The sequence below is a fragment of the Ixodes scapularis genome, unplaced genomic scaffold (assembly GCF_016920785.2).
Source record: "Ixodes scapularis isolate PalLabHiFi unplaced genomic scaffold, ASM1692078v2 PGA_scaffold5__190_contigs__length_132052651, whole genome shotgun sequence".
Lineage (NCBI taxonomy): Eukaryota > Metazoa > Arthropoda > Arachnida > Ixodida > Ixodidae > Ixodes > Ixodes scapularis.
Window position 1 is genome coordinate 97,307,665 of NW_024609880.1, and position 72,089 is coordinate 97,379,753.

Sequence of the window (72,089 nt, forward strand, 5' to 3'; positions counted from 1 at the left end):
GCATAACGGTTGCGACAGCTAGTAAGCAACTTAAAACAACCAAACGAGCAAAGACAGGACATATTTAAACGTCCTGGTGGTAGGTGGTGCAACCTTTGTTTTGATATATTTGAAGATCGACCAGTGCACGCTCGGCACGTTTGGACATCAACGTCCATAATGTTTACACTCTAGGGGTATCATACAAGTATCATACAGCGTAAACCAACCTGGAAGAAGTTCTCGACAGGTTTAGCTACGGTGACAACTTGGCTGCAAATCCCGCAGTTGGAATGGCGAAGACCCCTTTTGTAGGCGGCTGAACTCCAGGACAGCGGATGACGTCAGAACCAGCTGGTTGGAGCAGATTTCTTGTCGATAGTGTAGAAGCAGTTCGTGTACACACGTGGTGGACTGAAGCTGCACTGCCAGCGTTGATGGTGGGCGAAGCGGATGCACTTGCGAATCCCGGCAGCAACAAAACGGCCACGAGGTCGGCCAAAAATCCTGCAAGAAGTTCACGACAGGTTTAGCTACGGTGACAACTCGGCTGCAAAAAAGAAGAAAAGTTTAATAGACCAGGCGGAATGCTCAGAACATAATAATTAAAAATTAACCTCGTTAAAGTGTCCTAAAAATATTTTTCTTTTATGAATAATATGCTTACAATGCTAAATTATATATGTAATTTAAGTATTATCTTTTTTGTTGTTTATCGTGTTCCTGAGAGTCTTGCTGGCCGGTTTGCGTGAACTAATATACGAAAAACACAAGTGAGAAGTCAATTCGTTAAAGGTGGTAACGAATATAATATACGGAAATTTATTTGTTCATTTTGTTACGGTTAGCGTAAGACAACTCAACGGAGACGTACACCATGTGGTTATCAATGTTATATTTGTCTCATTACCTAGAACAAAGATTTATTTACTGGTTTAGTGTTGATTTTAAAGGTACATTCCTTACCGAAATGATTTTTATTGAAATATTAATGTAATAAACATGCTAAACATTTTTTTTTAAGCTGTTAAGTTTTTGTGCCTCGCCATTTTAAGGGTCACTGCAAACGCGAAGCTTTGTCAAGAAGAAATTACGTTGAAAGACCAAAAACATGCTTTCCAAATAATCCTATGTAAAGCGAGATTTCTATAACATGGAGCCCTGTACACATATTAAATAATTTACCTTGACGGCTGTGTTTTTTTTTCCTTGTCAAATTCATGATATAATCTCCCACACGCGCTATAAGAGACACTCGGCATATTCAAAGGCAAGCTCTTCAGGAATAGGATAGAAGAAAACTAAGATTAACCAAAAATGTTCAGTAACAACACCTTCACGTTTATATTTTTTTAAATAAAAAAGGGAACCTTTAACATAATTATATCCGGCATACCCGGTCTTTTGATGACGTAACCTTCGTTTTTGAGCTCGTCGGGTGCAAGCCACGTGCGCCTATTATATATACGCTAGGCCGTCCAGAGATTACGGTCTCTAGAGCCGCTCTTCCAGAGATGTCAATGTACCTCTGAAATGTTATTTTTTCTTTGTTTCTTGACTCTATAATTAATTATTCCCCCCAGAAGTGTAACGCGAAAAACGCAAAACATTGTTCTGTAGAGGGCATTACAAAACACGTTGCGGGTAACCTTAAACAATCTATACAAAAGATAATCTTCAATTTCCTGCCAAAGCAAAAAAGAAAAAAGACCTCATAAGCACTTAGGGGGAACATCATGTTGGGATCGAATCCCCCCCCCCACCAAAAAAAAAAGAAGAAAAACACCACACACACACACACACACACACAAACACAGACACATACAAACAGACACACACACACACACGCCAAAGAGATGGTTTTGTTAGCAAACTTCATCTATGCCCGAGGTACAACGACTTCTGTTTCCCCTTTTTAGAATACCGTGTATTCTTTTCGGGAATCCCATACTGCACCCTTTGTTTTGCCATATTCATAAAGCGGGAATGGGAGCTTTAAATCTACTTTCGGCCTAGGATATTTTATTGTTTCTTTACAACGCTATTTGTATATCGAGCAGGCTTTCATCGTCGTCGTTTTTTTTCTTTCTTTCTATTTCTTTGTTTTTCTTTATTTGCCTTTACGTAATCTCGTTTTTGCGACCATAAAATCATATCATAGTTCGTTTTTTGGTGTTTTTTTGTAGTCTCAGATATATTATTTTGCGATTACGCAGTTTAAATGGTTGTTACCGTGATGGCACTCAGCGGCGGCGTTATTTTGTAGTCCCCATTCGCGAATTAAAAATTCGTTGTCCCTTTCTTAAGTGTTCTTAAAAGAAAGAAGGAAAAGGAAAACTTAAAGCAAAACGTTTACAACATGTTATCCGCGAAGACGTGTACCAGCGTCAACTTTTATTCTCGATAAAAGTTCGTTTAAATATATCTTTCGTGTTCTTTGATTATTGGTTCTTTGAAAATAAATGTTGGGAAAAGGAAATGCCAATACTTCCTTCGCACACCGTCACAAAAATGCCATAGGGCGTGACAGCCCCATCGCGATATTACTGTTATATTACGGGTAGAAAAGTGATGAAACATATCGATGTATGTGTTTTCTAAACATGTGATATTTAGAAAACACAGACATGTTTTAGTGAGTGCTTAACAAGATAAAAGAAAAATCTTAATTTGCGAATACTAATCGACGCAACTTCATCTTGTGAGTGGTCATGAAAGTGAAAAGATTTCCCCGGGACCTAGCTTTCTCACTTTGACTCCTCGCCCCACATTTGACCTCATAATTATTTCTGTAATTCAATCTTTATCAGCACGTGCCGTGATCGTCTTGCAGTGTCATGCGTTTGCATGCCCCTGGATGTTATACTGGTGAGTTATGAAGACGTGTCAAATCCCCGCTATTCTTCATTATAATTCCATCTGAGCAATGTACTTAACAAGATTTCCGTGGAAACTACCATTCAAGTGTATGCATCTGAGGAAGGTTAACCTTCGTGTTGCGCATAAGGTGTGGTCGAGAGGTCTGCTGTCCTAAAAATGCCTCCACAAGTTCTTTTTTTTTTTTTTTTTTGCTGTCTCACAGACAAGCCGTCGGTTTTCCTTTTCTGTTAAAAGAGGGGGAGGGGTGCGCCTTTATATGAACGTTTGTGATTTTTTTCGGCCGCTTGCTGCTTTTTAATTTCTATTATCTTCTTGAGGGGCCCCAGGAGGTCGTGTTAAAGGGAAGCTACGGAGCTTCTTGGAAAAATTGAGTTAGAAGTGAATTCTAGTGTATTTTTACCCCGTGAACCCGAATACCCACACCATTTGCTGCGTAAGTATTGTTAAACGCGAGAAAAACGCGAAAGACAGTCGCTGTCCATGACGTCATCGACGGCTCTTTTGGCTGCCCAAGGCTAGGGGGGCGGGGCTTCAGCCCTATTTTGAAATTGCTCTTGTGGCTCTCCGGCGCGTCGCATTGAAATATAATTTTGATATCTATTATTCTAAAGGCCAAATGAACGCAATTCAAGCGTTTTTTCTCAAATGTAGAAGTGCCCCATCTTCCCTTTAATCACCTGATGTGTATTGCTACAGAATGTTTGATATAGTTGTTTGACATTTGTTTGAGGATGTGATTTTAGTCTTTCAGTCGTGTTGAATGAGAAATGCACTTTGTACCACAGTTGTTTCTCGAGATACTGTAGTTTACTGTATTTTATACTACTTGTGTTCATAGAGAATGTTTTCTTGTATTTAAATTACATCGATTAACTTTTTTTATTATTACTTTAAAACCCACCCTCTGCAATAATGCCAAAATTCGAAGTAGATTTTTTTTTTTCATAAATAAATAAATATAAGGAAACCTAATTGTAGACATGGCTGCCCGCGATACCCACAAACCCTAATCATTTACACTAAGTCATATACTACAAAAAAAAAGAAGCCGGTACGCCAAGTTGTAAGTAACATCTCGTACATTGTAATGGCCCAGTCCCGACTATCGTTACAGGCGCCTACAGTTTCTCACTCCCCTCCCCCCTTCTCTCCTGATTTCTCATTTCAAAGTTTCTTGGAGATTTCTACACAAAGGAGAGCATTTGAGTCACCAAAGACTTCTCAGCGTTACTCTCACGAGCATCTACCGAATCCCGTTGTGCCAACACTGTCCGTTCCTCAAAACCCTTAAGCATATCCTGTGCCACAGCGGAGATTTTACATCTCTAGGAACATCTTCGCGAGCATCCTTAGTCACTCTAGCTGCGACTAAAGAAGTAACTACGGCGAGCTTACAACGCATGGGGCAATCGTCGCCCGATTGACTGAATCCTCCGCTTTTATTTAATAGGAACGAGTGATCTGATTAAGCCGCTTCAGACGATTTAGAACTTCCTCTTTACATTCAGATAAAAAAATATTAATTGACACCCTAAACACGTTACGACACAAGCATATACCTCTCAACTTTGCTGTACCTTGTTTTGCGGGTTTATTTTTTCTTTGACCAGATACCAACGCAGTCATCAATTAATTTCGTTTTTCTATACTTTCTGTCTATGTCTTTCTTACCATCCTCTGTTTTATTTATTTCGAAGCGTAGAACTCTAGCTATATAAGAAAAACTAACTTGTTCACTTTATTTATATTTTTTGATGTGAAAAAGAAATTGAACTGCCAGGCGTACCCAGACACATGAACAAGTAAAACAACAGCAACAACAACAACCACAATAAATATACACAAATCACCCTGTTGACAAAACGCCTTCCTCAAAAGCAACAGTCTGGTGCATTTTTACGAAAACCTATCTGCTTCAAGTGTCCGAGAACGCCCCCTGATACAAGTCGACATAAACTGCGCCACCCCCTCCCCGACTCCCTCTCCCACACGCAACGGGTTCATCCCAGCGGACGCCGCATCCCCACGTAGCCCACTCATCCCCAGTGTTGTACGGAACGGCGTTCCAAGGAACGGCATTCCAGTAACGCGTTTCTTTTAGGAGGAAAGAAGGAACGCTGCCCTTCCATTTTGCGTCGGAGGAATTACCCAATGGGGTAATTTTTATCTTATTTCTAAGAGGGAAATTCTAAAAAGTTTAAAAACAATATCTGTACGAAGAGCACGATCGCGTCAACTTTCTTGTTACTTTTGGTGACAGTCGAGTGCAGGACAGCTAATGGACATTGATTCTTCTTCCAGTGCCCGAAACTGGGGTACAAAAAGCAAACATTTTAGTCGAAGCAAAAGACATAAAAAGGGACGTCTCAACCTCAGCTACTTTCCTTGCTTCCACGAATCCTCATACACCCCTAAATCTAAGGCCGACTACAGCCATCACTGCAGTTCCACACGAAAAACCTACAGTTACAAGGAAAAAAGAAAAAAAAAGACAGGTTTGCAGACATGGAATGCACCCTTATATTCCGAACATTAGTCCCTAAGAAGAAAAAAAATAACCAGTCTTCCCCCTCCTCTCTCCCCCACATTCAAACTGAACAACGAAACCGACCTTCACGAAGAAGGATAGGTTTCAAGACTGACTTTCCAAAAGCCCTACCCCCTTCTTCACTTGCTCGTCTTGCGTACAGCAACATCGAGAAGCAACTGTTGTTAAGTTCGAACAATGGACTTTGTTACATGGAAACGTGTGAGGTTGTTGTAAAACGGTTGTGCAATGTGGGGTAAAACAGTAACTCTGACTAGTCTGAATCGCCCACCACAAACATGAGTAAGGTTAAACGCTGAGATTTTTAAAGATGAAAATGTCAACAATAAGCCTTGCTTCCGCTTGTTTTGTTCTCTTGGTGTCCTTATGTCCTTCCATCGCGGCATCCAAACTTGTACGTTGCCATTTGATAAAATAAATAAATAAAAAAAACTTTGATCGAACTAAATATGGGAATTAGCTAAATACAAAAGTAGCGTATGTGTAACGACACGTTCCATTGTTAAAACTGCAACGGGAATGAGGTCCTTTCTCTCAGATGGAACTCGGAACGAGAATGCGCTCCAAAATCCAGAAGGAACGAGGAACGATCTTTCGTTCCTCTTTTGAGGAACGCGTACAACACTGCTCATCCCTAAGCGAAAAGCGGACAATAAAACCTTTTGTGCAACGACCACAAGCCCTCAGCCACACAGCCTCGCAAAACGTCGTGGCTGCGCTGCTCTGCGCGGGAAACTCCGAGCGCAGAACGGTCTCACGTGTTGCCAGGCTGGGACTCAATTGGGTCAGCCTTGACGCTGCGTTCACTTTACCGTCTGCTTGGGGACATGACGGGAGACGCTCCGAGGAGAGGACGTCCTGCCACGGGGCTCTCCTTTGAGCGAACGCAGCAACGTTCGTCGAGGGACTCGTCTTCGCATTGTCCGCCCGGCTCCTGTCCCCATTTCCCTTTATGAGAGACCGGGACGCCGGAATGACGGCAACGTGATCGGCCGCGTCCTCCGTGGATAGAGAGCCTGGATTTCGAAGAGGGAGAAACTCTTACCACGCGGAGCGTTTGCAATTTAACGGCGCACTCCTCCCCGCGCAAATTGGTAGCTTGTACCATAGCCTCCCTTATACTCACAAAGCGTGGCAGTTCGACGACGGAGCCATAGAGTACCCGGTCGCAGATTTGGAGCGCGAGGATCTGGTAGCAGAGAGAATTTCTTGGGGAGTCTGGTATTCAGCGCACAGCTTTTGCAGCGGCGAGGACCCGAAACATGCTTTTCAAACCCGACTATAGAAAAGGCTAGCGCGAGGAACGCGAGGAGCACGAGCGGACATTCTATCGCTCGGGAGAATTGTGTTTCGGCATCTCGCCGCAGCGGGGCGCCCGTTACATGACTCTCCTCTCATCCGTTGTCCCTCGCTCTACCTTTTCACTTTCGGCGGCCGCGTCTCGTGGCGATCTGCTAGGCTTTGTCAGTATAGAGGAGGCTATGCTCGTGCGCGTTATGGAGCGTGATCGAAGGTTTTCCTCCGCGCAGCTAGTATTGCAAGCGCGGCCCAGGAATCGCGTGACCCCGATTAAGCTGTTGGAAACCCTCTCAAATCTAGGCGCACCACCCCGGTGGAGTTTGAGGTGGACGCCGCGCGTGATCGGTAACGCAAGGCACGGCTCTTTTGGAGACCGGGTCTCCCATCTCGCTCTTCCGTTCATCGTCCTCTCGGCTGCGCCAAGGGGCGCTGCTTTCCCCTTCGGAGGCGTAACGCGAAAGCAGACGACGACGACGACGAGCAACAGACCCCATTCGCCGAGGCGTCTTTTCTCGCTTTCTGAGCACCGTTTGAACACGAAAGCGTCTGTTTTGTTGTTGTAAGCGTTAAATTCACTTGAAGTCGGACTTGTTCGGGAATGCGAGTTACTTAAGCAGTATGACGCAGTATGACGAAATTCTCAAACAGATGCGTCAACATGACACCGAGATAAAGGACCTAAAGAAAAGAATGACGAATATGGAAAACCGAGAGAAAGAAGTAAATGTGCAACAAATGACGCAGGACATAAACGCACTCGAGTGGCAAACCAGGAAGATGAATCTTGAATTCCACGGAATTCCGGTCTCTGAGCGCGAAAACCTTAACAACAAAATCAACCGGGTGGCCGAAAAGCTGGGTGTGCCCGTGCTCACTGATAGCGATATTGTTGCGATGCACAGGCTTCCAGCTCGGACAGATAAAATTCCCGGCATCATTGTGAACTTTGCAAAACAGTCAACCCGGGATCAATGGCTCAAAAAAAGAAAAAATTTGGACCGAACGGGGAAGAATGGCTACATCCTTGAAAATCTAATGGTCTGTTCACACGATGCATCTTTTAGGCGCGCAACAGTTTCGCGACACTCAAGTTTCGCGAAATGTGCTCGTTCACACGTACCGCTTCACGTGCAACAACGATGACGTTTAGACTCGCGAAAATAGTTTGGGTGTTGGCCATAAAGTGGCGCTTCAGTTGAAAGCCAACATCATCATCGTCACCATTAGCCATTCAGCGTCGTGTTCTCCATCTCCCGCCACATTCTAAGAGTCAAAATGCAGGCGAGCTGGTGAACAATCATAATTAAGAAATAAAACCTTAAGACAAGGAAACAAAAAGGGACATATACACCACCGTCTTAAAACCAGCACAGCATACAGCTGTCATTTATTTCCATTTCCTTAATTTACTCTTAAATTGTCATTTAATAGTTGTTGAATTGTCATTTACTGCTATTTACTTTGTTTACTATTGAATATGTATAATTTGGATGGAGGATGACAAAGAAGAAGACTGTTGTGAAAGTAAATGAGAGCTGTACGCTGTGCTGGTTTTGAGACGGTACTGTGTACGTCCCTTTTTGTTTCCTTGTCTCAAGATTTTATTTCTTAATTATGACTAAAAATAGACGCGAATTATCATCATCACCAATTACGTCTTCGTCCATCGCTGGATTTGTTTCCGATAGGCTACTCATTTTTCCTTCAGTGGTGCTTGACGTGCTTGCGGAAGCGCCGGCAGTATCCATCGTTCGTGGTTTCGGTTTTTTGGATTTGGCTCGGCTACAACACCGGCAGTGAAGTGGTCTTCTCAAACAGCTCGCTCCCCCCTCAAAGGCCACGTGAGAGCGTTTCTGAGCGGCCATTGACAGCGCCCTCAGAGTGATTGACAGGATTCGGCAAAGTTTCAGCAAAAGCTCGCTCCAGAAGCGAGGTGTGCGCGCAACGTTTTTTAGATGCGCGCGTCCTTTTCGGACTCGTTCCGACGGCGCAACCATTTCGCGAAACTACGTTTCGCGACACTAGATGCTCTAGAAAGATGCATCGTGTGAACGGGCCTTAACAAGGCCAAACCGCGCCCTGCTCTGGACAGCTAAGGAATGGGCAAAGCAACATGACTACCGCTACTCGTGGCACAGGAATGGGAAAATCTTCTTGAGGCGGAAGGAAGGTGACGCAGCGATCCTTATCAAATGTGAGATGGACTTGGAACGATTGACGTGAGGGAATTTAGGTTTTGTTTTCTGCGTGTGTCTTCTTTTTTTTTTTATGGCAGAACAAAACTACTTTGTTCCGTCAGAATTAAAGTCTTACCTAGGAAATGAGTATTTCAATTCTTTTAAATGTATTCATTTAAATACTCGGTCCGCTAGAAAGAAAACTGTGGAGCTTGGTTTGTTTTTTTGATGAGTTTTGTTCTTCGTTTGATGTTATTATGTTATCAGATACGTGGTATGCTGATGAAAGCGATGTTTTTGAATTGCCAATGTATAAGAGCTATTTTTTGAACAGGTCAACTGGTCGTGGAGGTGGTGTGTCACTTATGGTTCGGAATAATACTTGCTGCGAAATGGTAGAAGAATTCACATGCGTTAATCAAGATTTTGAAGTGCTATCATTGCTTGTAAATCGCAGCATAATATCGGTATTGTACAGACCGCCGGGTGGATGTCTAACGTCGTTCTTTTCTTTTCTAGACACCTATTTCAGTTACGCTAATGAGAACAGATATAACATTATCCTGGGGGGAGATTTGAACATAAACATGCTTGTGGACACCCCGGCAAAACGACAGATGGATCTGCTGATTAATATAGCTGGCTGCAATAGTGTGATAACGTCCCCCACGAGAATCACGTCTGATTCTTCAACATTGCTCGATCTGCTCATCACACATTATGACCTACCGTGTATAAAATCGGGGATAATGACCACTGACATCAGTAACCATTTAGGTGTCTTTATGTGTATAAAAAAACAGATCATTAAAGCTAAAAGTCCAAAGCTACATGCATCCTTTCAAAATATTACAACTAACAGCCTTTCTGTATTTAGGCAGAGACTTTCAAACTTGGAATGGGGTGAGGTATATGAAGAAGAGGACGCGAATGAAGCATACAACTTGTTTTTACACACATTCGTGCAGATATATAGAGAATGTTTTCCATATAAATCAGTAAAGATATCGAAAAATATCCGTAAGCCATGGATTACCCCAGAGTTACTAGTCAAGATAAACAGAAAAAATATATTGTACAAATCATTTGTAAGAACGAGAGAGCCTGAAGATCTTAAAACATTTAAAGTATACCGCAACAGACTTACTAAAGAACTCAAAAGCGCTAGAGATAAATACTTCAACAACTTATTTTCATTGTCAGCTAAGCGGACGGACATCACCTGGAAAAATATTAATAATGTTCTTAATCGTTCATCTGAAATAAAACGAATTGATAAAATCTGCATAGATAATGCAGAACTAAAAGAGCAAGACTTAGCAAACGCCTTTAATAATCATTTCGTGAACTTGCCGAGAGACAGTCCTAATGAAAATGTTTGCTCATATATTGAAAACAAGAATGATCAGTCGATATTTCTTGAGCCAGTTGTAGATACGGAGGTGACGCTGACGTTTTTATCACTAAAGAACAGTGCAAGTTGTGACGCTGACGACATGCAAATAAGGCCTATAAAACATGTTATAGATTTAACATCTCCCTGTTTAACGAGCATCTTTAACTTGTGTTTGCAGTGCGGGGTTTTCCCTGAAAAAATGCAGATCGCCAGGGTAACTGTTTTGTATAAAAAGGGTGATAAGAATGACATGGGGAATTATAGACCTATTTCAATCATATCAGTATTTTCTAAGGGCTTCGAAAAAATCTTGCTTTCGAGACTGATGAAGTTTTCGGATAAATACAGTATAATCACTCCGTCACAGTTTGGGTTTCGTAAGGGTCGATCTACGGAACTCGCTCTCCTAGAGAAAAAAGAATATATTTTGCAAAGTTTTGAGGAGAAAAAAATGACCCTTGGGATTTTTATTGATTTCACCAAAGCATTTGATTATTTAAATCATAGACTGCTCATACAAAAACTAGAAAAGTACGGGTTCCGTGGACCCTCGTCAGCTCTCATTTCGTCATACCTCGCTCATCGTAAACAGTACGTTCATATTAACGGTTATTCTTCTGACATTAAACCAATCGTATCCGGTATCCCACAAGGCAGCATTCTGGGCCCTTTTTTGTTTAATTTATATATTAATGACATTGTCAATGTAAATAAAAGTACAAAATTTGTGATTTACGCTGACGATACAAGTCTATTTCTTAAAGGAGACTGCTGTCTTGAGCTAGCAAATAGAGCTAATCAAACTCTACATAAGCTGGGTAGCTGGAGTAACTCTAACGCGCTAAAAATAAACGTGAACAAAACCAAGGCTGTTTTGTTTCAACCAAAAAATAAAAATGCCTCTATCCCAACAGATATCGTGTTGGATACGACCAACATTGAGGTTTTGACTCGCTTCAAAACGCTTGGTATTATATTCACAGAACTAATGACGTGGGATGACCATGTAAATCACATTTTGATAAAGTTGTCACGGGTCGTTGGCATATTATGCCGTCATCGCTCCATTCTACCAGCAAGTGTTAAATTAATCATCTACAACTCTTTATTTCTCTCGCGTGTGCACTACTGTCATCTTGTCTGGGGAAATACTACCAATGTAAATTTAAACAAGATACTTGCGCTCCAGAAAAAAATAGCACGGATTATAAGTAATGTTTCATATGATCACCCTAGCAGATCTCTTTTCGAAAGTTTGAATATATTGAATGTGTATAGTTTATATAATTACCGTTTATGCCTAAGGTACAAGTCCGAAGTCATGAACAATATATGTCATCTTGTCAACCTAGCGTCTATTACGAGGAGATACCCAATATATTCAACTCGCAACACAGACAACTGGAAAGTGCCAAACTGTAGAACTACTTACGGTGAGCAGATGTTATCGAATATATTACCCAACCTACTTAATTATATGAATACTCAAAATATGGAACCCCTAACATCAACACCGAAAAAAATCCAATCCTTTTTTAAGCGTGTAATTTGATGACTTCGATCGAGCAATGTTCTAGTGCCCTGACGTGTGTATAGTTATTATGTCTCTTCGCCATAAGCTCATAATTTATCATAACTTATATAACAGTGCTTAATCATGCTCTCGATATCTCTGAATATGTGTGTTTTTGATGCGATAATCATGACTTTTTATTGAACTGTTAAAGTTAAACTTGCTAGATTCTGCATGTCATTGAGATGATTCGGTAAACTGAACTTGTATTTTTTTTTTTTTTTTTTTTTTTACTTTTTGTTTTTTGTGAGCTGCCGCTGCTGCTGATTGTAGGGAGGGGGCCGAGGACTCGTCAAGCTGCATTTGCGCAGCTTTTTTCCTCTGTCTCCTTCCATCATGAATGTGATGGAGAAATAAACATTTATTTATTTATTTATTTATTTAATGTCGTTGCTGTTAGCTCAATAAAAAAAAAAGAAGAAAAAAAACGGCCCTAAAAAGAAGAAAAAGCAAGTCGCAGGCAGCGACGAAGACACCATGCACTTGTCGACTCAGACATCGTGCAAGAGACGCGGAGTTTCTCTGCAGACATTATCTGCGGGCACGCCTCAAGCAGGGTCGAAGTATAGTTTGCTTTATACATATATGTGTCCTTCGAACGTGTCTGCAGGCAGTTTATGTGATCAATGTGACCGTCATACAAGGAATGCCTCAGACAGTCTCTGCAGGCGGTCTTTTTTATGCGCTATTAGCGCTGTACGACCGCGGTTCAGGGCTGTCGAACCTGCTACAGTTGGAGGATCCTTCAATCTACCGGGACAAGCCCGTCTCACAAAGCTCTCTGCTCGCCATAATTGGTTGTTTCCCCCTCTCCATTCGCCTCCTCTCACGTCAGCGTTTGCTACGCTAAAGCGCGAAACACATGTACGACGAAACCGTCCGATCCGACGTCCGACCGCGCAATACGACGGTCGGAGGCGGGGGTTTTCCACGCTCTCCGATGCTACGAAAACCCTCTCCCCTCAAGGTCATTCCGGCAGTCCGCACGTCGGATCGGACGGTTTCGTCGTACATGTGTTTCGCGCTTAAAGTGGAGAAAGTCGACGGCTTTTGGGGAGGAGCTTGCCTCACTATATTTAACCTGCATCGGACTATGTAATTATCTGACTCGCAGATTGGTGCAGCGGTATACGGGACGGCGAGTATCACCGAAGTCATATTTATTGTTGTTTGTTCCCGAGAGTCTACGAGCGCGTCGGTGTGTACGTTACAATTTGAAGGACAAAAACACGGAAGGCGACGTGGGGGCGTCGGGTTCCATGTCTCTCGAATTGTGATGTTCCTGCCAGTCTGCTTGCACGGCGAAATATGTCGCGACACGTGCCGACGTAAAACTCTCAAAGAACGGCACACTGCGGTAAAACCGAGAAAATAACCTGAGAGCCACGCACTAAGATCTGCAAATAGGCACAGCTCACGCTGTGTCCAGACCACACGGTAAAAAATACATAAGTATTGGTGGATTTTTAGCTAATGCGTTAGCATGACCCTTGGGAAACGCCACACCCGTCCTCCTTCGGGAAACGCTAGCGCTGATCCCTTCACTTTTTTGTTCTGGCTTTCTCTTTTGCTTCGTCTATTTTTTACTGCTCTTTTTGGTTTCGTTGCTGGGTCAGTGTTTTTCCCAAAGAGCGACGTGTGTGGCGTTTCCCAAGTGTCATGTTAATGCATTTCCTAAGGATCCACGAATGGATCTTCCTTTTATTTTTTTCGGCCTTAGCGGTTCTCGTTCGCCCGCCTTGCACGCTTAGCAGTGGCATCCGCTGCCTGACGCTGCTTTCGCTGTTCACTGGTTTCGGCCTTTAGTTCGGCAGCCCGTCTCCTTCGTTAACAATCCGTCTTCTTTTGCCGCCTACATCGACCAGCGCTAGTACTTGGTTCACACTCCATTTTGTAGCGCGAACCAAGGGCTACGCGCTCCCGCACGCCTGCAAGTTCCGACTCACCCCAGCATCCGCGCGCGCATTGGCTTCCGCCTCGTGACGTCACCTCCCTCTCGCCTTTGTCCTTCGCTACTCTCCCCCTCTCTGCACGGCGCGCTACCCTTTCTGTTTTGTCCGCAGACGGACGCCGTCAACTTTTTCCTGTCATGTGGGTACTAGTACTAACGCATTAAAAATGATTTAACGTAATTAAACGCCGCATATATATTGAAACTTCGAGACATGCGTGCGTTATTGATACCCCCCCCCCCCCCCCCCCCCACACACTCCTAACCGAATAATATATTTATATATACTGAGAGCTGAAGAAATGCAGGATGTGACTAGGGGTTCAAATATCTTATTGATGCTTCGCAGCCAATAAGCATCAGCCAATTAAAAGGTGGAAGAAGGAATCGCAAAGCTCTTACAATTGAAAACGAGCGTGTTGGTTAATAGATACCAGGGATGGGCAAAATACATGCAAATATTATCGAAATACAAATACAAAATACTTCGTCAAAATTTATTTAATTACAAATCTAATTGCATTTCCAAAAAAGCATTTAACCACAAGATACTAATACAACCAAATGTATTTGGTCTCCCTCCAAATACTTTTCCAAATACATTCATCAAAATTTGCGTCAGCGACTTCAGGGCACCTGCAACGGGTTTCTGGGTATCTCATTTTAATTTTCCATCGCACACTCGGGAGTTAGTGAGCGAGGCTCTAGTAACGTAATAGAAATATAATCACAAAAAAAATATAATCAGCTTGGACATAATAGGTGAAGAAAAGTACAGAGCTTCAAGCAGTTTTCTTTTTGTCGATTACATTTTGGTATAGAATAACAAAGAACCGAAACGACCAAGACGCGCAGCACTAGCTAGAGAATTTTTTATTGTTACAACTCGCACCAGTTACGAAAATCTGGACGACCCGCGCATTTAGAATGTTCCAGGCAAAAATATGGATGTAAATCAGGCTGGAAAGCGTCACAAGTTGTCACAGGCAGATTTAGCCAGTCTCCCTGTGAACGTCGATTTCGTCACTATTCTTGCCCTGGACTAGCACCGTAATCACAAAGTCACTAAACGGTTGCGCTTGATTGAGAGACACTGCATTCGGTGCAGAACGTAGTTTTCTTCGTGCTCTAGACAGTGACAATAAATTTGAGGGATGTATTTTCCCCCACAAAATTGTATTTAATTACAATTATATTTGAAGTACCGACGTTTTAGTATTTAAATACACACGTCAAATGCATTATCTAATTTGTAATTAAATATAAATGCAATATACACAAAGTATTTGAAATACGTATTTGAAATACTTGTATTTGAAATACTGCCCATCCTTGATAGATACAAAACTTGAAAGTATAAAACAGAGAGGACGAGGACGGGAACAGGACATTTTTCATTTAGCAACAACATAGAATGGCACAACGATAAAACCGTCCCCCAAAGGTCTCAACGTTTTGAGAGGCAAAGCTGGAAGCGTGAAGAAGCCTTTCCCCGAATTTCTTGAACTATGAGGAACCAGGGCCGGCTTGTTAGAAGAAGCGTCTCAGTTGAGACTGCTCAAAGAAAGCGCTGCCAAGGCTCGGGTGCGCGAGCGTCTGAGACTCGGTTTAAGCACAAGCGCTAGCCTTGACAGCGGTTTCTTTGAGCAGTCTCAATTGAGACTCTGCTTCGAGCAAGCCGGCCCAGATGTATAACTGCTTCCACGGCCTCGCCAGGTTGTTGACAAACGTCCGACACATTCACCTTACATAATACATGAATAGAAATGAATTATTTTAGGAATGATCAATCTTACGGGTTCGCGGTTTGAGAGTACGGGAATGAAACTTGGTTCTCTCTTAGACGTTCGCTCGCGCGAGAAGGGGCATTTTTTAGGACAGTGTTGCTCGCGCTCTGTGGCTTGAGGGTGCAGTCTACTTACTCCCAAACAGCAAATTCGGCGAAAGAGGTTTTTCGAAAGTTTGGGAGCTCTTGGATAGGAGCGCACGTACTTACACACTAAAAACAGGCAGCCGAGACTACAGACGCAGGTTTTGCAGCATTGAAACTTGCTAGGTACTTTCGCAGAACGAGCACTCGCGCTAGAAAGGCACATTTCAAAACAAGCAGCGCGGCGGTCGAGCTCACCGTTTTGCCCGGTCAGCCAAAAGGTTGGTCCACACATTTGCAACGGTTGCGTCCTTCATGATTTTTTGTTTTGTTTGTTTCAATCTCTTGTTTTTTTTTATTTTGACGTATTGCTTATGTTCATATATTTCGATTGATGATTTTGATCTCAATAGTTCACAGATGTCGATGTTGATTTTAATTTTGTTGTTCCATTATTGTATGCTGTTTCTGTTGACTGCTATAGGTGGTGGCCCGGGGGGGGGGGGGGGGGGGGGGGGGCACGTCAGACACATGTATGTCTGAAATAAACTATTATTATACGACAAAAAAAGCGACCAAAACACCGGATCAACCGTGGTTCATGAATTGCTTCGCGAAGCTACCCCTTGCATCGCTCGCCGCGTTGTGTACGGCGAACACGTTGCGGTCGTTTCGTTTGCTGCGAACGCAACCGACGCAAATGCGTGCATCAGCTGTAAACGTCAACATCGTGGCATTACCAAATAAGCAATCCGCCCTTTTTAGAAAAGAAAAATCGGGCTGTGCGTATGTTTAGACAGCCTAGAACTTGGTCTGCCCCAACGGGCGACGAGTCTCCCAGCTGTAGATGAGCAATTTCACCAGTGCAGTACAATCGCTGTGACAGGTTCGGAAGGTTTTTTGTCCGAGCCGCGCGTAAACGTGGCACGAGCCATGCAGCGCGAACAGATCAGTGGTACAATCAGAACAACGGGAAGGAGTTTCAGTTGTTTTGTCTAGCCACCGGCGCGAGCTTCCTCTTGAATAACACGTGGGCGTCTCAAGACCTTCCAGCGTGCAAGAGCAGTCAAAAAAGCAGGACAAAAGGCAACGAGCGCACGCTGGAAGTCGGGCGTTCAAAAGAGACGCCCTGCTCTTCTCTCTCTTCTCAGTGACTTGAAAAGGTAGGCTACAGTCGACTTCGCGCAGTGGAAGCTCGTGCCCCCATCAATGTGGCATACGCTCCTCTACACTTACAAAGCCTGGCGGTTCAACGACGGAGCCTCGGAGTGCGCGGTCGAGGATTCGGAGCGCGAGGATCTGGTAGCACGGAGCAAATAAGAGCCATTTCTCAGGGAACCTGGATGTCAGCGCGTAGCTTTTGCAGCGGCGAGGACCCGAACACACACTTGTTCGCTCGTGAGAAGTGTGTTTCGGCGTCTCGCCGCAGCGGGGCGCCAGTCACGTGGCTCCCCTCTCATCCGCTGTGTGCCGCTCCACCTTTTTCATTTCGGCGGCCGCTTCTCGTGGCGATCTGCCAGGCTTTGTCAGCATATATAGGAGGCTATATGTTACAGCGCGCGAGGAAGAATTCGAAGGCGTACGAATGCGGACGCAGAACGCCTGACGCCGGCGCCTTCGCGTCTATCCTCTAATCATTCCAACAAGAGCTCGGCACTTTGGTCTCACCGCGTGCTCACCTCTCCTCCTCTCCCTCAGTTTATACACGCATGGTTTTTCAAACTGGCGATTCGGGAAATGGCGCATTTTGAGTGGAAAAGGGGCCAGATGTCATCAACCCACGATTGTTGCCTTTAAACCGATGCTCAGTGAACTTTCCGCCTCTAAAAAAATATTTGCTTTTCGAGCGTCGTTCGATACATTCTAAACGCCGTCGGCGTCACTAATGATACTGAGTTTAAGGCGCCACGCGTTTATTTATTTATTTTTTTTTTGTCATCTGTAGCGGAGGCGTTGTCGGATACTTCAAAACTCAGAGCGCTGTTTGATGTTCCGTACAAGACGCACCGATATATTCCACACGATTTGTACAGGATTTCAGTCGGGTAGGAACAGTCGCCTTACGCGTCGTTCCCACTTTCATCTCGCGGCTGTGGGCTTTTTTCAATGCAGCTCCATTTCTTACAAAGATTCTCGAAACTTCTGACGAGATCGCGACGGTAAAGTTTACTCACGTTCGCTCCAGTCTGCTCCCCCGTCTAAAGAGACCGGTGGTTCGAAATATTTTTCACGACTCAGTGCGAGCTTCGAAGATGAAGACGGGCCCCGTGTTGAAGTGGAGGGTGGCTTTGACATGGCACTTTCTGTGGAAGCGCCCAAGCGTGAGGAGGGATTTGCATTCGTAAAGAACGAGACGAAAGAGGAGTTTTTTTCTTTCTCATCTTTAATTTGGTGATTTTCATCGTTTACGCGGCTATAATTATTCGTGCTCGGCGCGTCGCACGCAATGCGTGGTAGGAATATAATGTTTAGCCAACATTTTTCTTTCCGCCTCGCAGAGTGGAAGTGGTGGTTGGTAAAAAAAATTAAATAATTTAACGAGAAAAAAAAAAGGAAATAGGATAATCGGACTTTGTATTTCAATTTTCTTTTAAGCATTTTATGAGTTCATGTTATTTGGTTAACGTTTTACTGGCGATAGCATCGCCGGAATAGCTGTAACGCCTACGGAGAATCTCAAAAAAAAAAAAAAAAATCTGGATTAATTACGTTTTTGATTTCTCGAAGCCCTCGAGAAAGCCAAATTATGGAATATTCGGAGAGAGGAGCCTCGTCGAACGACCAGGCGGAACCTACGTTTAGGCCTAAAGCAAACAGCCTGCGCTGCGGCACGAATCATAATGTTTCACCATGTTCGGTGCCAGGGCGCCGACTGTTTTAGATCTAAAGTTGCGTTCAGCCTCATCATTCGGTCCTTTCGAGTGCTTATTTATGGAAAGAAGGCACCCCGGGGTTCTGAGAGCCAGTGTGTGTTTGTGTGCGTGTGACTGCGTTAAAAGGGGGGGGGGGGGGGGGAGATGTAAAAAGTCTTCAACGACAGAGCATAGCTATAGTGATTTAGTGGGAACGCGCAGGGCCTGCAACACCGCTAGCACATCGCACAAAATCACTCTCTGCAGACATGGTCGAAGCCTCTCGTATGTATACGAAATCACCCTGCATCGATCATGTTTGCGGCATGTCCGCACATCATTCTGTCATCGTGTCTGCGGCAAACACCTCTGTACCATGTACGGGTGGCGTGACTGCGACTTGTGTCGACACGCGTGTGCGCCAATATTTCCCCGGTTCTCTCGAGTCGAAAGAGAGTCGTGTTGCGAGCGGACTAAAAAAAAATATAAAACAAACATTGTCGGACATCAAAGCAAACAACACCTTCCCGAACATTTTCTTTCTGCGACTCAACCTTCGCTCGCCGATTCCGTACCTTTTTTTCACGAGTCATTAAGACGTCCCCCATACTTATCTGTTTTGGCAGCTACACCTCCGTTTCATCTCACGATGGACCGCGGAAGACGCTAGGAGCGAGCGTAGCCAATCCCGTAGTCGCACGAGTGTCACGTGGTGACCTTCGGATTGGGGGGGTGAGCACCGAGCGTTGGGCGCGTTTTCACGTGATAGGTTCACGGCGCTGGACTGGCTCGTTGCGAGCGCTGCGCTCCATCGGAAAGTGACGAGGAGTATAGGGACGCGAATTCGTGCCCAACAATCAGGCATCTCACCAGGAAATCAGAAGAAAAAAGAAAGAGAGGCTCGACGTCGCTATACCGGACCCCTGCTGGAATTGATTACCCCGCGGCGATCGACCAGGAAATAAAGCACTTGCAGTCCGTGCGTCTTGCCGCTTGAACTTTGAACTGATGGCGTGTTACGCTGGCTCAGCGTGTCCCGAACGCGGCTTCACTCATTAGGTCCTGACGTCAAGTGACACAACTTCGATATATGCGAGCTTACGTTCTTGTTAGTCTTTTTTTTTTTTTTCTTTGCTCATTCACTGCACTATATATACTAGCGCGGTTCGTCCTCTTCCGAACCTCTCAGACCCAGCCCTGTAGGTATTGCACCTATTCCATATTTTAATTACAAGGTTATTATGACTCGTCTCCTTAACAGAAACCAATAATTTTTGTAAACAAAAAATATAAAAATTTTTAATTTAAAAATTGAGTGGCGAGGTGTGACTGTTTGTCATTTTTCGTTGGATCTTGCCTTTTCGAAGGTGAGCGCCGTCTACTGACAGCCACAGAAACATATAAAAATACTGATATTTTACATTTTGTTAATGTAATGCAGCCTTTATAAACCGAATTGACACGAGTGCTATACCTTCTCACAGCCAGTCGCTGATGTTTTTTTTTTTTTTTATTAAACTGGGAAACCTGGAGCAATAATTTCGACTGCAAGGTGCACAATAAAGATTCACCGTGCGAAGCGCAACCACAATAAAAACAAAACAACTTATAAAAAGCTATAGTGCATATTTTTATTTTATTGCTTCGATCATGAAGGTCGGTTGGTTCCTGAGCCTCATTTTTTCCCCCTTTTTTTAAATTTGGCAACTTACATTTTTAAAGCTGCTACGTTTCCCTACATATCCATGTTGATTTAGAACACGTAATTTATAAGGTGACAAGATGGTGACTTTTACGTTTACACCGAGGCGCGCGCACACCTGTGCTCTTCGCAACTCCAGATGAGGCGGCGCCACCTTGCGTGAAGCACGCGGCATACGTGGAACACCTGTGCGGCGGAAAATGGCGCACTCTGGCTTACAGAACGCGGCGTAAGTCCAACCACAGCAAGAGGCAAGAAGACCTACGAATAAAAACGCGCAGACTAAGAACTAAAAGTCACGATTCATTAACTGTGCTCGGCCGCTTTAATAGACCTATTGCTATATTACCCAAGCATCAAGTAGAATGCAGGGATTGGTGTTCCACGCGCCACACGCGGACGCCTTCCCGGTATAAAATATTCGAAGCAAATAATCAAAATAACGCGTTGACGAACGTGCGTGCAAGATGCAATTTGTTTTAGGCATTTGCTTTAGAAAAGTTACTACTGCTGAAGCCAGCTCGTGCGGCTTGTGGAACACCAATCCCTGCATTCTCCTTAATGCTTGGGAAATATAGCAATAGGTCTATCGCTTATAGCACACGCGCAAAAGATGGCGGAAACCGTGACGTTACACTTTCGGCGATGCTTGCTTGACCCCTTTGACCTCTTGCCAAAGTTACTGTAGATTACCTCTGTTGTGGAACTCCCGCGGAGGGGGGTATACCCCACTCACTCACTTCAGACCGCCTCCCGTCGTTTGAAGCACCGTCTAGATTTTCGTTTCATAACCGTGTGTTCTATAGAGCAGCTCTAGGGTGCGGTGGAACCCCATCTAGACGCTGTGCTTTGAAACGTACGTATCCCATAGAATACACATACACTGCAGTTATCATAGCAGCCGTCCGGCACGTCGAACGACAGGAGGCGAGTCCTGGTGCGTGAGGGGGGTACTGCTCGTGCAAGCATGCAGCATCTATATGAGAAGTTCCGTAACTGAGCTAATCTAATAACGTTGGCTCTGACTAACGTTGGCTATGACTTACGATAAAAAAAAAAAAAAAGTGGCGAACAATATTAGGGTCGGCTTGCTAGAATTATCGTCTTAGTTGAGGCTGTAAAAGAAAGCCTGCCAAGCCTGGAGCGCCGAGCCCTTGAGACTCGACTTCACGTGCAAGCCCGCTCGTGCCCTAACATTGGCGGTGCTTTCTCTCACGTCGTCTTACCTAAGACTCGGTTCATATACAACCGATAAGCTACGATGTTGGTGGGGCCACCGAAGCGACGCGAAAAGCTGAGGAGCGCCATAGCGTCCGTCATTTTTTTATTCGTATGTATATACTTTGATCGGCTAAACCAATTTATCACAAAGCATATGGCCTGATCCTGCGTTTCTTGTGTGTGCGGCTTTTTTGCATGTCTTCTATACACCGTTTCATCTTACCATGCATCGCGGGGAACTCTACGAGCCATATAAACCGATCAAACGCCGTATGAGTGGCACGTGACCTTCGGGAGGGGCACAGTAATGCGCGGGACTGCGAGTCACGTGACACGTTCCCAGCGTTGGATTGGCTAGTAGGACTCGCAACGTCCGCTGCGGTCCATCGTACCATCATGAAATAGAGTATGACCCCTGGGGGAAATGAAGCATAAGACGCTCAATATTCCCACGCTGACATGATTCGCTCTCGGTTGTTCCTTTCGTATCGGCATAAAAGGCTCTAAAAGAGGCCAACGCTCCTACCTAGTGTATCGTGAATATTCATGCCGCTGTTATTACTGGAGTATAAAGGCAGTGGCGAAGCATTCTATTGATGCTCGGAGTCGGAAATTCTGCCTTCCGACGCCCACGCACACAGACACACACACAAAAAGACAAATATAGTTTTTCGTTTGACCTGTATTGATCCGAGTACGAACTTTACGCTCGATTTCGCAAGAGCCGAGCCACGCGCAATGCCCAACGAAGCGAAAAGAGCACGCGATTTCACAACCTTGCTGTGATTCTACTTTCACCATAGTGAAGTGTTTTCAAACCTTGTTGTAAATACTACAAATCTGGCCAGATATTCCCAATAACAAAGTGTTCCTTAGTCAGTATTCATGCGTAAATTTGCTAACGAATACGACGCCACATAGAGAGCATTTATGCCAACGTTGAGTCGTGCTTTCTGGTTGAGTGCGTGCTAACATTCGACGTTCGTGAAAGGAGGATCAGAGGCCGAGTGAACTATACTCCGTTCACTCTAAGCTAAGACTGCAGCCAATGGCTCAAGCAGGAGAGCTCGAGGTCGCTGCTTTGAAGTTTTCTTCGGCAAAACGAGCGCTCGCGCTAGAAATGCATGTCTCAGAGTCAGACGCGCGGGCTAGCTCGCGCTTGTAGCTTTGGCTGCAGTCTCAACTTAAGGGTGAATGGACTATAGCGGACACTTTAGCGCGCACCAGCTCGGAGCACGTGGAGCGAAAGTTCGCGCTGCAGCCACCAGGGATCCTTGGTTCAATCTTTACACCTGCCCGTTTCGATCTAGATGAACATCGTACCGGCGTGCGGTCGTGTATCACTACTGCGTGGTGAACGTTAAAAAAGCCATACTTTTTTTTTTTTTTTACTTTTTTCTCCTCAGTTGTAATCCTTAACTCAAGAGCGAAATGATAAATCACGTGGTCGTGACGGTGTCGTCGCGTACAAGCTTCCACCTTCCCTTTTAAGCCCACCATAGAACTTGTCATTCGCAATCATAAGTTCCGTCAGGGCACTCATTGGCCACGAACGCGAATCCAAATGTCGGTCGAAGGATTGATTGTTGACGAGCATGCACATACGTCCGAGTGACGCAGTGCTCTTGTCCAATGCGTGAGCTGGGGTGGGCTGACGTGCATTTTTAGCCGCGGATGTATTACAGTGAAAAGGCGCAAAGCTTTCGGGTACGAAGCTGTGCTGCGCTATTAGCAGCGAGAGGTTTTGGTGGCGCCCTCCTATGGTTACCTCTCGTGACGTCATTACCTTGCGAACAGAAAGTTTGATAATGCTTGTAATTACCGTATTTACTCGAGTAATAGCCGTACTATTTATGAATAAGGCCCTTGCGTCTACTTTCCCGCAGAACACATATACAGCCAATCATCGTGTTTCGCATAAATAACACAGCGAATAACCAGATCGAGAACACGATTCTTCAATCAAATGAAATCTCCACAGGTAGTATCACCGCGCGAAGACGTTATCTCTTTCCTGTAAACCGCTGGAATCGTGCTGCCGATCGCGGTGATTGGCAATCCACGTGCTCCGCGGGAAAGCGAACCCTCAGGTTTTCTTCGTAAGCAGTGCGGCTATTACTCGAGTAAATACGCGGTAGCATGGTGGAAGCCTCAAATCATTGCGCTCTGAAACCAACGCTGCCAACAGCGTCAAAACCGAAGTTCTTACATTACTCTTATTTCTGTCGATGAGAAACACTTTTCTAGCGTCATTGTCAGCATTCGGCCGATCGTGGAAGGCCGACCGCAGCGACGCTTTCAATAGAGCATGTCGCCAATATTTTCAAATTTTCGAAGCGAAAACCAGGCTTTTGGCTTTCTGCTGTCTTTCTTTTGGCCCGCTAAGCGATATGCCATTAGTAAAATACCAATCTAAAATAATTTATCCCATCCCAAAATATATTTCATGGCCCGTTTAAAGACTCCACTCTAGCGGATGTACTTCACTGGCTGAATTGTTCATGTACAGCTGAGACACCAGACGACCATTTGAGGTTGACTAACTTCCACCTGTATAAACAACACACCACACAGTTAGTGGGCGTTCGTGAGATTCCTTCCGCACCCACAAAACTGGTGTTCATCGCAGACGATAAGCTGATTTACCCACGCTCGTACTAGTGACATGAGAATTCACCAATGACATCAAAATCTACCACCAGTCCTGTCATAAAGTAGTACCCAATTCACACGGCAGCGTAAAGGTACCTTTAACACAGACACCTGTTGTAAAGGGAGCTGGAGATCGTGATCAAACGGCGCGTAAAGGTCCCTTTCGCTAAGGGAGGTCCTGTGTTAAGCTTGGTTAAACGCAGCTAGCTAAGCGGCTAAGCACCTTTACAGCTACAGGGAGTAGCCTCGGACCCACGAACTCAAGATAAAAATCACAGATACATAAATATATCTTCTGTAATGCATTGTAACAAATTGAATAGATATAAGTAGCAAATTATGAAATGATTGTGAACACAAATGTGATGGAAAAATAGATTAACGAGGAACGCATACTCCAGCTAGCAGGTAGCAGCGGAGGCACGTCGAAAACAATGTCTGCTACGAACCCGAACACGGTGGACCACTTTGAGCTCTTTTTCGAGGTTGCAGACGAGCCGTCCGACTCTCCCGCCCAGGACCTTTTATCCTCGTCGTCGTCCATCCCTTTCGATGGCGGGACTGGCGTAACCGTGAGCCTTCGACGTGGTTCGTTCCTGCCGGGCACTATTTAGCTACTTCAGTGAGAACTTTGCGGAAAAATGGAACTGCTAAACAGAAAAATATCGCCCACCTCACAATGGAAACTCGTAAACGCAGATAATTTATGGCCAGTGTGGCCAGACGGGTTAGACGTTTTAAAGCAAGACTCATTAGGTGCGCCCTTAGAGAGAAAAATAAAGTGCCGCAAAAGCAAACACAAATAATATTTAGGATTTAAATGTGATATTCCACACACAATAATCAAAAACTGCGCGTCAAATCGATTTTGAGGAATAGTTGTTTATCACGCGCTCCTCTCGCGGTTTAGCAGGAATGCAATCGACATAAACTTAAAGTGCTCCCTTTATTTATCGTGTGATCAAGAACGCCGTTTACTACAGGTACCTTCAGCTAAGGGACTTAAGCTAAAGGTACCTCTACGCTGCCGTGTGAATTTGGTTTTACAGTATTCGTTCAGAAACGGTGATCAAGATAGTAAAAGTCAAAATTTTGGAACTGGAGCTCTGGTTGTTTGTCGGGAAGAGGCTTGCGCATGCGTGGCTCCTCTAGAAGTGCACTCGTGACGTCGATTCCTCGTCTCTGCGCTTGCGTCACACTGCGGGTCACCCCGGCGGCATGGACACGTGACTTGCGGAGAGATTCACAACGTAGAGATCTACGTCTCGAGCGCGAGAACCGTGAATAGAGAGAGTTTGGTCAACACCACCTAGACAGAAGACCTCCGCATGGTTTCCTCTTCTTCTATGAAACGTCATCGCAGTCGGATCGCGCTCGGTCGGCTATTGGACCCGAGCCCGACCTTCGACGCGCTGATTGGCCACGAGCCGCAGCCGAACACTGACGCAGCACTCGGGCCCAATCTCTCGCCTCGATCGATCTATGATGACGCGTGTGGAGGCCTTCTGTCTAGGTGGTGTTGGTTTGGTCAATGGGAGGAATGGGCAGAACTAGGGCGTGCACCAGACACAGATGAAGGGCTTGGCATGCTCTCTTGGCCAGCCAGTAGTCGAAAAGAATCCCCTAGCGGCGATAGTGAGAAACAATTTTAATAAAAGCATAAGGGGTAAATCTGGTAACTCTTCATGGTTGAAAATGTGATGTTTCGATTGGGATCATGCAAAAAGATGTAAAAACGAATGTGCCCTCGAACTCTGTTTTGCACGGACAGAGCGTGACCGCTCGGATGGCAGATTCCTGGCCCTCGGCGCCTGGCATACGTGTTATGCGATCCTTCCGCTAGTTGTGCTCTTCTATTTTGAATGACCGTGACTGAATCATCACGTACACACGATTCTCGACACCGAGAGTTACTCCGACGCAGCTATTAATTTCGTTTCTCCCGGCCACCGCCAGGGTATTATTTCCGGCTTCTGGTTGGCCACATTCGAAATTGTGAAGATACCCTCGAACAAGCCCACCCCGCTTTCGGCCAATAGCGCCTCCTCATTTGACTTCTTTACTTCCCAATAAATGGCCAAACTCTCTCCATACACAACTCAGACGAGCGCGATTCGCTGGATAGTTTTGGTCTTGAAGCCGCGCACAAGGATGACTTTTTTCCACCCGTAGTGCCTAAAGCCCCTTGATAAAATTCACGCTTCCCGTTTCTTCCAGGTACCGGCAACCGTTGATGTGTGAACGCGCACAACATGCACCTCGAGCGAGTACTGCGTCGCCCTTCACGTCCATAACGGCTCATTTCAGTGCATCGCCGCCATTCGTTTGTAATAGCTGCACGAGACGCGGGCGCATTTGGCGCTATATACTTGTAAGATAATCATAAGTGTACCAAGGGATTTTAGTAGGGCCCACTATACGAATTTTTCAATCACGATTTTTCGTCCGACGGCTCAGACTAATGAGGTCGAGCGTCAATTCTTCAACTCTATTACGTGTGTGTGTGTGTGTGTGAGTGTGTGTGTGTGTGTGTGTGTGTGTGTGTGTGTGTGTGTGTGTGTGTGTGTAGGCGCTGTAAATGAAGATGAGAAGGAACAAAAAGAAAAAGAGGCAACTTAATAAGTTAATAAAAACATATTGGATAGTCAGTGAGCTATTCACCAATATCGCCTTTTTTCTAGTGGCCCGCGGGGTGAGTCTTTTTTTTATTTTATAAACGTTGATCCAAAAAAAAAAAGAAGAATATAGTTGGCATAGAACCGTTTGTGAAGAAGACAAGTGGACGCTGGGGCCATCGGTGATGCTTACTTTCTTTCTAAAATACATAATTCGCTGTAAAGTTTTTTTTTTTTTTTTTGTACGTTGTTGAAAAGAAAATATATATATAACAGCGGACATTTAAGAATACAATAGTAGCTTAGATTTGAGAACGCATGGGGACCAATTTCGTTATTTGGCGGCGTCTTAGGAGGCTCGCAGAAGCGCGTCTCGTTACCGGTCGCCGCTTACGCTACTGGCCACATTCACCGGCCTGCGTGGACGTGGTGGAAAGCAGCGGACACTTACTCGGGGCAACTCCCTTCTGTTTTTCAAGGAAAGAAGCCGTCGGCAGCTCGCAGCCACTCTGGGCCTGCTGGAACGACCGAGCTCTCCGCTTCACAACCGGAAAAAAAGAAACGGCCCTTCTTCTGACCGGCTACAGAGGTGAGTCGAACGTCCACTTCGCCCCGAGCTCGCTCGCGTCGTGACGACGGCAAAGGGGCTTGCCCTCTCGGACGCCGTTCTGCGCTGGGATTAGCTCGCGTCGCTACTGGGCTGCTGCAGTAGACATGTCGTCACCCTTGAGCCGCGGTCCCTGTTACTACGTCTTACAGTCTGCAGACTTTCCGAGGCGTGTTCCTTCCATGTATGGCGGTACCTGTCGCATTGGTCATAATATATATATATATATATATATGAGGCATACATATGTGCGAAGATCTTTGAACATGCAAGAAGCGCATAGAATTCTGTCATCAAGTTGCCAGCGAACATCGTGCTTTTTGTACGATCTATGACAAGTGTAATTGCATCTTAAAGGGCCCCTGGGAAAAACATTTTTTTTTTATTAATTTGGTTCAGACACGCGTGTCGGGAAATAAACTTTACACACAAAAAATAATTTTAGAGAAATATTCACGGCGAGAGATTTATTTGAAATTCTGCGCGCAAAGTCCATGACGTCACGTAATAGTCATTCGCTCTTCCGGCCTCAACGCGATGGTCCTTGGCGCTCTCCACCTCAACGGGAAAGCGAAGTCGAAGATGCCGATTGAGAGAAAACAAGTGGAAAGGAGGTGATTACCGACTAAATGCCGTCTCGTGCCGTCCATATTGCACTAAAAATATTATTTTCTCCTACAATATTTTTTTACACGCGTGTCCCAATTATATTGTTAAAAAGAAAAAAAAAAACGTTTTCTTTTTCCTTTCGGAGGTTCTTTAAGCATGCTACTAAATAAAGGAAAAAAAAGGTAAGTATAAATACCGTTGCTCGTTTCTCGCTCAAAAAGTAACTAAGTACGTTACTCGTTGGCGAGATTCAAAAGGAACGCGTCTTACTTCAAAGTAACGAGCTACTTTCTCGTTACCTTGGATGTGTCGCTTTTTTTTTTTTTTCCGAAACAGTAATTGCTTTTAATTTCTTTTTTTGCGTTACTAATAATGCCTAGTTTCTTAACGCAGCCATGGCCATTTTATTAAAGCTTTTTGACGTGAAAGTCATTGGCGCGAGCTTCGGCGAAGACTAAATATAGTAAATTGTGTTGTAGACGTTCCTCTCCAGAAGAAACCAAATACTGTTACTCGTTATTCCATCAAAGCGTACCGAAAATACTTTACTCGTTATTTCTCTTCGAAAAGTAACCAAGTCGTTACTTCGTTACCGAACAAAGTAACGAGATAGAAGTAACGCATTACTCGTAACGCGTTCCGCACTAGTGTGGGCATAAAGCGCGAAACACATGTAGTACGACGAAACTGTCCGATCCGACGTCCGACCGCGCAATACGGCGGTCGGAGGCGAGGGTTTTCGTAGCATCGGAGAGCGTTGAAAACCCTCGCCTCCGACCGTCGTATTGCGCGGTCGGACGTCGGATCGGACGGTTTCGTCGTACATGTGTTTCGCGCTTAAGGCTTTATACTGCAACTTATACTTTAATGTAATAATGCAACGTTTAGAACGAAACGTGCAGCTCCATACGTTGGCGCGTTCGATGGGACGGGTCGACCTCCACGTCTCTATAGGCACCCTTGAAAGTGTTCGGCGGCCGGCAAGCCTTGAGCCACGGTTGTTTGTTTTTGGTCAATGCCGTTTCGCGGCTATAAAAAGAAGACCCGGCCAATAAATCACTCCCTCTCTGCTGCCACAACGAACAAGTTCAAGTGACTAGAGTGCCGTTCCTGGGTGTCACTGGCTAAGTGCTCCCTTCCGCCGCAAACAAGAGAAAACACACGCACACACACACGCACACACAGACACAAGTGTGCACATAAAAGACAAAATCCTGGTACAGTGTAGACGGCTCCACGTCCAAGCCATGCCCTACGGCTCGAGCAACGGCTATGGCCTCTCGAGGAATTCAGGTACTTTTTCTTCGACGAGGGCATGTCCAGGGATCGCTGTTGGAACTTGATCTCTCGCGCTACTGTATACAGTGTACTCAACTGTTAAATGTAACGCGGGAGCGGTGGCCGGAGAGACTGCGTGCGTTATCTACTGACTCACTCTGGCAGCTTATGCCGCTGTTGTTTTCTGGAGTTATACTCCCGGAGCTCCGAGACAATCACCGATGCGTGACTCGGCGACACAAAAAAAAAAAATCGCTCTTCGATTTTAATTTGACTTCAAACGAAAGAAACCCACAAGAGGACGAAACAGACGACACTGCTTTCGTGTGATGTCTGTTTCGTCCTCTTGTGTGTTACTTTCGTTTTAAGTCAATTTAGATCGCCAACACGCTCAAGTCTTTAATAATCTTCGATTTTGTTTTTTGTTGTTTAAAGAAGGTGGCCTTTATCGGAGGAACTGCAAGATCACCGAGGTATGGTAGCCCCGCATGGTAAATGCGTAGGTGCGACTAAACAAGAGTGGCAAAAACAACAAATCAAACAAGTAAACATTTAAAGCGTGGGTGATAAAGAAAGAAACGAGGATGTCGTGCGATAATTGTATCGGGGAGCGGCGACAATCGTAAGAAGAGCCGCTTTATTCTCTGTCGCATCATTGATTTAATCGCTGGACAGCTCTCATATCAGTTTCGGCCACCGCTCCCGCGTTATATTTAACAGTCGAGCACACTGTACACTTTGAGAAATCTGGAGCGACTACCTTCCCGCAAACCACTCGAAGGAGCCAAGCGCTACAACCTACGGAAGCCGCTCGGCAAATGTCGTGGACTCTAAATATATGTAAAAATATTAAAAAAAAAAAAAAAAACTGCATACGCCGGAGCATTGAGCTCACCGTGCTCAATAACACACGCCAACGGCATTTTGTTTTTGTTTTTAGAGAGAGAGGAGGGGAGGGGGGTTAAACGTACTATGTCAGCGTCATTCACCGAGCGCCGTCAGCAGATTGGAGCTCTTCCAGGTGCTTTGGGGGAGAGCAGTCGCCTTAGCTTTTTTTAGACTGTATATAGACTTTGAGTCAGAGTACTACTGCGTGGCGTTGTTATCAGCGTCAACAAGAAACCGATAACTTTTCCAAAACGCGTATTCTGACTAGGTCTGGGAATGCCAGACTCATAGACACGCAAATATTAGCAATATCTGTCTCGCCTAATTTTTAAGCCTTAAGAGATCCCAAGAATTCTTTGTTTCACCGCACGATGGGCCATAGATAAAGGCACGGGTTACCGGATCTAATCAGGCGCCAGTTCGAAGACACGTGGCATCCAACTCCGAGACGCGCGCAGTGGAGTAAGCGAGAGCCACTGACTAAGGCATACGTTTCGGACTATAACCTGACTGCAGTCATGTTGGCAATTAAAATCAGCGTCGCCAGTTATCTTGTGAATTATCTGATATCGAAGAAAACGCTTTTCCACACTCCAAAAATGTTAAAATCAATCCGCGACTTACTAAAACGGTATAACCTGAACGTTCTGTCCCTGTCGTATATACCTAAAGCTCAGTAAGTCGCATTTTTGAATCATAGCGATCGCCAGTTGCGCCCGTTTTGCACTAAGCACGAAAATGGCGGCTCCCACAAGAAACTCGGGGGGATTGAGTACCGCTACAATAAGCGTACCTCATATAAATTGCTCTATAGTACAACCATGTCGGAGCTTTATACCACAGGGTTTCCATCTTGTCCGTGATTGGATCCGACTGCCAGTAAGCTTTAGCTGTAGTCTATTATAGGGTGAGACAAGGCATAGCGCGAAGAGCCCTTGAGAGCTTACGTCCGACAGTTTCGTTTAGTAAAAACCCTGTACTACTTTGTAAGTGTGGTCTCCATATAAAACCGTGAAAGGCGTGCTCGCCTCAGCACACTAAAACCCCTTCGTGTCGCGTCTTGCGAAACCTTTTATTTATTTATTTATTTCTATAATCCCGGCAAACCGGGGAACATTTCCGCTCAGAGGCCACATTCACGACCGAGGACACCGGGAAATGCACGCACAAAAGGCGAATCAGGGCCGGAGTTCTGGTCCTTCGGGACATTCGACGTCAGCGATAAAGGCGCCGGACCTCCGCCGCGCTTGGACAGGGCAACGTGTCCCGCAAGGAAGCCCAGGAGCAAGTGGGAAGTTCTCGTCTGTCCTAATTGCATTCCTTTCACTGACGAAAAAGCTTTCGTTCTTTTTGGGCTCTAGCTTTTACTTCTTCTAAGAACGGCCCATGGTGTCTCCAAAGTCCCCTTAACTGCGCTTATATATATATTGTACCGATCTATGTATTAGACGATCGGTTGTGGTTTTACCGTTTCCCGCGAAAACGAGCTCTTTCTTTTTTTTTTTCGTTCGGGACGAAGGCAGCTTTAACGATCTCCTGCTTCCGCTCATCCTGCAACTTCCGCTTACAGAGAAAGTGCTCGCAATTTCGGAAGGCTCGAATCGCCCGGCCTGCTCCACAAGCGGACAATCGGCTGCTCCCGACCCTTTTTACAGACGCGGACGCGTGAAATGTCGTTACAGGTAACGCTAAAGACCCCGGGCAACAACGGCTGTACTCCACTGGCTAAATTGCTCTCATCTGCAGCTGAGACGCCCATTAAGTCTGACTAACTTTTGGCTGCCTAAAAACACACATATACGGCACAATTATTAATATTTTATTTACGGGTAACGTCCAAACTTTGAAGCCAGCGCGCTATACGTGTGTTTTGTAACAACGTAACCGTTTGTAACGCTGAACGATACCATAAAAAAGCCAGTTATTTTCTCGAGCCTTTTTTTCTTCTTAAAAACGAAATTCAATCTTTATTAACCAACTCACCTTTAACGTCTTACCACTGCGGTGGCGCTGCTGAAGGCCCTGTATATGCACAGACCCTTTATCTTGACCCAATATGGTTCCTGCGCATAACCAATGCGCAACGTTGTTCTTTTTTTTTTTACGTAAGTTTTTTTTTTTTTTATTGAGAGTCCGAGTTGTTGGATACCGGATGGAGATATCTTTAATTGCTCAACCGCGGCAGATAACACAAAAAAAATTAACAATAACAATATCAATAACAATACGAACCATAACAACGGCACGATATGAACGCGCTACAATTGAGTGAACTTAGGGGACTTTCAACTAGCGTGGCTTTTTCAACAGTGCTGCAGAGGCCTGTGCGTTCGAGCATTTGGAGCATCGTTCAGGGAAGCGTACTCGCGCTTTTTACTTGGGATTCGCTCGCGCAGAAAGTAAAACAAACTATTAGCGGCGAGATGTTTTGGTGGCGCCCTCCTATGGTTCCCCCTTGTGACGTCATTACCTTGCGAACAACGAGTTCGATGGTGTTTGTAAATAGCACGGTGGGAGCCTGGAATCATTGCACTCTCAAAGCAACACTGCCAACACCGTCGAAACTAAAGTTCTTTCATTCCTCTTATTTCCGTCGATGGTATACCCTTTCCGACGTCATAGTCAGCTTTTGGGCCAATCGTGGAAGGCCGACCACAGCGACGCTTTCGGTCGCGCACGTCGCCAATAGCGCGGTTGCACAATGCACTTCTAAAAGTTTTTTTATCTATTTTTTTTTTTTTTTTACGTTACGTGTTGCGCTCCTTTTTATTATTCTTGTTTTATTATCGATGATTGCAAATAATTTCTCCAAGTGCCACTTTATCCTCATGAGAAAACATAGCGCCTTGAAGTGCAGAGGAATCCGAAAGGCGCAGCAAGGCCGGAGAAACACAACGCTTTGTATTGATTTCGCATTACGCGTACCTGAATTCGGTAGCAGCTGGAATTTTGGCTTCCCCATGGGGCCCGCCAAAGCAAAGCCGGTTATGTATTGGGTCCTAGAACTTTAGCGACCCCCCGATATTTTCTCGTTGTTTTGTTTACATACCGAGCGCAGGGAAATGCCGGTTCGCGAGTCAGTCTCGCATTGGTTGAATCGATAACGCCGGCGTGTGCGGGCCCGTGAATTGAAACGTCGCAAAAACTTTGTTTCTCTGTTGTTTTTTTTTTTTTTTTTTTTTTTTTCACTAAACTTACATTTGAAATGAAGCGGCGAGTTGTTTAGGGAAGAAACTCGGGGGAAATCTGCACAAGTGATGTTGCTATAGTAATGCGGGGAATGCGATATGAGATTTTTTTTTTTCGACTGGGTGTTTGCACTCTGCGAAACACCATTTATGAATAAACTTACTTTTATACAACTGGCGTGAGATTTTATGCGTTTATTCTCTCTCATATATTTTTTTTTGCGACATATTGAGATATGTTGCTTTATTTCGCTATGAAGGAGATAGAGCTGAATTCTACCAAGATAGTAGAAGCTGAATCAGCATATTGTCATTCGAAAAATAATATGGTCAGGGGATCTCTTACGAACCTCGCCTCACGCACCACGATTGCCTCCCCAGCTCAGTGCACACGCGTAACTTGCTTCGCGTGCAACGCGTGGGTTGAACCTGTTTTGATAAATGGTGCTTCTGAGTTTGACCGAGAAATGAAACGTTGAAACGTTTCCAATGAAAGGCTGCCAAGTATTGCACCACGGTATTCATAACAAAATATCACTGTCCCGTGACGTCACAGTCAAGCGATAGCCCGCAGTCTATCATCGCTCTTTGAACCGAGCTACTGCGAACGTATAATATACTTGCAGTCCTGTTCCAGTTTCTAAGTGTTCTTAAGCACCCAAATTTGGAGCGTTGAGCACTTTTCTGCGATACTGCAAGGTTGCAACTGTAAGCCACACCTAATGCTTTCAAATAGTTGTGCAGGACAAAAAAAAATCTAATTCGTATTCTATAGTTCAAGTTTGCTACGCAGTATAAAAAGAAATAGAAGTAGAACTTTCGTATTACCATTTACACACTCTTCAGAACTACTGGGACTAATAAAAGCTGAGGCCATTGTGACGTTATTAAATGGGCCTTGTGGACGCGTTGTGGTAGCAATTGCTGTCAACACGCGCCGAAAAACAGGCAACACAGCTATTCGCGACTCCAACTAACTATAGGTGGCGCCACTCATTTTCCAAGATGGCGGGTTTAGTGAGGGTCAGAGATGCATGCAGCTGTTGAGCCTGTCTAGTGTGCTGGCTTCAGTGAGCGGCATAAATTATTTCTGGTAATACGAGGAAGCTAATGTTTTATGAGCGCAGGTCACCTCTTTAACCTGAAAACAAGAACGGTGTTTAGCGTATTAATTACAAAAGGATGCGCGTTTTAATTCTGGAGCGAAGCCGAAACTTACCTCTATTTTGGATTTAATTTCTCAACAGAGCTCTTAATTTCGGATTCTTTCATGACTCAAGATGTGTCTCACATCGTAATTATTTACTTAGAAAAGTTGTTGGCGGAAACTTTATTTTGTGACATACTATTCAATCCAAGCTGATATTCGTAGTTGTTGAAAAAATCAGTGCTGATATCTGTGAGTTCTCGCTGCCTTTTTCTCGCTCAGATAATTGTCATGGGAAATAATGACAATTATCCCAGCACAAGAATATGAGAATAATTTCAATTTTTGCAATATGTCCACGAAACGCATAAACTAATAAACGCTGCTCTCACTGCAACAACCCAAGACGGAATCCGAGTCAGACAACTGAAATGTGTGTGTGTGTTTATAGCACCGCGTGACGCGTAGGACTTCATATTACATCCAGCGTTTAACTGTTTGTCTGTCTTGATAACTATGTCAGAGTTTTTCATATGCTAAAAAGAAAACAGAATTATACCTTTCTGGAAAGACTATTATGGTTAAACAGACTATTCTCGTGATCTTGGCGTTTATTAGCTAGGCATACATTGCCGCGATTTCTATTAATAATAATAATATTAAAATTCACATATTTGAGTAAGCAATTCGTGAAGCTGTAATATAATTTGTCGCTTATGATCTAATATTAAACGCGCGAAAAAATATGACAATGAAAACTGTGCTAATTATCATCACTGGTTCCAATTGCTGCATTTTAATTACAAATAAAATAAAAATAGTCTAAAATCAATGAAAACATTCTAGGTAATGTGAGAAATTCATGTACAATTACATTAATTGTGGATAAAGTATATCGTGCTATCAAAGTCGCGACTTTTGACAATCGGCGAAACGTTCAAAGTCGCCGCCAATATACTTCCAGACCAAATGCCAAAATTGAAAAAAATAAAAAAGTTTTTTTCTTTATTATTAGTTTTTTTATAACATTTCTTTACATTTGTATTTGCTCGCCGTCGTTTTGCCAATCTCAGCCTTTCCAGTTCGAAGGAACGCCTACCAGCTTGCACGTCTGCTCACTGCAGCACGTTTCGTTGGCGTTGGAAGCCGGTGAAACAGTAGTGAGTTTTAATAGTGCGTATACGAGCGAACTCAAGCCCTGTGTGTTTGCGTTAGCTTTGCGCGTTCTACACTGCGCGTGCGCGGAGCTCGAATTTGCGGTCTTGGATGGCGGATGGCGATGAGGCGCACGCACAACGTGGGGCACGCAACTCTAACGCAAACGCACACCGCTTGCGTTTGCTTCTATGCGCAGTACTAAAACTCTCCAGTAAAATACAATCCCATACCGGCTGCAGCACTGCGTTGGGACAGTGAGGAGTGTTGTTTGCATTCGAAAACGACATTTCACGAGCCATGATCGCGAGCAGTTCCGCCATGCCCGCTGAGCAGGAGAATCGGGGGACCCTCACTAGAGCGCTTCCCGTTTCCGCCGCGGGAGGGCGAGCGTCGAGCTGGAGACGCGAATACAGCAACCAGTGAATTCCACCTAAAACGGCAAATGAAACTGTAGGTGCTGTTACATGAAAATCTTATCATCACGAAATCTTGTATACACTGCGTGATCAGTGGTAAGCAAAACAACTTCTCCTTTTTAATTCAAGATGTTTGTTTGTAGCATTTCATTATTTTTTTTTGTAAAAAAAGTAGAAAAAATATATGGAGAAAATCGTCCCTCTCTCAAGAGGTCGCATTTGTTCACTTCAACGTTACAAAATGTGGTGCATTTGATCCGCATACAATAGGTAATTTGTCTATCATTACGTGAACATCACTACAGTCCCTTACAGCTTAAGGCGTAGCTCATTATATAGTTTTTTTTTTGTTTTTTTTTAAAGCTTTACACATGTTTCAAGAAAGCCGTGAAAGTTGCACTTAAGCGGTTTGTGCAAGCGAGTTTCACAGCCAGGGGGACATATGTGGGTTGCTAATCTTCGCAATAAGTCGGATAATTAATTAAAATTCGTTAATTAACTTTTTTATTTGTGAAAATATACATATGGTTCAAATTAGAAACTTACTGAGCGTCATTGAAAACCACCAAATCAACTCTTTATAGAACGACTTGAAGCTCGTGGGAAACTCGGGGGCGCGCGAAATTTACCACTCGTGAAGCAGGCGCAAAGCTAGCAGCGGCAAAATGCGATGATAATCAAGATCACCATCCGCGTTCCGCCACTGCTAGCCTTGCGCCTGCTTCACCAGCGGTGGTCGAACGCGGAGTAAGTGTGGCGGCACCAAGCGGTACGGGCCGCATTAGTTTTATTTCGTCGTCACACGTCCCTCGCCGCGACGCCACGGCCACGGCAATCAGTGGGAACGCCCGGGACATCCCTTCGATCCTGTCACATCGGGCCTGGACGACGCCCGACTTGCCGCCGGGCGACGCAATTAATTCTAGAGCGAACTCAACGTTTTTAATTTTCTAAATTGATCCTGCACAGTCTCGGCTCGGACGCAATGAGCTGTCGGAAGAAGCGCCACGAGCAATTAGGCGCAATACACGACTTCAAATGAAGTCCGGTGGACATCCTCGACACTCGTGGTCCCTCTCGTGCTTTGGTCGTGTCTTTTAAATGAACCATTCTAGCCAGTTGAATTTCGCCGAGCGAACAAAACAAACTAGCTTTGTTCGTTGCCGTGAACCGTGCGCTCTCATCAGATTGTTCAACGGTGTTCAATTGGTATTGAATGCGACTCCTCTTTGTTCGCACGGTCTAAACGGGATTTTTTTTTTTGCATTACTGCGTTTGTATTATTTAATATATTTTCGTCGCACATATTGTTATCGAGTTTGACTAATCTCCCCACCCCCGATAAAAATTTGGTTAGCTGACATCAATGTGGCAAACGACGAAACCTAAAGCCAACTATGCGGAAAGCAAGTCGTCTGCTTGTTGCGCAGGAGTTGCGATGACGTCAGAAAGGTGTGCCGAGCTCTGATCGGCTCCGATTGAAAGATAGTGGGTACACCTCAAAGCAAGCTGCCTTGAGGTGTACCCACCATCCTTTCAGTTAGAGCCAATCATAGCTCTGCGTTGTGACGTCACCACAACCCCTACAAGAGAAGCAGACGAACTTGCGCTCCGCAAAGAGTTGCACATATACACTCAAAGCATCTTGATTCTATATATGAGGAAATGTCGTCGAGTATTTTCGGTGATTCCGAAATACGGAAAACATTGGAAAAAGTTCGGGTGCCACTGCCATGCCCTCCAATCCTTTTCTATCCTCAAGTCTTGACGACGTGCCAGCCTCAACAGGCAGGTCTTGATGCGCAGGCGTCTTCACCCAATTTTATTTATTTATTTTTTTCAAAACAGAGAACAGCCTTTGAGCAAAGCATTTCGCGCTATCGAACGCACATCCTACAACGACGCGTTCTTAAGTAGGAGTTCATCTTCGCCCTGAGGCCACTGTTTATCCGAATCAAACTTGGAAAGGGAAAGAAATTGCCGAGTCGAGGCGGACAGTGCCTCTGCCAGCCGCTCAAAGAGCCTCGACGTTAACGATAACAAAACAGCGCACACGAAGAGGAGCGAAAGGAGTTTACGCGCGGAAGGAGCGCAACGTTATCAGGAAGCCAATGTTTTGGCAAAAGGGCGACGCACTTAAGAAGCGTGTGCGAGAAACGAAGAATAGCACGCGACACGGGCATCACCACCAGCACCAAGAAAAAGAAACAAGAGCATTTATTTCAATCTGAGACGTCTTCCGTTTCCATTGTAATAAATTTCGAGACCCCGGCGCCCGATCATGGTGCTAATACAACGTACATAAGGCAGTCTACAGACATGTTGGAAGCAGACATCCGTATGCTGCAAACATGCTCCGAGCATGATTGAGGCACGTCCAAAGATTATTCTGGCATCATGTCTGAAACGAACACAATCAAATAAACGGTGACTGATAAAAAAAAAAAAAATTCGTGAACTAAGATATTTCCTACCTGCTCCGAAGTCTGAGCTTCCACCTCGTGCGATTTAGTTTGCCAGAGTTATATAGATTCGAGTATTAGGGACGAGCGCATCTCGGCGTCGTATAGCTATTTATAGCCTCTACCGCAATATGGCCGGAATGCGTGCATCTGACACCCACTCTGCTATTTGACCTCGAACCAACGCGGCGAAATGCGGCACCGTGCTACCAATGATTTTAACGCATATTTTGTTTTCCTCTGGCAACGGCCCAGGACTAATGACGGCATGGGCTAATGGTGCGGGTGGGAGGGCTCCCGACCCTTTATTTATCTACCCTTTCTCACTCGCGCCCGATTTAAACGAAGCAAATAACATCCCAAGGCGGCCTGGCCCCGGCGTACGGTCCTGCATCCGTTCTTTGCGCGGCTCTAATAATTAATTTCTTCGCATCAGCGTTAACGCGGGAACGAATCAAAAGATTCGTTTGATTGAATAAAAAGAAAACATTCACGAGCGAGCATTTGTTTTTGCACAAAGATTGTTTTGATAAGGATCTGTTACGGAATTGCTTATAGTTTCGACTTCGTAAAGGCGACACTACACTCTGTCGCACCAATAACCGTGCAGTACAGCCAAGGCTACAGGAGAGAGAGAGTGTATCCCGACCTGTTCAAAAGGAGGGAAAGGGGGAACGGGACAATCCCAGTCTTTTTCTCCCATTCCTCCTTTTCCTCCTCTTGAACAGGTTGGCATACGCTCTCTCCCCCGTAGCTTTGACTGTACTGCAGGGTTTTAGTGAGACGGAGCACACAGAGTGGTGATCTACAGTAACTGAGCGCTTAAACCCGCAGTTACTCCGATCGTACATCGTACAAAGGACACACTCTGTTCGCTGCAGAGATGGTGACAACAGAACAATCTGTTGTCACCATCTCTGCACGGGACACGCCCCGAGCACATTCGAATCAGGTTTTCTTCGTACATGCTACGAACATGTGACCGCAGACTGTTTTTGTATGACCAACATGACAGGATACAAGCAAGAAACACGCCTCGGACAGTGTCTACTCAGTCTGTCTTTTGCATACTGTGACAGCAACTTGAGAAACGCAGGGAGTTTCGCGTCCCGGTCATCTCATTAGGGAGTTTTAGAATAACGTGCACTAATTTAGCGCACGCTAGCGCTAAATTTAGCGCTTGTATTAGCGTACGCGACGCAAGAGAGTTTTAGAATAGCGTTTCTCCGTCGCGAAGCAAAAGCCCAAGCATCTCGCGCTTGCGACGCCACCAAGATACAGTCATAATTTTTATTTCACACACGAAATGCTATTCATGTCGTATTACACCTGAGACTGCGGTGGAAGAAATCGGCAGAACTTTAGACTTTAGAAAGAAACAAGTTTTTTGGTCCAGAGTACCATTTCAGATTTGTTTAAACACGAGAATGCGACGCGAGCGGTTGGCCGGTCGTGCCCGCTTGCGTCGCCTCGGCAAGAGAGGTCTCGTGTACTGACCTTCGCACATCGTACGTTCGCCGAGAAGTGTTCGCGCGTCGCAAGCATCATGTTTCCGGTGATCGTTGTCAAACCGAGTACAATTTCGTCTCGTATTGAAAACCGCAGTCGCAAGGACGCCGCCGACCTCGCACTCACGACGCCGCCAAAGCAGCCGCCGACATAATCCTGAAAGCCGCCATTTTTGCTTAACTATGCTCGTCTTGGCTTTAGCCAACTTCTCATCATGAATCCTACTTGGAGAAGCAAAAAGGCTCTTTGCGTACGCGCGCTATTTCTGAAAAATAGCGCACGCTAAAATCGCGCACGTAAAGCGCAAAACCTGGTTTGCGTTCGGAGCATGCGCAGTGGCGACGACGCTATTCTTTGCGTGCGCAAAGCTTTAGCGTGCGCTATTCTAAAACTCCCTATTAACGCTCCATGGCCAATCATATTGCGGCATTAACCGTTCAGAAGGCCGAAGAGCCAAACGCGAAGTATGAAACGTTTCTTGGGCATTCTGCTATACTCTGTTTCACCTTATGATGTACCGCAGGAAAGGCTACAAGCGCGAGCTCCTTGCTCTGGGGCACATCTCGGCGGCACAAGCTCTCGTGACTTATAGCAGCTGCCAGCGCTATGAGCTCGCGCTTCTAGCCTTCGCTGCGGTACAACATAAGGTGAAACGAAGTATACCATAAGGTGGAAGATGGTGGAAGTTGGTAGAAAAAATTTAAGAGGAAAAAAAAGATGGCAGCAACCTGTACCTTTAAAGTCCTGTAATGCATGAAATGCATTATAGGAAGAGCTTCGTGTTTCCAGAGTTTATTTTTCGTCAAACTCGGAGGGTGTTTTTTGGAGTTTATTTTTGGCCGAAGATTCGGAGTTTATCGGAGTTCATATTTTTTTGATTCCCCATTCTCCGAAATTGGGAGTTTAATTTCGCTGGGTTTCCTATTAAACAATGAATAAATAAATAATAGCCAAATGTAAACGTATGCCAGATGAAAAATAAAACGCGCTTTTATCAATCGAAATATCTTGAGTTGAATTTGGCGTTGGTGCCATTGCCATTGGCAATACTAATTTATCCATGACAAAAGTCACACACAAGTGGCGCTTCGATAAACGCCCATACCTTAAAATCAATAAACTCCCGGGGGTAGTCGCTAGGAAGATCGTAGTCATCCCATCCTATTCCATCAATCTTGCCCGCTGTTGCGCAAGGTGGAGTGGTTAAGGAGGTAATAGAAAGTTTGAACTGCCCCTCTTCCCAATTTTATACAATCCCTAAGGTCCATAGCTCTCACTGCTACTAAAACATACCCTTGCCTTTCTCTAAATCACATATCGCATTCCCCCAAACTGGAAACCATAAGAGTGGCTTTTGTCTTGACCCGAATGTACAACGAACTACCTGTTGCCCTGAATCAACCTTGAAGAGACAAGCGGTAAGACCCCTTTTGACAACGGTCCGAGATTTGAAAGATAATTATGGTGGAATTTTCCCAGGACCAGGCTATGTGCTCATCAAACTGTAAAAAAAAAAAAAAAAAAGAAGTATTTGACTTTTGTTTTTGCCGGGGGGGGGGGGGGGGGGGAGGGAGGAGGGAGGGGGAGTGGCGTTGACACAAAAACATTCGGAGTTTATCGGATAAATCCGAATTGACCACAATTTTTTTCGAAAACACGGGGCCCTAATTATAGAGAATTGGGGAGGGAAGTGGCGTGTCACGTGACACATGTTTTTCCGCTATATTTATCGGGGAAACTGAGTGTTTTTATAGGTCACGAGAAGTCGATTTCCCACTAGATCTGGCGGGAAAACTGAATTGATGTTTTGGCCGCAGGAGGTGAATTTTCCCGCGAAGTTTGGCGCGGAAATGGGTTGACGTATATTCACTGGACGCCATATTTGAGGGCGATGTTTAGAGCGCATGCTCAGAACGAGCTCACATTAAAGGGGTACGAAAACGAAATGTTTGCACTTATTTATTCGTTTAGGTATGGTCTATGTCGGGCCGGCAACCCAGAAACACAAGCCGAGGCTAGCGTTTCTGGGCTGCGGGCACAAAGGCCAAGAAAAATAATCGTAAAACAAATTAACCGATTTCAATATTGCGTCTGGTGGCGATCTGTGAAGCTCCGTCGGAATGCCGCCACGTCATGAGTTCCTAAGAAGCAGCGCTAGTTAGCGGCAGTATGGCTCGCTCGTGGAGTTACTTAGTCCTGAATGTGACTTGGCAGAGAACGCTAACGCGTTTACTGCAGTGTATGTGTTAAAGCTTCCACCAACCCTACCCCCCTCTCCTTTACAAAGTAGCAAATCAGCTTTTAAGCAGGTTGATCTCTTCGTGACTGTAAATAAACAACTATTCTCTCTCTCATTGCACACCATCAAGATCGCCGTTCTTTGCAGATGTTAGGTGGGGGGGGGGGGGGGGGGGGGGTAGGGGCTTGATCTCAGGATGCGGGTACGTCTGCCGAACTAACGATACCACTACCCCTTTCCCCGGATGCGCTGTGAATAGCGCGCTCAAATATGGCCCCCATTGCTTGCAGATGTCGCTATTAGCGGCAAGATGTTTCGGTGGCGCCCTCGTTTGGTTACCTTTCGTGACGTCATTACCTTGTGAACAACAAGTTCGATGGTGTTTGTAATGGGCATGGTGGAAGCCTGAAATCATAGCGCTCTCAAAGCAACACTGCGAACACCATCAAAATTGAAGTTTTACATTGCTGTTATTTCCGTCGATGAGACATCCTTTGCCGACGTCATAGTCAGCATTCGGCCCATTGTGGTGGGCCGACCACAGCGACGCTTTCGATCGCTCACGTCGCTAATTGCTGGGTTCTAACGGTTATTTCTACTTACTGGTTTCCTTGAGCTACTACTTCTGCCGTGTGGAACTAACACTGTGAACCCAACCCTCGTGGCACACGAAATACAGGAAAGACGTTACGGGCAAGCTGGGGCTTACAGTCCTCGCACTAGGCCAGATTGTCTAGGTTGCCTGCATGTCTGTCAGTCTCAGGGTGAAGACATCCCTCGTTGCACTGAATGTGCCAGCGCGCGACGCTCTCGCGCACTCGGTGCGTGATTTGGGCAGTAAAATGGCGTCTATGCATAAGTCAACGTTACTAAAACACTCAGTTGGGAAACTCCCATAGAGACTACTTTGAAAAAGTGGCCCCAATCTGTCTCCGAGCACCGAGCTAATGACGAACACAGCGCCACCATTTCTCCCGCGGCGGCCTCTCGAAGAACTGTGCGTGACTTTTATTTTGGCTTAAGAACAGATACAGCGGTAGAGGTTACAGGGGGACCACCCCCGTCTCCCCGGCGGACGCGCCGCGTTCAACTACTGACGTTAAAATGCACCTAGGTCAGGACGTGCTACCTGAAAGGCCCGCTGAGGCATGGTTGTATGAAAACAATATTAATTGTTCCGCAAAACCTTGCGAACTAAAGATGATAAAAACATCACGCGCCCATCATTTGGTACTAAACTCCAATAAATTCCATACAAAAAGAGTAGTTTCCGTTTGTTTTTACGCAAAAGCAGGCTTTCAAAAAGCTCAAGGGGACCACAGTACAGACAAACGATAAAGAGTGGCGCTGTTGTCGCGTTTAGCTCGGTCTCGGTGGACGCCAGCGGCCCAGGTTTCGACGGCCAGTTTCCCAACTGAGTGTTTTAGTAACGTTGGCATTAGTCAAAGATACGCGCTCGGGCTGAGTGACATCGGATTGCGCGCACTTCCAAATGCATAAAAAAACAATTGGGCGGAAAAATGGCTGAGATGTCACCACTCAAGCAAAAGCGCGCGTGTGTATGAAGGCACTCTAGGATTGTCACGCGTTGACGCCACCAAGCGGCAACGCTCGCAACTACAGTACCCTTGGCAGTGCAGGAACTATTGTCGTCACGAGCGCGATACGCATTGCACTTGTCGCTGGACGAATTTGAAGCGAGGGGTAGAGAGCTCGCGCTTAGTTCGCTTCTGTACCCCTCTGACAACCTCCTAAGACCGGCAATCTTGATGGAGCGGAATGCACGTTGCAAAAGAACTGCGGAAGTTCGACGTCAGCACGCGCCCAGCAGCCGCGCGCACAGCTATGGCCGCCAGTGAATACTTCCTATTGGCGCCGTGCTCGATCGAAAGCGTCGCTGTGGTCGGCCTGCCACGATTGGCGGAATGCTGACTATGACGTCAGCAAAGGATTTCTCATCGACGGAAATAAGAGGAATGTGAGAACTTGAACTTGACGGTGTTTGGAGTGTTGTTTTGAGAGCGCAATAATTTCAAGCTTCCACCATGCTAATTACAAATACCATCGAACTTGTTGTTCGCAAGGTAATGACGTCACGAAAGGGAACCATACGAGGGCGCCACCGAAACATCTCGCCTAAAGCCCCTCGATATGTTGGCGTTTGTCGTGCAAGTAGCGTCAAATACGCGAGTGCACGAGACCCGCGTCTCGAGCGGCCCTTGGAAGCGAATGGCGGGGCAGCACTGAAATGAGCGGCCCTAGGAAGCGAATGGCGGCGGAGCACCCGCTCGTGGCACGTGTCTCGCGCGGTTCCACAACAATCGTTGGCGGTACTTGTAAAAAACGCCTTTATCAAGGGGCTTTAATCTCGCCTAGAGTGCCTTCATACACACGCGCGCTTTTGCTTGAGTGGTGACATCTTAGCCATTTTTCCGCCCAATCGTTTTTTTATGCATTTTGAAGTGCGCGCAATCCTGTGTCACTCAGCTCGAGCGCGTAGCTTTGGCTGATGCATAGACGCCATCTTACCGCCCAAGTCACGCACCGAGTGCGCGAGAGCGTCACGCGCTGGTACATTCCGGACAGCAATGGATGTCTTCACCCTGAGACAGACAGACATCTAGGCACCCTAACCTCGCCGCTAATAGGCGACTTGCGTGATCTGATCGAAAGCATTGATGCCACAATTGGCCCAATGCCGACTATGACGTCAGCAAAGAATTTCTTATCGACGGAAATAAGAGGAATCTAAGAACGTCAATTTTGACGGTGCTGGCAGAATACGGATCATAGATTGGACCCGAGCATTGCGTAGGCACTCGATTTGGGCTGGTGATAATGACTAGCTCGAGAAGCAGTGGGGTAGTGGCCCGTGTTTAATCGCTGTAACGACGACAATAGCCGAACCTAGCCGAACCATAACAAAATCTGGAACTCAGCGCGTGTCCTGTACTTTGCCAACCCCAGCGTGTGGCTATGATCAACATTGGCGGCACATAATCGGCTCCAGATCACGTGGCCGCTTGTTCTGGCTGCGAGTTGAGGTAATGAACGCTGGTCGTTTTTCTTTAATTGTTTTCTGGGACTTTTATTGCGTGGGGTGATAAACGAACGCGTGTTTCATAGCTCATTAACGTCAGGGATTCGTTCTAAGCGGTATTTGCGCAAAGTGCAAAAATTTGTTGCATTGCCCCTTTTTGACCCGTTTTCTTACGTTACGTTACGAAAAGTCACCGGGAAATAGCCTGGCACACAACATTCGAGACACGAATGTTTCAGTCACTGCGAGTTAGGACGGTGAGTTGCAATGGCAACCAAGGACACAAGGTTCGTCGTAACGTAACGTAAGGAGTTGAGCTCGGTTCAACTTTTCACACAGCACCGTCTTCTTAAGTTACGTCTAAGTCACCGAAACATCCGTGTCTTGAATGTAGCGTGCCAGGCTATCTCCTTGAATTGGTAGCCACGCTTAATACGAAGCACAGATTTCCCGGTGACTTTTCTTAACGTAACGTAAGAACACGGGTCTGTTTGAACCAGCCTTTACTTGGGGGTGCCGTTTTCTGCGGTTGCGGCGCAAGGCCCTGTTCACACTTTACATCCAAGCACAGCGCGCTCAGCACGTGCTGACGGGAGCATTCACCAGACATGTATCGTACCGTCAAAACTGTTGCTCATGGCAGAGGATAAGTAGCGGAAGACGAGCGAACAGCGCTGTATCAGAGTTCCACCCCGTGTGGGAGCCCGCCTTATCTTGGGAGCCTAGCTGTTGGAGTGCGAAAAGCAATACACAAAGCGTGCGAAAAAAAAAAAAGAACGATTGGTACATGGAGGCGTTAGAGCGAACTATAAAGGATAAGTGGAGTCACCGAAGTGCTATTTCTGAATCTCTGTACGTGCAAAACTTATTACAGGGCGGTACGAGTGAAGTGACTAATGGTGAATTCCGCTCGCAGATCTCGAGCGCTCCAAAAGTGCTCCATTTGGAGCGCGCATATTCCGCTCGCAGATCTGGCTCAAGTTGGTCGTCTTCCGCTCGTAGATCTCTGGCAGCGCCCGCTCCACGGAGCGCCCCAAACTCCCCCGAACTTGCTCTGCGGGATTTCACGGATCTCTCCGGAAGCTGACAGAGCGGCCCACGTGATTTCCGTCTAAATCGGCGGTGCGCATGCGCGGCGAGGTTGGAGAGATCGGCGGGTCGGTCGGGTCGTGGAGTTGGATCTCTACGGGTGCGTCGGTTGTTTACTCTGGATTGTGACGGCTCGAACGCTTCTACCTCGCGTAGATCAGGGATAAAAAGCCGGGAATGTGGAGCGTGGCAAATCGTAAGCGCTGACGTCTGTGATCGTGAGAGGAAGAACGAGAAAAAGAACCACAGAAAAGCCGGTGGCAGACGCAAGGTTAGGCCTATTCATTCTGCAGCTAGTGATTGTTTAGCTTTTTACACTGAATTCCGTCGGCGTTTTCCCGTGAAATAAAGCAAGAAGTGGTTAGGCAACGACCGCGAAAGGGATGGTTTGTTACCTCTGTGTTTATTAAAGTCGTACTACAAATCTGAACTCCACCGCTGGCAATCGCTGTCCGTGCCCCGCCGCTTCGAGGCGGCCGAAAGCTATGTGACGGTGCCGAACGCGGACGTCTTCATTATTTGTGACATGGGCGCCGTGGTACGTATAATTTCGCCCGGCCTGTGTCGCGTGTTACGTTTGCAGCTAAGCAGTGACAGTCGTCACTGGTCGTCGGAAAGATCAGCCGGCTGAGGCGTTGGTGGGCTGGTTAAGGCTGCGGTCCCACGGCAGCCATCTTGAACAAGGCGTTAGTTCAACCAATAGATGGCGACACGCACCCGTGGGGTGGCCGAAACATTGGATCACAGTGGGATGGCTCGAGCACCATCACGTTCCCCTCGTGGCCTTGCTCGCGCCGCTGCCAGCTGTGCTCAGCTAGCTCAAGTGGCGTGGCCCATCAAACGGATGTATGCGAGAATGTCAGGCTGGGTATAAATTGTTCTCTAATATAGGGAGATGCGGTCGGCGGTTGTAACGGGCTTTCGCAGTAAATCTTACCAAGAAGGAATCAAATGTTGATTGACGTGTCAATATTCTATCAATGAAAATTTCCTCTGCAGGAATGCACGCTCAGTAGATTCAATCTTCCAAGACACCAGTGGAAGCGGACGTCAAGTAAACTGCTTCACGATTTACGGTACTTACCTCACCATTTTAATGACGACTAAAAAAAGGTCACGAAATATTATGTTTCACGGGGTCCGGAAGATGTTGTTAAAGGTTTTACATTAGAGGGGGGGGCGGGGGGGGGGGGGGGGGGGGGTTCCCAGAAAACAAACGCCGTTGCAATATTTTCGGAAGTACCGACACACATAATATTGTAAGATACAGCTTAGGAGGAATATGATGAAAACCATCAGAATAAATAGGAAGACGTTTATTTGCAATGAAGACGCTATGAATGAACGGCGTTTAGCAACGGCAAGTTATGAGCGTTCGGGAATTTATAAGTTGACGTAATTGCTAACTATGGATATGCGGACAATGAAGACCAGTTTCGTCGGGAGATGGTGTTGCGGTGATGACCTGATATCGGACAACTCATGGCAGACGAACAAGGAAGTTTCTTCTCAGCGAATGGTAAGTGTCCAGTGTCAAGCACAACACGTGGCTACCGACTTTGTCGAAGTTTCGAACACTTACCGCTTTCGACAAAAGTCCTGGCACCTGGGCTAACTTTGTGGAAAGACTCGAGTCCAACGCCATCATGAACAGTAACTGAAAACGATCCACTATTCAGTCGGTGGGTGGCGAAACGTATCCACATCTGCGGAGTCATGGGCGATGCGTACTCTAAGTGGCTGGAAGTTTACACGATGCCTGCCACGACGTCCAAACACATCATTGACGTTCTATGGTCTCTTTTACCTACTTTTGCCCTACCGAAAATACTTTTCTCTGATAACGCGCCCAATCTTGCTTCAAATAAAATAAACAAGTTTTTGAAGAAAAAAAAAAACCGGCTTCAGGCATCACATTAGTGCACCATACCATCCTGCAACTAACGGGCAAGCAGAACAGATTGCGTGCGAAACGAAAAAAAATCCCTTTTTGAAGCTTACGGAAGAAGCAGTTTAGTGAAGAATCGCCAGGTTCTTGTTCCGACAGCACGCATCGGTCTCATCTTACACGAAAAAAAACCACCGAAGCAATATTCGGCGGACGAAGAGCCACACCCCTCGATCTCATGATACTATGGCTTACGAACAAAGATCGAGAGATTCCCAGATTGGGAGTAATGGCAGTTTATTCGGTCGGACAACTCGTCTACGTGAAGAATATCAGCGGATGTCTGGCCTTCCGTGTAAAACTTGAGTAGAAAAGGCTCTATGTTGGTTGACCAGGAGGTGTCATCTCTCTGAATACTTGGATATCAATGCCCTTAAATGTAAATATAACTAAATCACAAAACTTTCTTTGTGTATTGTGTAACTGCGCTTGTATTTGATAGTAGAAGCTATGGTGGTGATTTGCACCTTTCACACCAGGCTCCTTTTTCTTATTTTTAGCCTCATTCTCCTTTGCGGTTTAAGTATGCTTCAAGAATCTTTTGGAACGGGGAATTTTTACGTCAACGAGGCCATTTGTTCCAAGTAGTCAATCAGGGAATGCTGCTAGAAATCCGTCCCTCATATTAACGAATAAGCCGCACTTCTGCACAGTGCAGTTTTCCTGTTCCACGTACAGTTGTAAAGCAGCATCCTCATTGATTCTACCATATACTGTTGCGGGTGAAGAAAGTCTTTGGGTACACGATATTTGAAACAAGTCTGGCATTGTACGTTGTGGTTCGACACCCACTAATGTCGTCGCCCTTATAGAGCCTCATCATTTAATCCTTATTTCGTCACCTCATATTGCTCTTCATCAACAGTAAGTAGAATAGGCTACCGCCATATTACAATCCAAGAATTGAAAAATTAAGTCGTTCAGTCCTTCAACAAGTTTAATATTTATATAATGTTATTACGTTACATTACCTCAAGTCGATCGACGTCCATCGTCGATCTTCAAATACCTATATATAAATTAGACGCACAAGGGAGGGGGGGGGGGGGGGGGGGGTCCGGTGTTTGAGTGCATGGTCTAGCGCACACCAGCTCGGAGCACTTGGAGCGAAAGCTCCCGCTGCAGAACCCACCCCGCCCCTGCCCGTTTCTATCTGGAAGAGCATCGTACCGGCGTGCGGTCGTGTATCACTACTGCGTGGTGCACGTTAAAGACCCCAGGTTTGCGGTTGTACCGCACTGGCTAAATTGCTCATCTACAGCTGAGACGCCAGACGCCCACTAAGGCAGACTAACTTCCGGCTGAATAAACGTACACACAACAATTTGCAATTAGACGCATAATAACAAAGAACACAGCGTGCCGCCTCTTTTCTTTGGATGCCTTTTTCTTAAACCAGCGCAAGCTCGTGCGTTCTCTCTTTTGAGACGGTTAGAACGGTCGCGTATAAAGCCCTCGTTTCTCCTACCCGCCCGCTTCCTCCTCTCATTATGTGTATTTGGTTATAACTACATAAGCTATAATAATGGTGTATTATTCATATTTACTTTCAGTTTCAGTCAGGGAAAAGGAGTTTCGCGGGAACTAGAGCCAATAAATGAGCTGCGCTTAGAGTATCGGCACTCTCTTCCCCGACAGTGTTGTGAATGCCGCCATTTTGGTGCTTGTGCAGAGCAGGCGCAACTGCCGATCGTCATGATTCAAAAGTGCGTCATCTTCAGCATTAGATTAGGTGTTAGGAAGCTCAAGTAATGTTGCTTTGCTTTGTCGCAAACTGTTTAAAGTGGAAAACGGAAAGGCGTTTCTTGTGATTTCAGATAAAGGTTCAAATAACTGGCAACGATGATTTTAAGCCACACTAAGGCCAAGCGTCGCTACTCTGAAGCGTAGCTTATTTAATGACACTATTCATGCTCTTCTTCAAGAGGCTTGGAATACCTAGGGTGCCTCAATGTCCTTCTGTTTAGGGTGATGCCACCCTTTGGAGTACCCGATGCCGACAGCACGCTCTCACGGGGAAAATACAAAGAAATCGACGAAAACAAAATGTGGCCTTAGCACAATCAGCGCCACGAAACGCTCTTTCACGCGATTCTGAACAAAAAAATAAAAATAAAAGTGTGGGACAAAATGGCCAGATGTCGTGCTCCACCCTAAGCAAAACGCACATGAAGGCACCCTAGTAATACCTGGAGGGGCCATGACGTAAGCCTCGTGGATTCCACAAGCCACTACCTTTTAATACCTGCCTCTTCATTGTTCCCGCTTTTGCCAGTAAATTAGTTACGGTTCAGAGTAACGACACTTGGCCATATTGTGGCTTAAAATCATGGTTGCCAGTTATATGAAGCTTTATCTAAAATCACAGGAAACGCTTTTCCGTCCCTCACAAATGTTTAAACAACCCGCGATAGAGCACTGCAATATTGCATCAGCTTCCTAGCACCGCATCTAATGCTGAGGAAGTCGTACTTTTGGATCATGATGATCGGCAGTTGCGTTTGCTCTGAGCAAGACCCAAAATGGCGGCGCCCAAAACAATTTTGGGGAACGGAGTGCCGATACTTTATAGCTCATTTAGTGACTCTAGGCATGAAGTGAACTCGGGTGTAGCCTTTTCCTCTTCGTCTTCATTGTTTATTGATTTCAATCATATCGAATAATGGACACATTATATCACGCTACGCTTGTCTAATTATTTGTCTTAGATTTATTAGCCTGACCCAGTACTTAAGCCACTCAGTTATCGATAGTAGAACTTCCAATATATTTTTTAAATGTGAGGGTAAAAAAACACGGAGATTGATGATGATACAGACGCCAACGCCGCCCTCGGAAATATTTTGAACATTAGAAATCAGCAGTTTGTCTGCCATCCGTCAGGTAGCGCAACAAAACACCCAAACAGTTTTTAATTGTTTTTAAAATTAGCTAAGCTCTACACGTATTAAGAAACCAAAGCAATATCATTGTGAAAATTTAATACATCGCAATGTATATCTATTCCAAACAATAAACATTATTAGATGCCAATAAATCTGTTTGATGTCTAAAAAAGATATGCGTCAAAACAGGTAAGTTTGAAACGCTCCTGGAGCGTTATGACTTTGAAAATGAGAAAAAGCCATCGTCCACCTCTTGGGCAACCATTGTAGCTCTAAATGTTATAAAAGATTTTATCATAGTTTAATTATTTCCTCAGCGGCATTTGAAGTACCATGACTCGAAGCATAAAAAAGTGCTACGTTTGATATAAAATATCTAAACAAAGAAATTTTACACAACATTTAATTTTTTTTCTGCAAATTACCAATTATAAGCACTACATCTGTAGCTAATTTCATTGCCCTAGTGTGTGTCATTAAAAACATATCTGAGCTGAAAAATGTCAATTTTAGGGCAATATTTGGAGGGATAAAAAAAACAAAGTAATGCAAATACAAAAAAAGTGTATCGTTACATTCTGCTCCGACATCATCTTAACAAAACTGCTATATTGGAACCGTGTTATCTTTAATGGATCGTTCATAAAACATGAACTAGCGCAGCAAGTGAGGGTCCACGCCATCATATTTGCAACGCTACAAATGCGCATGAACAGTAAAAACCAACACATGCATAATATCAAATGAAAGAGGATTGCATTGCGTTTCGAATGACATCAATCCCACAAAAGAGTATTCAAAAGGAGATGAGTAATGACCTGCCAAAAAGTACCTAAACTGCCACATTCAGTGGGACCATGGCCTTAAGTTCGAGCAGCGGCCATTTTGTACAGTGGAGGGAGAAGGGATGGGGAGGGGTGTGGGGGAGGCCGCTCCAAAAATGCAAGTTTATCTTCCCCTCGTCGATTCGGAGCGGGTCCGACGGAGCGGAATTTTGCCTCCCTCGCGGATTTTGGAAAGCGCTCCAGATCTACGAGTGGAATTCACCATTAGATTTGCATAAAAAAGGAGTAAATGAGCGCTACAATATAAGGTATTGACTAAACGCGCAGATATTTTTTTATACATGTATAATGTATTTAATCAACCGTTTTATATATATAAAAAAAAAAAGCGTTGTGCTCCAACGCCTCGCTCGACCGGCACACAGGTCAAGGTTATGAAAACAATAGAGCTCCGGGCACGGTGTAAGATAATACTCTTCAGGTGAGGACAGCGGGCTCCTCGCGCAGTGCAGATGAAGTTCACTTTTCACTCCCTCTCTTTCACTCTCTCTCACTATGGTTTAAAGCGGCGCCGGCAGATGACTCGTCGACCCGTGGGCACGGCAAAGACGGCTCGTGCCGCCTCATGCTCCACACGCGCAGAGCTCCAGCGAGGTTGTCGCTCGTGCAGAAAGACCACGGTGTACCGGGGTGTCATGGCAACGAGATCATTTTTTTCGCTCTCACACAGTTTCGCCGTTTGGCCGCCGGCGACACTGTCAGCCGCGGGCACGGTGGCATTCCTCGCGCCGCGCGTTCAGCCCCGCCGTGTCCTCACCTAGAGAGTGTATCTTACACCGTGGCTCCGGGCTATATTTTTTATACAGCCTAGACGTCAGGCGTCACGTCAATACACAATGTCACCGCGACCTGACGTGTCGTCACAGTGCCATGCGACATCTTGACGACGCTTTGAAGTCAACGTCCTCGTCGACGTTGACAACGCGCGTTACACGACATCGAGACTGCGTTCTGACGTCATATCGAGTTGACAACGACGTCGGTGTCAATGTTGACGTTGACGGCGACAACGACGACGCCGTCACGCGACGTCAAGACGACGGCGTCCTTGTCATCAACGCGACGTCATAAAGACGTTGGCGTCAAGTCGTCGTGACGCAACTCCACGTCACGACGACGTCCCGACAATTTCACGGCGTTGACGTCATCGCCGACGACGAAGACGCTACGCGACGTCAAGACTTCGTCGTGACGGCGCGTCGACATTACTGTTGGCAAAGGCGACGACGTTACACGACGTCAAGGCTTCGTCGTGACGTCGTTGTGACGTCGCGTTGACGTTGACGTCGACGTCACGCGACGTGAGGACGTCGTTAACGTGGTGACGACGTCACCCGACGTCAGGACGAAGTAAACGTGACGACGACGTCACGCTGAGTCAGAAAGACCCGACGTTCGACGTTGTTGCGTGGGGCGTTGACTTCGTCCTTGACGTGGCACGACGTGCGTCACAATGTCGACTTGATGTCGCGTAATGGCGTCGTCCTCAACGCGACGCGACGTCACGACCGCGTTACAACGGCGACTTGATGTCGCGTAACGGCGTCGTCCTCGACGCGACGCGACGTCACGACGGCGAGCGAGGACGATGACGTCATGACGAAATTCCAGGTGAACCAAGTCACTTTGATCGCAGCGCCACCACGCCAACTTTCCACATTGTGAGCTTCAACTGAAAGCATGAGAGGAGCCTTAGTTCGCCCCACTCAATCATTTGTGGTCCACTGTGGCAGCGCCGAGCAGAGCCTTGACACCAGCTCGCGGAAAAAGGGAACCAAACACTTGGAACTAGGGTGCCTTCATGTGCGCTTTGCTTAGGGGGGAGACATCTGGCCATTTTGTTCCCACTTTTACATTTATTTTTTGCTCAGAAGCGCGTGAAAGAGCGTGTCCCTGCACGCGTCTGTGGCGCTGTCTGTGCTATGGCGACATTTTGTTTTCGTCGATTTCACAGGTTCACAGGTTCACAGGTGTTTATTGGCTAAAACAACCATACGACCGAGAGTCTGAGGCAATCAAAAGGCCCGTGCATGCCCGTGCATACATATGCTGATTTCCTCCTCGACCATACGTTAACAGATGAAATGGAGATGTTGGAATGTAATTTACAAAAGGGTGAGAATACTTAGTCTAATGAAGAGACTTTGTATTTCTTTGTATTTTCCCCGTGAGCGCGTGCTGTCGGCATCGGGTACTACAAAGGGTGGCATCACTCTAAACAGAAGGTCATTGAGGCACCCTACTTGGAACTACCACAACCTGTTCCGCCAAAAAAGTTTCTTTTTTTTTTTTTTTATAACGTTTGTTGTATTTTGCGCTCTTTCTTTGTGGGAACCACGAGCGCGCTCGTTCCACGGAGCAGGGCGCGCCGCTGGTCTAAAAGCGGGATGTTTTACCCCCGCGGGGAGTAACACGCCGGCACTGGAGGAGGGGTTCGGCTGGCACTGGTATTTAATCTTTGAGGAGACGAGCCGCTGCGTCAGGGTTCGACTGCCAGTCGGCCTGTCGATTTCCGTTGCTGGTACCTAACCGGATATGGTCAGGTACCAGCCAAAGATGACGATCTTTTTCTCTGGTGCTTTTGAAGACTGAAAGTCCGTGGCGTCTTCTCGGCTCGAGTGAAATGAAAGTACAACAAAGAAAATTTTTCATCATTCGACAACACGAAATGTCGTTAAGTACCGTTTCACTCGCGACCGGCTGTCTGTCGTGAACGACGCCTTCAAGTCAACGTCCTCGTCGACGTTGACAAAGCGCGTTACAAGACATCGAGACTGCGTTCTGACGGCGTTGACAACGACGCCGGCGTCAATGTTGATGTTGATGGCGATGACGACGCTGCTTCAATTAGAAATCGCGTTTACGCACCCTCTTCCTTCTTTGTTTTTGTTTTTTTTCTCGGTGAACTTCGAATTGAAAGTGACTGCAGCTTAATTACTTCCATTTGGTTGCCTTTGGTCCGCGCGTACACTGCTAAGGGAAAACAGGAACCGATAATGCGAACGCCGCTTCAGTTAAAACAAGAGCAACATACGTTCGAGGAGCCTGCAGTGATTAACTCGGTGCTCGCACGGCGTGTTTGCTTTTACCTCAGTTCCACTGCTTTCGTTTTTTCTTTCTTTTTTGCCTTTTGTTTCGAAAGCTTTTTGATAGTGTCAGCGGCTGCGTGCTGACAAGGCCAAGCTAGGGACGAGCGCGTTAAGAACAGAGGAGAGATTACTGCGTGCTAAATTAATCACGACCTCATCTCGGAAGCAGTAGCGCCGCTATCGCGTTCCTAATTCCTGTTTACACGCGGCACTCGGGTGCCATATTTCGTGTAATCCTAACTGATTTAGCACATCGCACGTCTTGTCGAGAAGTTGATGGATTTGCGTACACAGCCGCCTCCGCGCGTGTCAAAACGGGCAGGGCCTGTTCTTAGACTATATCATGCAGTCAATTGTAAGCAAACGTATACCTGAAGCGTCACTGTTAGCGCGAACAAGCAATAGCTGGTCCTTTTGTTTATCTATCATAACAAAGGGGTTGTCTTAAAAGTCATTATGACCACTGGCCACTGAAGAAATTCAGGGCGCCACTTATCTTCACGGGTCTTGCTCTGTGATTGCTTTTTCAGCTTCCATAGAGCCCCCCTTAGGCTTCCCTAGGGCTTCCCTGGGGATGCCTCCTTAGGCTTTCCCTGGAGTTTCCCAAGAGAAATAAGCTTCGTTTCAGAGTAACGACACTTCACACTTCAACCGTCTTGGTGTTTAAAGGGGCCATGAACTTCTGCTACTCAGAATCACTCCCTAACGTTAATAACCGAGTAAACTTGCCTTGGTTTTTCTTTTTAAGCAATGGAAGTCGGCAATTGCTTTCGAGAAATATGAGCATCGTTGATCCCTTCAACTTGGATCCAGAACAAGTGGCCACGTGGCCTGGTGCCTATCCTATGCCAGCAACGTTAATCATACCCACGTACTGGGGTTGGCAAGGCAGAAAACACGTGCTGAGCTCGAAGCAATGTCAGAGTTCAGCTTTTCTCACCACCGAAGTGGTTGAACACGAGCCACTACCCCAGTGTCCACCGAGGCATTGTTTGCTACGGGCCGAAGTCAAGTGCTCACGCAGTTCTCGTGTACATTCCATGAGCTGCGCTCGACTGTTGTCAGGCAAGTGGTTTCGGTCCCACAATTATATCATCAAGCTTTGCGAAGGCAAGTCTGAAAGAAATACTAGTCCTAATTTTATCCTCGCAATTTCACCGCGACCAAGAATGTTCTGAATTAGTGGCGGCCCGTTCGAGTATACTTCGGTCAGACGCCATATTTGTGGGTCCTGTTTAAAGCGCATGCTCAGAACGAGCTTACATCAATAGGCTGCTACGACCAGCACTCTTGATGGTGCGGAATGCACGTTGCAAAAGAACTGTGGAAGCTCGCCATCAGCACGTGCTCAGCATTCGCGCACACAGCTATGGCCGCCAGTGAATTCTCCCTATGGGACCAGCACGCCTCTGTAAAGTCATAAACATTCTAAATCCGACATTGTGTCATGACCCCTTTTAAATCATGATTGCCTTATCTGAACCCACAGAAAACGCTTTTCCGTCCTCCAGAAATGTTAAAACAGATCGTGAGAGAGCAAAACAATATCACGCGAGCTTCCTATACACCATATCTAAAGCTAAAGAAGTTTCATTTTTGAATTAGAACGATCGACAGTTGCGTCTGCTCTGCACTAAGCAGCAAGATGGCGGCGCCCCCTAGCAGATCGGGGAACGGAATGCCGATCAGGTGCCGACACTCTAAGCTTAGCTCACTTACTGGCTCTAGCCGTCCCTATACCGTGATCTCACTAGTTGTTTTTCTAAAGCTTCCAGTGTCTATTGCACGAAGGAAAGTCCTCATTTGGGGCGTTCAAGCTTTCCAGCGTTTGGGATCATGGAACAAAAAAAAACATCAAGAAGGCCCGAAAAGTGCACGAGATATGGCGCGCGGGCTAGAGAACGGGCTAGGCACCAGCTATTCAAGGTGTGATTTCGGTCTTTACATATTTCTGCCTCTACAAGCTTAGCAGCCCTATAGCAGTAACCGAGCTTCCCCTACAGATCTTTTAAAAAGGGGCCCCTGGCCGGTTCCATTTGCAGTGTTCGTGCGTATGGCGCGTGATTTGCTCGCTTTCCGAAGCGACAAACATACGCGTGCTGGGCCGAGGAGATCGCACGCAGGGCTTATAGGACTGGAATGGTGTATACGCAGTATCATGTGGCAGTGTCAAAATGCATAGCAAACTGCTGGGCAGTTGCGTTGCGCTTGATACGTTCCGGTGTCTCGCTTTTTCGGTAATAGGGAGTTTTCGCAGACCGCGTTTCTTCCTCCGCTCAGCCCTCCGTAACGAAGAAGCCGCTACTGCACCTGCGCGCCGATAGCCTTGTCTGTAGAGCATTGTGGGACGGCATAAACCATCTTCGGAAACTCCCTAATGCTTGATTGGCACCTTCGGCGCGTTCGATCCTGGCAGTTGTGCGAGGCTCTTTATCGTCTCGTGTGTGTGTCTGAAGTGCCGTTCACACACCTGCAGCCGAGACCGGATGCGCTGCTGCGGAGCAGGTCCTCCGCCGTCGCAAGAGGCTTAAAAACTGGTCTTGTCTCTTTCCGTCCTACTCAGTCAGAAGTGTGTGAACGGCGCTTAAAGGCCCCTACGCACAGTTGCGTTTGAGAGCGACTCACAGAGTTGCGTTGAGTCAAACCGAGTGCGGGGGTTGCTATGGCAACGGCTGCGTAGGCAACAGCCGTGTTGGTGCCGACGCAGTTGTTGCCATCGCAACCCTCGCACTCGGGCGGACTCGGTGCAAGTGTGTGAATCGCCCTTTGGAGTGTGTTTGACTGCGTTGCGGCTGCGAGAAACCACGACATACCTGCTTCTTACGTCGCGTGTGCCAAACAATTCCTTGAATTGGATTCCACTCTTCACATGAAGCACAGATGTGCCGGTGACTCGCTTTCACTTGTCGACGCAAGGCAGTCACACGCCCTCAAATGCTGTCAAACGCACCTGTGCGTGGGTGCCTTAATTCGAATGCGTTGCTTGCGGTAACGTCTTCGGGCATTGCCCGAAGTTATGACCGGAGACACAACACACAAAACGTTACAGGTTACAGGGGTGCCACCCCCGTCTCCCCAGCGGACGCGCCGCGCATCACTGCCGAAGCTAAGACGAACCTAGGTCGGGACGCGCCACCTGAAATCACCGCTGAGGCATGGTTGTCTAAAGACAATATTAATTGTGCCGCAAAACCTTGTAAACTAAAGATTTTAGAAATCATCACGTGCCCTCAATTTGTACTGAACTCCAATAAAAGTTACAGCAAAAAGAGTTTTTTCCCGTTGGTTTTTACGCAAAAACATGCGTCTGAAAGTTCAAAGTGACCACAGTAAAAACAAATGATAAAGGGTGGCGCTGTTGTCGTATTTAGCTCGGTCTCAGTCGACGCCAGCGGCCCATGTTTCAGCGGTGAGTTTCCCAACTGAGGGTTCTAGTAACGTTGGCCTTGTTCTGGGACTGGCGGCTACGCTCTCGACGCTCTTCTTCGGTTAGATTAGCTGTTAACGCGCGGCACGTGCTCTTGGTAGCAGTTTCTGGAGTAACAATACCGGCAATAATCGTGGTTAAAAAAAAAGTCAACCCATCAGCGTCGAGCTTGGGTGTGACATCACACGTGACGTCATATCTGGCAGCATCGAGATAGTCGACGGCTTCACAAAGTTATTGAACCCCTCCCCCCCCCCCCCAAAAAAAAAAGCAACAAAAATGCAAAGAGAGTTTCAAGTTAAAAATTTTAAGTCGACGAAAACGTTTGAGAGCGGAGAAACCCACCAGGTGTTTTTCCCCCTTTTTTATGTTCCTCTTTCTCAGGTTTGTGTCATTACGAACAGTTGCCAGCTATAGGGAGTATTCACTGGCGGCCATATCCGTGTGCTCTGCTGCTGAGCGCGTGCTGACGGCGAGCTTCCGCAGTCCTTTTGGAGCGTGCATTTAGCACCATCAAGGTTGCCGGTCTTAGCAGGCTATTAATGTGAGCTCGTTCTAAACATGCGCTCTAAACATCGCCCTCAAATATAGCATCCCGTGAATACCTCCTGCTGTAATCACCGACGACTAAAAAAAAAAGACAAGGGGCGGCGATTCCCCAAAGTCTTCTTATCGTACACAGCAGATAATACTGTGCCGCTATCCGATAAGAGCGCCGAAGAACAAATCACGATGCAAGATATGCTGCGGGTCGCCACTTTGTGAATTCACTCTTTGGTGGTTCCTGACCTTTTTGGAGCGTTTCCGCGTTGAGCGGCCTCGCCGTTGCCGCCGGCGTAATCGCCCCGCTAAATTTAGCGGGAAGTTGAATTGGTGTTGAGGTCACGTTGAGACTTCGTTGTGTTTGTCCCTTTCTTTTCCCCTGTCTCGGTTTTCTTTTTAAGTATGAACCTTCACCAGCTAGCCTGCGCCACAACCCTTATTTCTGAGGTCACGTGACATCAATTTTCCTGCTAAATCGAGCGGAGAAATTAAATTTGTTCATGGGTGACGTGACACGAAGTCATGTTTTTTTTTGTACGAAAATGAGCAAACATTTGATACCAAATAAAATTGATTTAGCATTCACCAAATTCGGCTTGTTTACTTGATTCAAATCGATATTTGATTTGATTACACTTATTTTGTACCCGCACACGCCTACTTTTTTCCCTAATGAGTTTCAAGTGATAATTACATTGTTTGTTTTTTTTTGTCGTGTGAGGTCATCACAATTTATGATTAACAATCGGAGCTATGCGGTTACGCAGAGGAGGCGCATTTGAAGATATTCAAAATTGTTTTCAATACACAAACAACTTCAAACGTCTCGCTGTTTGGGTCGTTTCCTACACGCAGGACCAATAATAAAGCCAAAACCTTATAGAGGAGACTATCTCTATCAACTCAACGCACGAACACGATGTGAAGCGTGTCTGCGTACGTTGGAAAAAAGATACCGGCCAGCAAACCATAGCGTCGAATGTCCATGTATCAAAATGTCCGTGCACCGAAATATCCGCGCACCGAAAAGTCCCACACCGAAAAGTCTTTGCAGCAAAAAGTCCGTACACTGAAATGTCTGGGCACCAAAAAGTCCGCACCGAAATGCCCTACAGCAAAACGTTCTTCACCGAAAAGTACTAGACCCACTACGGATGGGATCCTCCGTCACCCCTGCCGGTTTACGAACCATGATGATTCAGAACCACTGGTCTATGGAGCGCCATCCCTGATATACAGAAAACGCCGCTCGTACTTCCCGTTGTCGCCATGAATCCGCCTAAACAACGAAAGATGCCAAATCAGATATTTATATTAAAATTGATACTTCAATGACTACTTCTTTGAGCAGAACAAGGCATTTGTGCTCTCACAACAGCAAAGAATCGTCCTCCAAACCAACGCTAAAGAAGAGCCAATCCAACTCGTTGGGAAGAGCAAGTGCCAAGCTCGCTCAAAACAGCTACTCGGTCAGCTCCTTGTCGCAGGTGTGCCGGCTGGCTTCTGGATAATCTTTTCAAATCCTCGAAGCTTTCATTTCCTCCACCCTTAAGCTTGTCAAAAAAAAAAAAAAAAATCGGAAAATGGCGAGGAGGAAACGAGTGGCGATTTCCTCCTTTCACAGTGGCGAGAAGGAAAGTGAGGGTCAGGTTCCTTCTCTCTGCTTGCGGGCCGGCCTTTAACTTTGCTGCAAAACAAAATTTGTGTTGAGGTCACGTGAAAAACAATTTCCCCACTAAATTTAGCGGGAAAATGGTCGCTAGAGGAGGAGTAGGAGGGGAGGGTACGGAGGAAGAGGAGGGGCATACCGTCCCCTTTGTATTTTCCCTTCCTCCTACTCTAGGTACGAATTGTAGATTTCTAAGCGTCCGTTATATATTTTTTTATTTGTCTTGCTCTCGTTCTTTCTTCTCTTTTTTTCCCCCTACATGTATCCTATTTTGCACCAAAATGATGATGTGCATGTTGTTTTTGGGCACACAAAAATGAGCATTATCAATATCATTGTTATTGTTGTTAAGATGCGTGAACTTAGAAAGCCACGCCCCCTGCGTTTCTGAAATTGTTAGCGACTATAGTCTTATCTTTTTTTTAAATAAACGTTGTCTACATCAGGCATATTGTACATTGTCTACATTACATTGTATACATTAAGTATACATGCCCCTCTACTCCGGCGCACGCAAGTCACGCTCCCCGGCAACGTAGGTAGAAAGAAAAATAACCCGTTGTAGTCGATCTAATGGTGCCCGGTTTACTTTTCCTTTGTACGTTTTCAACTTCTAAATTTAGGGAAGTTGGGTAAGCGAGCAGCCACAATTTGATGCTTTTCAGTGCGCGCGTACATGTTGTGTAGTTATAGAACACGAAAAGTGTAATCATCTGGCGGTCATGGCAAACCTCTGCCTGTTTTTTTTTTTTCTTTTTCTTTACACGTAACGGTAGAGTGCGTAACAGTATCTCCGTGTTGTGGTAAAACTTCAGTAAAAACAAATTAAAAAACAAATAAGAAAAGACCTGCCCTTTATTTTTCTGGTGAAACGAACTAAATTGCAGCTATTCATCTTTTCCCCACTATTTATAGTAAGTAGGCAGACGACGAAACCGGAAGCAACGATGTGGAATCTCGTTTCAAAATGACATCTGTTTTCATTCTGATTTTTACTCGTGCGTAGGTCGACACTTTACGTGGACGCGGTGTGGCTCCCGTGTTGTTTTGCCGGTGCCTTTCGATGAAATTGGACCGATGATGAGCGTTCCCGGAAACAACGCATTTTCTCTCCGCAATTGCTTCGGCAAGAGGTGTGTACACGTTGTTTGGCTTTGTATTCCATTACGCCTTATCTCTCGGATTACGTGATTAAGGCTCCGTACATCTGCCTGAAGATTAATTAGAGAGCGTTCTCGCGTTTTGCCAACTGATACCTTCGTATTAATGCTCGTATATCAGAAAATGAATCTGAAACGAAAGCGCAAAAACATCTCTCGTTATGCGATACGAGCTATTTTTGTGACGTTAGTATCTACAAGTATAATGTACGTTTTATCCAGAACTCGAAGGCACGCGGACTTTTCGGTGCACGGACTTTTCGGTGTGGGACTTTTCGGTGCGCGGACATTTTGGTGCACGGACTTTTCGGTGCACGGCCATTTCGGTATACGGCCAGTCAACATCACGAGGTTTTTTTACTTTTCTCTAAACGTAATAAGCGCTATTTTAACTAGAAATTACTTTTTTTGAACTTTACCATTTTCTTCTAGACTTGGTGATCCATTTACGGCCACTCACTGATATACCAGCTAAGTGACTTTGTTAGGCGCAGTACCATCCTATGTGAGGATTGGAGACGTTTGAATTTATGGTTCGTTTGTCGGTGTCTCTTTTCCAACGTGCGCACTAGTTGCGTCACCATATCTCGGGTAACTTTCAACAATCTCAAGCTTATTGCTGTTGGGGCCTTTCCCAACAAGATTAACAATAATAAAGCCCATAGAACCATAAGGCGCTGAGAACACTTGTATCGACCCAACGCGTAACACGATGTGATGCGTCTAGTGCGTACGTTGGAAAAGAGACACCGACAAACGGGACATAACGTCCAACGTATCCAGCCCTCCCGCAGAATGGTGCTACGCCTAACAAAGTCACTTCGGTCGTATATGAGTAAGTGACCGTAAATGAATGACCAAGTCTACAAATTTATAAAGTTAAAAAAACATTTCTAGCTAAAATAGTGTTTATTACTATTTAAAAAAAAAATAAAACAAAGAAAAAAAAACTTGCGATTTTGAGTGACCGTGCACCGAAATGTCCGTGCACCGAAAAGTCCGTGCACCGAAATGTCCGTGCACCGAAAAGTCCGTGCACCGAAAAGACCGCACCGAAAAGCCCTACACCGAAAAGTCCTACACCGAAACGTCCTACACCGAAATGTCCGGACTCCCTTTCCAAGAACAGTGTCTTCTGCCTGTTTCTATTTGCAGCGTTCGTATGTCTGACGCGTGTTTTGCTCGCTTCCCGAAGCCGCGAACGCGCGCCTGCTGGTCTGTGGATTTGTAAACATTGGATGGGTATGGACACGCGCTTTTCCTTCTGCTGCGTCACCAGTTTACGCGTGCCCCGTCGTTTGATCTCGCGTATTGGTGTTGACGCACTAACGGTCCTATACACTCCGCTGTGGTCGAAGCCTATTCGCGAGGAGGTCAAACTATGGGGGCCGCTTTGTCCAACATGTCTTCCACTGAATTCTGCATCTACTCAACACAAGGCCCTTGGAGCTGTATTCTTTACGTCATCTTCCCCGATCGAGAGCGGGACAGAGATTGAACACGAGTGCCGAGTCATCGTTCGGCTGAAGGACCCACACGCAACTATACATGTATGCGCACGCACGCACGAAAACGATCAAAAAGTATTCCATCAAGCTTTCCGTACTCATGTCAGAAAGTAGTTAACTATGCAAAAAAAAAATTATGTTAACATCTAGTTTATAAGTTGCACGAACTAATTGGAATTAAACTCACACAAACATGGTTTACTCTTAACTTTGATCCTATCGTCTTAAAACTATGAAGAAAAAAAAACTGTCCTGCAGAAGCAGTAGAGCGTATAGATTCTGCTGCCGTTGTTAAGCTCCTTCGTCTCTGCTAAACTTTTTTTGGCGCAAACTTATGCATTCGAACGAGGCTCCAGATTTTCTAGTGGGGTACTAATCCCTAATTTCCGACGGGGTATCTCCCAATTAAGTTTGTGCAAAGACTGCAGGGCGACCTAATGTTTATTGCATCCGCCAAGCCGACGCTGTGTTCTGAAGTGTTGTCTCAAACTAATGTTTATTTAATGAAGTAAAAAAAGAATTGCTCGGGCATATTTTAAAATCGGCTACTTCAAACTCAAGAAATGGGCAGAATGTATGATATATGACCTGCAATTATAAAATAGGTTCATAACTATTAAATAATTGAAGGATACATATACACCCAGAAATCAAAACAACTTACACATTTAAAAATTACGCGATAAAAGGCATATATAAAATATATTAATGATAAGATACGAGATAAAATAAACATCAGGCTAAACCAGTTAAAAATAAAATACTCTTATTGCTTCCTCGTTGTATTACTTAATATTTAGTCGCTATTTAAAGTAAAAATTTACATAGTAAGGTCGTTGCACGCTTCGTCTTCTTTAAGTCAGGCCAAGTACCTAAAACGTTGGCCAAATAAAAATAATTATTGTCGAGTATGCCTTGTCCCACCCGTAATCGACTTCGCCACTGATCGTATCCGGGGCAGTTCATAATTCTACGTTCAACGTCTTCCACGGGGTGGCCGCGTGAGTACCTCACAGTCTCCACCTGTCAATAGAAAAAAAGCTGCTAACGTACGCAGTTTCAAGATGAAGGAGATCAGTTTACGTGTCGTTTCTCTATAGTCTATAGTCACGTAAGTGTGTATACTGGACAGCGAAAATGCCAATCGACCGAATGAAGTAGGCTGTTTTCGGGGATGCGGTGTGCGAGCCCCGTTCGACAATCCGTCGCAGAGACGATGAACATTCCACTTGGCGTCGCTTTTCGTAAAAGGCGTGAGGCGTATCCGCGGACGCGCCTTAAGCCTTTTCCAGACATGTTTGTTTCATACATATACGTACGCTTTGAACATGTCTGCGGGCAGTGTTTCGTGACCCACACGACTCTACCGCTTTAGAGTGTAAACAACGGGCACACTCCCCTCGAAGCAGGCATGTGGCGTGACGCCGGTTCTCAGCAGCGTCGGTGTGGACGATGCATCGCGCCACGGTGGCGTCCTCTCCCTCGACGCCACGCACACGTCCAAGCCATCTTCACTGGCCAGTCGATACACCGCAGACGCCGATAACGACTCGAGCGGCGGCGCCGAAACAAAGGAGCGATTCTGTTTACGGCCGCCGGGGCCCTGACGAAGCGCAGTGCCCCGTTCACGGGAGTGCGCTGAAGGAACGACGGCCATTTCGCTGGAGCCTGGGGGTCTTCGTTATTCCCCATCGCGTTATTGCCGCTGCCCCGCCTTCGCCATCTCCTGCCGAATCCGCGTAGACCCGCTCGCTTGGGCTGTATACCTCTTGGGAGTAATTAGGTTATATTTAGAGGTAATCACAACCGTCAGTTAGCTTTTTTTCAGCCGTTTCCGTTTTCCTTTGATTTTTGAGTGATTATACTTGTAATTCGATTGTTTTTTGTGCGAATTAGTGTACCAATAGTCTCTATACAATCAGGAGCGCCCAGGTCGAACACATTGAATTATATAATTGGATATGACTGTTATATGATTGAATATATTTTAACATATGAGATTTTGTTGTGTTCGTCCGTTTTTTTATCGTTCCCCATCTCAGGGTTTACAAGATGTAATTGAATAATTTTTAAATGTCCTGCATCGCACTACCCAAAGATACATTTTTATGTATTTATTTAATGATTATAATGGTGATTTGATTACTGTTGGTGCGAATTCAAGTACTGATGGTCTTTAATATCAGCGGTGCCTAGGTCCATTTACTACTTCCGGTGCAAGCTAAGGGATTTCCAGCATGGTTTCCTAAGGAGTCGTTCGGTGGAAACGAACCCGTGTTCGTTCCTTCACCATTCTGTGCCGTTTGTCCTAAATCGCGATCAAGTTGATACAGTTTACTTGGACATGCCGAAGTCGTTCGGCAGAGTAAACCACAAAATGCCTCTGCATAGGCTATCTTGTTGTGGTGTTTCTCCTGCACTCACCAGATGGTTTTAGTGTTATCTTACTGACCATAAAAACCGTGCGCAAATTTAAAAAAAAAAAAAAATTCTGTTGAGTTTGCTTTTTCGTCCGGTTGCCCTCGGGGATCTAATCTGGGACCCCTATTATTCCTTATTTTTTATTAATGATATCGAATTGTGCGTGATGAACTCTTGGTTGTTGCTACTCGCCGATGACTTGAAGCAATCCCTTAATATTCGATCACTCAATGACTGCACACTTTTACAAGATGATCTGTCACGCGTGCTGCAATGGCGCTCGGCAATTGTTTTGTTAATGAATCCCGATAAAACTAAATAGCCATCAATCCGTAGAAAGCAGAAGTCGATTTTAGATACCTATGTTCTTAATTCCACTACTATTTCGCGTGTGTCTGTGATTCACTACCTTGGCATTCATTTGTATGATCATCTTTCTTTTTCCAACCATGTCTCTCAAATTGTCGCGTCAGCTGTTAGATTGCTGAGCTTGATTTCTCGTTTCACCAAATAATTTTTTTTATTTCACTGTGTATTATTCGTTTATTTTGCAGTCTAATTCGTTCTCGGGTCGAGTTCGCAAGTGTTGTGTGTAATTCTATCACAACAACCGATGCATTGCAAATTGAAAAAGTTCAGAACGGGTTTATTCGAATCACTTATGATCGTTATTTGAAACGAATGTTTTTTTATGACTACGCGTTCATAGCCAAGACTTTCGGCTTACAAATTCTGCCAAGTCGAAGAGTTGGGCACGACTTACTAATATTACACTGATTAATTCATGGCCAGATAGACAGCACCTTGCTGTGTCGTCTTAACTTTCACGTGCCTCTACGTTCCAGTAGACACGCCCGTTTGTTTTATCCCGGCTCTCAGGAAAACCTTTGTCCGATCTCACGTTTCCAACTGTCTTCTAATGCCGTATCACCAAATACTTCTTTGGGTGCTTTTACAGACTATGTGCCTTTTTAAACGTGATCTAGAAACCTTGCTTTTAACCTCAAAATCATATTATTATGTGTTGTTTGCGTTGTACGGACGCCTGTACCCCACATATCAAGACTTCGGTCGTTCTGAGGCGCGGAATAGTAAAATATGTATGTATGTGTGTATGTGTATATGTACGTATGTATGTTTGAATAACTTTTCAACGAAGGACTTAATCGCGCTAACGCGGAAGCCTTAGTTTAGGTCTTGAGTGAGCAGAGCGCTTTAAGGCTTCGCCAACTTTCTTGGACATCAGCGCCTCGGAGCATGCAGCAAGATGAAAATTTCAACGGAGCAACAACAAACATCGCGATATTTCCCGGGAATATTTTAGATTCTAGTCATAAAATATCAACAAGCAGCACGTCAACTTTTGAACGATTATAGCTTTTATACCATGGCTCTGAATTTTTTTTTTTCATTGAATTATGTAGGTCATATTTACAAAATTATTACTTTCTTATTGTTTTGACCAAAGATGGTAATATTCCCGAGCACTGTAATTGCCTGGGTATCATAGAACGCAAATCAATGAGAATTTCGATATTTCCTGGAAAACGTTTTTATTCCACCGAATGTCCCAGAAAGTTGTTCATGTGGTCGAAAGCTCTGAACTATATCGGCTGACTTAATTAGCAAATACCTGTTGTTGTGAGACCTGGGAAGTAATCCGTTACATTTTCATGTAATCTTAAAATTGCCACGTTTTCTTTTTCGGCAGTAATTTGTAATGTAATTTTGTTACCAAATATTGGTAACGGATTATATTAAGTACTCGTTACTTTAAAAATAAATATAAGCATAATACAGAAACTGGAGCAATATGAGCGGGCAATTCAACAACATAAAGATGGCAAGTTCAGCAAATTTAAATAAAAAACTTTGTAAAAAGAAGAATAACAAAAAAAAACACAATTTTTTGTCTAACCGGTTATTGGAACCACTAGAAAGACATGCAAAGCATATAGAAACATTCTAAAAACGAAGATCAAGAAGACAATGCCGAGCAGACTATGCTTCTTTCCATCGCTTTCTATCGTCTTTTTCTTCTTCTCCTGGGCAGGAGAAAGCTTTTTGTGTCTCAGGTAGACGCTGCTACTGAGCATGCGCACCGCTAGCTTTGTCTGCAGAATTCCAGGGATCATCTCCGGTTGCCGTAAGCTAGCGGGATGGCGGTTGCGGTTGGAGTTTTCGCTGCCTTCTCAGCTCGCAGGGAAAAGGAATGCATCCACATTCTTTCTCACACACAGTTTTGTTTTTACGAGAACTACCTTAAAGGGGCCCTCCAGAGCTTTCTGCGATCGTCTGTTTATGTTGTAATATTGCGTAGTAGGTGCAAGTTAATATGTATACAAAGTTTGAGATTACAAAGCCGTTTATTAAGCAGATGGCAGAAGAAATATATCGGGACTATTTTCTCTTGGAAGACAATCCCCCATTCCCTGCCCATCGCTAAAGCTTGACCAATGGAAATGCTGCATCTCGCGGTGAATGCGAACGTTATTATTGCAACACTTTTTAAGCTTGTTGTAAATTAGAGTTTGAGAAAAACGTAAACTGATTGTGGTGCGCGGGAAACATAGTCCGCAATTATCGCTCCAAAGCTAGCGAACTATGTTTTCTCCCCGCAAGCTTGTTGCTAGGGGGTGATGCGTGGGCGCGTCGTCTGCTTCCCGGGGCGTCTGCAGGCGTGCGTTTGCGGCACACATGTTCCTTCTTCCCGTGGATCCCGACTCCGAAGCCAGCTTTGCGATCCTGCCACGTCAACGAGTCAAACTTTTCCTGGACTGCGTATTGCAGTAGCTGCGCGACGGTGCGGTGCGACGAACGACGACTGCCGAGCACAAAGTCCGGGACCCTTGACGACGGTCCGCGCGTGTTCGAGAGATTACTCCGCGGGTCGGCGGTCGGCCGCGTTGGTGACGCGCAGTGACGCCAGAATCCTTCGCTTGCTATTGGCTGACGTGTAAAGAGATGCCCCTCCCGTTTTCGGGGTCATCTCAGAAAGAGGGGCGTGCCGGAGACTTTGATAGCAATTTTAGTAGGGAAATCCGCCGCGCATGACCGTAATTTTATGATTTTTAGGATCCTTAGGGCCTGTAAATTGAGTTACCGCCATAAAGAGACCATCGCAGAACGCTCCGCAGGGCCCCTTTAATGCGGGCGTATGAGAAATGGAAAGTAGTGCTGCAGAACATTTTTGAAAACATCGAAATAGCTTCTATAGTTTTTTTTATACCTAAATGTACGGAAAACGTAACGTGAAAGTAATTTGTAACGTAACGAGTAAAGTAATCCGTTACTTTTCAGCGAAAGTAATTTGAAATGGTAATCTATTAAATTTGAGGCTCGGTACATTGTAATTGCAATCTATTACATTTTTTTAAGTAACGGGCACAAGTCTGGTTTTTGTTGCCCATATAATTTTTGATCAGTTACAAAGGGTCTAAATCTAATATTTATGCGTAGGGCGTCAAATTATCTCTAATTGCAATTGACTGCTTTTTTTTTTTTTTACTTGGATTGGGTTTTTTACGCCGTTCCGGGAAGCCTCACCGTATTTCCTGTGCGGCTGTCCATTTCCGGCGTCAGTCGCATCAGAACGGCTTCACAGATTGCCGTTTCCGGCTCCTGGCGCCCATTCGCGGAAAATTGCTCGTTTTTGTGACGCCGTTCCGCTATTCTATTGATTGCCAGAGCAACCTGAGATAAACCACTTGGCTTTCTTGTCTTACGCTTGCATTTCTCGCCTTCACTGCGACTGTAGGAGCTTCTGATCATCGCGTTACAGATTGAGTACAAGGGAAGGCAGTATAAGAATGTACGATACTAAGGAGCCATCTGAATGTGAGGAACCGAGTATATTGATAAGCCCTGCCTTCTAGTTCTGAGCAACCATCTGTTCCGAGTGATAAGCAGTGTGTACTAAGGAGCCATGTGTACTGATAAGCCTTGAAGGCGGAGGAGCCGTGACTCTTGAGGAACCGTGAGCACTGAAGGACTGTGAGTGCTGAAGAACCTTGAGTGTTGAGAAGCCGCCAGTGCCGGGGAGTGTAGAGGCTGAAAAGCGTCAGAGCTGAGGAGCGTGAGCACCGGGGAAGCTGTGTTGAAGAGCGCGAGTGCGGAAGAGCGTTCATGCTGAAAAGCGTTCATGCTGAAGAGCTGTGAGTGCTGGGAAGCCGTGAATGCCGGGAATTGTGGATGCTGAAAAGCGCGAGTGCTGAGGGGCGTGAGCACCGAGAGGCAGTGTTGAAGAACGCGAGTGCTGATAAGCGTCCGAAGAGCATCAGTGCTGAAGAGCTGTGAGTGCTGGGCAACCGTGAGTGCTGCGAAGTGTGGGTGCTGAAAAGAGTAAGTGCTGAAGGGAGTGAGTACCGAGGACCGTATACGCTATCGCTTTGTCCCACGGTTCAGCGGAGCGTTGCTCTTCGGGGTTATATACTCAACCGCGATACGGGCAGACAAATGAATTGCGAATATTTTAGTCGCTAGTAAAACATGGAGTTCTAACCAAATATCAATATCGTTTGATGAAAATGCGATCTGCTAATCCCTCTGATTTATTATCCTGATTGAACCCTATTCATAGTCAGTCTATCAGTCAAAACACACAGAGGGATTTGATATAACCAGCTTCGTTTCCGATCATATTTGTAAGTACTACTCGTCTAAACCGTACTTAGCTCGAAAGAATTTGATTTATTCATCAAGCGCGAAACAATTGGAGCTTGACCGCAGAACAGACATTCGAACGTGATTCATTACTAGGTTTGTTTAGCTTATAAAGATAGGCGGTGTGCTTTCAGCAGCCATACGAAGACAGGCGAATATAGGTTGTTTCAGGTATACACACCCAAAGACATCCTTTATTTCTAGTATCTCCTGGATGAACATGGACGAATGCACGACCATAACTCAAGCTACTAGGGCCACGCGCGAGTATGTAAACATTTACAATTCTGAACATAAGTTCGGCAACACGTGACTTTGACGTCACGCCGCCGTGATGGCACTGCTGTCGGCGCGGCGCATGAGAAGTTGTGTCACCCTACGCAAATATGGCTTTGCGTAAACGCAGTGTTCACACCTACAGTGTGGAAAAAGGCAGACTTGTTGGCAAGATGAGCGTTGATCTGCAGCTTTAATTAATCATCTGTCACTGACGCCGAAGAGCATACATGCCTTTCATCTACGGGGAGTCATACGTATCAACACATTGAGCATCTAAATTATAGCACATACCATTTTGCTTGAAAGCAAATAGGCATAGAGAAGAGAAGACGCATATTTTGGGGTTAGTAGCCGGATTTCTTAAAACAACAGCAGCGCGTAAAAAAGCAAAGCAGAAACTCACACGACATCAGCGTGATGAATGAGCCTCGTACAGCTGCAAGTTATACCTCTGAAATGTATTGCTTGATTGCTTTTTTTACAATGCGAAAACGAACTTCGCAATTTTCGCCGTTCACCTCCTCCCACGCACGCCTCCCTTCCTCCCTCAGAACCACAACAACGCCGGGCACCTATCGGAGAACGAGCATCACTGCCGCCGGCCGTTCAGCAACCATCAACAGAGTCCAGCGTCCCAGTCGAAGAGACGCTCGAGCGCGCCGTGATCGAAGGCGACGGCCCGCCGAATCCGACCACCGCGGCTTTTCCTTCACCTGTTTCGGGGCAAAAGAGAGCGTCGTCGCCTCTTCTCGTTTCGGTGGCAACGCAGAGCTGCTCCGGGCACGTCGGCACGGGCGCGGGTCGTTCACGGTCGAGCGCAAATCCCCTTTCGGGAATCAATCAAACGGTTCCCTTCCCCATTCGCGATCTCGGAACCCCAAAATCGATCAGGGAAGGGACCGTTTTCCGGTGTTGCGACGCGTCGCTTCAGCGCGCTTGCGTCCGGCGCGGAAGGAAACGGGAGGAAGGACCACGGAGTAGAACCGCGCGCCGGGGACTCGACTGAATGGACCGCAATTAGCTACACTCGCCGCTTTGGGGCGGAAGTTTTGGCGAAAGACGTCGCTGAGTAGTGTCCGCGGCCGTAGCTCGAGAGGTGTATATTATGGAGAAAGGGAATTCCGAATAAGGAGCTGAGCTGGACGGGAGTTGTCGGTGTCGTTAATTTAGTTTATTTATTGTCTCTGGCAGTTTAAGAAGCGCAGGCGGTTTCTTTTTACGTTCACGTTTCTTCTTTTGTGACGAAACAGAATGTGCGAAAACTTTGAGTAATTCATTATTGGATCGAGACAGCTGCCTTATGTTTAC